Raw genomic sequence first — 72089 nt, 5'->3', positions numbered from 1 at the left:
CGTACCTCTAAGTCATTCTAAATTTAAGGTAAAAGGAGCAAATTATTCAGATCATAATCCAACATCAAGAAAAATACTCTAGTACCGGTATTTTCCCGGTACTACCGGTACGGGACTTTCTTAGTACCGTAGTACCGGTACCTCCAGGAATTCCTCCGGAAGTTCCTCCAGGAATTCCTCCGGAAGTTCCTCCAGGAATTCCTCCGGAAGTTCCTCCAGGAATTCCTCCGGAAGTTCCTTCAGGAATTCCTCCGGAAGTTCCTCCAGGAATTCCTCCGGAAGTTCCTCCAGGAATTCCTCCGGAAGTTCCTCCAGGAATTCCTCCGGAAGTTCCTCCAGGAATTCCTCCGGAAGTTCCTCCAGGAATTTCTTCGGAAAATGCTCCAGGAAATTCTCCGGAAGCTCCTCCAGGAATTCCTCCGGAAGTTCCTCCAGGAATTCCTCCGGAAGTTCCTCCAGGAATTTCTTCGGAAAATGCTCCAGGAAATTCTCCGGAAGCTCCTCCAGGTCTTAACTCTTCCACTGTGTAGTGTATTTCAGTTTTGCTTCAAATATATTTCATGAGTACTTATATGATACGAGTAGGTATCGGTACATTCGATGCGATATTCACTGGTATCGGTACATGGTATCCGATACTTCATTGAAATAAAAGTACCTTAGTGTTGGCGCTTAACCCTCTTCACAAATCACCTTTTAACTGCTATTAACATGCTTCTTAAAGAACTGTTGCTCTTTGGGAATTGTTACGCATGGGGAAATAGTTTTCAATTAATTGTTCCTTACGGAAAAATTGCATTCGAAGAATTGATGTACAATCGTTCTATGGTGTGTGTTTTGCTTCACGTCCGTTAAATATGCCAAACATGGTAATTGGTCAATCCCAAGAGCGTTGTGGTTTTTCAGTCGTCACATCTCCTCCTGGATTCTTGGACATTTGAAGATGGAAAACTGATGTTCTGTAAGGAGTTTCCACATTCATCATCATTCAGCTGCCCTTCGTAGTGCAATGATCAGTTCTGGACCCTTGGATACACACACATTAGAAGATTCCCGTTTGTGTCCATACAGATGTCAGGCTATGGCACACGACTCTTACGTGAGCAGTTCAACTTCTCATAGAACTTGCGTCACACCTTTTCGATCTGGTACTAGAATTCTTATGATAATCGTTTTTTGTCTGATTCGCGATTGTTTGTATCGTGCCTCGTTCGCGCTAATACTTATTGTTAAACCGGATGTTGTGATCCTGGATTGCAAAAAGTACAAGAAAGAAATTAATTCGAGTATTTTTCTATAGACGACTGCTTTTACGGCAATGATCTGATATTATTTTTCATTTTTATTCTTCTTCTTCTTTTTATTGGTATTACATCCCACACTGGGACAGAGCCGCATCACATCTTAGTGTTCATTAAGCACTTCCACAGTTATTAACTGCGAGGTTTCTAAGCCAGGTTACCATTTTTGCATTCGTATATCATGAGGCTAGCACGATGATACTTTTATGCCCACAGGGAAGTCGAGACAATTTCCGATCCGAAAATTGCCTAAACCGGCACCGGGAATCGAACCCAGCCACCCTCAGCATGGTCTTGCTTTGTAGCCGCGCATCTTACCGCACGGCTAAGGAGGGCCCCATTTTTCATATTTTCTATGTAAAAATAATTTGTTTTGTGAAAAAAAAAATAATGCAATTATTAAATGTCTTTTTTAAATTATTTATAGTAAATAGATTGCAATTTTAACATTATAAATTGATAAATTCTTTCAGGTTTATGTCAAATTGGGTGGATTACTTAATTTTATTTCATTTTTAATCTTCGTATTTAGCAATTGTTTCCACCTTATTATACTTAGTGGATTTTTTGACGTTGCTGTGGGAAATTGTTAATTGTTCATTGTAAAACAATCGCAAAACGTAACATAATTTAAAACGAATTGGAATTGATATTTCTTCCTTTCGTACATCTCGTTGTCTATGTGAGTGAAGCATCCCTTCAGGGCGAAAGATTCCTTTCAGTCAGTGAAAATGAGTAGGCAACCACTTTTCAAAGAATTCCTGAAAAAAAAAATGGATCTCCGGAGACTGTTTTCTATTTTTTTTTCTCATCCCGACTTTCAAACGTGACCCAAATCCCGATGACTTCAGCTTGGATGGTAGGATGGCTGTAGTTACCCCGTGGGAGCGACCAGAGCAGATGAGGAAGTGGGCATAGCAGATATGATTGGATTTATTTCCGTTACGTTGTATTTCTATTGCGTCCATTCCCCCGTCTATGTAACAAGTCTGGGGTTCCCGAGTGGAACAAAAGACTCCAGCTAGGTTACCTACTCTAGCCAACAAGTCGTGCCATGGCAATACTTTATCCGGAGCATTTGCCGGTTTAATTTTCTGCCCAAAAAGCAGCACCTCCATCCCGTTATAATGCTTCAGCGAGGAGGGTTGTGCTAAGTGGGTGGGCTCAGTACACAGCGCCGCAAGCCATGTCGTGGAACTGTGTCATTGAGCTTTGCAGAAAGCGCAGTCGGAAATGGCAAACTTTGAACGGCCGATTGGCTGCTCAAATAGAGCCGAAAAGTGGAAGAGAGTATAGGAAACTAGCTGATAGAAACCCGTCTATGCCGACACCGATGTACAACGTAGCTAGCCGAGATAAATGGTGCGGTGAATGAACTGAGCAAAAATTGATTTTAATCCAACCGAACGTGTTTTCCTTTTGAACTGTCCGATGAGAAAAAAAATCTGCTTGAAATAAGTTTTGCTACATGGAATTCTAGTGAATCTTGTGCAAACTTGTCTCTAAATGGCTTCCAGAGCATACCCAGGAATGATCACGTCGCAGAGTCATCAAGATGACTGTTCTCCTCAGGAATATAAAGATAATGGTAATTCGAAATAGTTAACGCGTCGATTCTATAAACAAAGTTTTGGCAATAAAACACGCATTACTCTCATAAAGAGCAGCTGTTATATCTCATTTGTTCGTTCAACATTTAACATGTTGCTCTGAGGAATTACGCGAGTAAACCGACTGCTGAAATACAGTGAAAGCTTTCGATCGAATCGAGTTCCAAATGGCCTGTACGTGCTCGTACTACAAAATGGTATAAGCAAAAGCAATATTTCGTCCGGCGGAAGAAACGCCGTGTACTGCATGACCCTCGCTAAAGTAACGCTGGAAATCTGACCAGAACACACCGAGTAAACCCAACAATACATCATATTTTTCTGCTCCGCAATTCTCACACCTTTTTTGGAACCATTCCTCTATAGCAAATTCCACAACCTCTTAGTGTGGTGTGGAGGAGGAATTTGCCATTAGAGTCTTCTGTGCCAACGACGACGTCGTCCTCATCGCCGCAGAATCGTAGAGCGGCATCTGTATTTATGTGGATACAAGATACTGGCGAGGCAAAAGTGGAGTCATCATTGCCTTCGTCGCCCACCGCGAAGAATGACAACAATTTCGTGCTTTGGCATCCTCAACAAGCAGAGAATAAATCACTTCATCAGACTCAGCTACATAGCACTTCAGTCGTAACAGCAGCCGCCAAGGAGTTCGTGCCATGGTTTGGAATGTCGGACTTCCTTTGCGAAACGGGATGGCAGTCGGACTTCCGCAGTTGGAATGAATTCGTCACAGAACGAGCATAGCTTGATGCTGCTGCTTTCACCATCATAATTCCAGTGCTGATGCATATTAATCTCACCATGGACTATTGCTTTAGCAGTGTCATCATCACCTCCGATAGGGCAGATACTGCGAACTGGAATGGAATGTTTCGTTGCTGGATGGGTTGGTTGGTTGGCTAGCTGCGTAGGCATCATAATGATTCTTGTAATGATTTATATTCTGACTGCTTTACAAATGGCCGATCCACCAACTTGTCGATGGTGGTTCATTCCCATAATAATTATTTGGCGTTAATTAACTCGCGGTACGGTTTTGTTGAATCGTGTGATTGGCCAGTAGAAGAATTATGTTTAATAGATTTTAAGGATGAGGTTAACTTAAAAACAGATTTAAAATATATGCCGAAGTGCATCTATAGTGAAAATGTGACTATGATCAAATGGTTTTCGAGAACAGTTTTTATGTTTTATAATATTCTCTTTAGAAGCTTTCCGCCATTTAAAATTTTCGGTAATCAGCGTATACAACGCATAGAAGTCGACGGTGTGCTGACAGCCAGTTTGGAGTAGGAAACCAGTCAGCCTTTGACTCATTACTGGAGATTGAAAATGAGTATTTTTAAGAAGAAAGATTAATTCGCTAATTCATTGAATTAGGCAAAACATTATTTATCAGCATGCTTCCGAAATTTCCTCCAAGAACGCTCCCGGAAATTTTTTCAGGGATATTCTACCCATATCCATAAAAAAAACATTGCAAATCGATCCAGCGGCTCAAAAGTTATATTTTTTTTTAATAAAATTTTTCGAAAAATAGCGATTTTTCTGGTAACCCTATATCAAACATGGTCACCCTAATAAAAAATAAAATATACGGGTCTAATTATTTTCGATGAAGAACATACCAAGCGATTTTGAGCAAAATTGGAGAACTTTTTTTTTCAACTCTATTCTTTTCCTGTGGAATCACTGCATACATACATACACACATACAGACATCACCTCAATTCGTCGAGCTGAGTCGATTGGTATATAACACTATGTGCCTCCAAGCCTTCTATCAAAAGTTTTGTTTTGTAGTGATCAATAGCCTTTACGTATACTTAGTATACGATAACAGCAAAACCTTTCAGAAGGTCACGTCTCCACGCTTAGCAATCAGTATTAATTAAAACATAAGGGGGAATCTTTGATTTATTTCAATTCCTTCAAAGAGACAAGAATTCATGACCGTTCTGCCCAAGCGCGGAATAAATAGGAAGAAGCTAGAGATTTCAGATATTCCTTTTCACTCTAATATTCGCAATATTTTTCTCCAATCAAACTGAATAATTGGTTCGAATTGATGGACAATGAGCCACAAATCAAATCTACCTCTAGCCCAGGTCAGAGTGTATGTAATTAAGAGTGGCGACACTGTCAGAATTGGAACAAAATTCATCTGTCATTCCCAAACAAAATTGTTTTTCAAACGAGCATGAGAAATGCGGCACATGTCGCCACTCTTAATTACATACACTCTGACCCTGGTGATTCGATTCGTGCGAAGAAACAGAGGTACGGGAAATTACAGCTTCGGCAGGTTTTGTTGTATTATTTTCAGGGGTATTTTCTAATTAAGCTCAATTTTGGCCTAAACATTTATTGCATATCAAAGAATATTGTGACCAAATTTCATAAAATTTGGTCAACAAAACCCACCTGAAACTAACAGAACAAAACCTGCCAAAGCCTTACCTGTTTCCAAGTTTTCAAGCTTTTAGAATAAGGTTTTGAGCAACCTTCGGGGGATCAATGTTTCGCTGAAGATTGCCAGGAAGGAAAACTTTCACTGATTTCCGGGATCTTCTGAATATCGTAAACTCAAGTTTTGCGTTTTATGCGTTCTTTTTTATTTGAATCTTGAACAAATGGGAATCACTAAGAATCGAATTCCAATGAAATCGTTTTTTTAAGAGATTTTGAGGATCTATGCGTTTTTCAACGCGGATTTAGTTATACTTATGATAAGTAACGATTTGAAAACAACAATCAGTTTTTGTTATCCATTTTCTGTCCGTGCAGTGACTTAAAAGTAGCAAAAAGGCTCTGCAAGGTGTTACAGTCAATTGCAAGCTAACCGCCTAGGCATAACGATTTTGTTTATTTTTTATATTGTTTCCTGTCATTGATTGTACAACAAATTTAACACTATTGAAAAGCTAAACTTGACTATGTCAAACTGTGAAAAAAGTGAATTGGAGTAATCGCAAGAGATCTAGCCATATCGTGGCAAACATACCTCAAATAGCGACAAATCATAAACTTTGGAAAACACCCATACCTATGTACTTGCCTAAAATAAAACACGGCTTCATTGCCATGGCAATGCCATCATTTATTGCCCCCTTGATAATGCCCCTGTTTGATATTTCGGCTCGAGATAACATTGAATTCAGGGTGCACGCAACAAAGCGGTGTCCATTCAGATGTCCACGATGCCTGAACTGATGAATGGCTTTCCACAAGACCTAAAAATACTGTTTTGAAAGATGTCCAATCGCATTCATTGCGCGATGGTCTTGAGCGTTTCATCGATAAAATGATTCCAGGCAACGTTCCACTTGTGTTTAGCTTCCACCTTCTCCGCCTTCGACATTCCGCTGTACTCGAAAGAATTCAGTGCCAGCTTCTTCAGCAACCGCAGGTCTTGCCGAGCCGACGCCAACCCCAGGAAGGCCACGTAGAAGTCGTGCGACAGTGGCGAGGCACACCAGAATGCGGGATCATCCGACGAAACCACCACCGGATAGTTGTCCGAAAAGTAAATCGCTCCCACGTGGTTGCGGCAGTCGTCTACCAGTTTCAAAACCTGGTTGGAGATGGGGTTCAATTCGATACAGATGTTGCGTTTCTTGATTTCCTCCAGCACGCGCGGGTGCTTGACGGCGGCAAATCCATGACCGATGCGTTTCGTTCCCAGCAGGATGGCGTCAATCTGTTGAACAGGGAATAAGTAGATAATTTATTCGCAAATCAACGGAGTGGAAGTGAGCTGCAAAACAAACGGATTATAGAAGCATGGTGGGCGCTTAAGGCGTTGTAATTAATCACCCATCATCCATTATCGCTTATCAGTGTGTAGGGGGCATATCTAGTGGCACATCGCTTGGCAACGACAAGAATTAGAGCGGCGCTTATCGAACGCTTGCTGTGCGATAATGATAATGGCCATGCAATACACTAGATATTACATATTATTCAATTTGGGTGCGAAACAAAAAAAAACATATCATTGACGAGAACCATTATCCGGTAATTAAGTGCCATGGAATGGAATCATTTACGGTGTACAGAGGATTATGGGAATAAACCATATAGGTTTAATAAAATAATTGCTTCCAAACGAACCGTGGCCGGTAAATATCAGGTAAAAAAACGCGAAATCGAATCGCTTAATTTGGCTTAAATGTGGTAAAAGTTTGAAGGGGCTTTGGCCACTGGCGGAGTTAGGCTGGGGCACGATGGAACACGTGACCCACCATATGAAATATTTCTCTGAAATTCAATGTTCCGTTTTCCCTCTCACTGAATATATATTCGTCTCATCGTGAAACAAAGAAATACGGCACTAATTTATTCGCTTCTTTTTGCTAACATGCGTGCCCACTGCTGAAAAAAAGTTACAAAAATATGAAACAAATCAAATATCTTTTAATTGCTTTGTTTTCCGTGGGATGAATATCGGAGCTATGGGATGAGGAGCAGTAACTCTATACGCCAAAATTGCTCTGAGAAAAACTACTGTTTTTTTAAATCTATATATATAAAAATGAAATGGTCTGTGTTCGTATCCGCATAACTCGAAAACGGCTGGATGGATTTTCTTCATTACTTCACCCAACCAGCGGATGGCAGATTTTAATACAGTTCTGCATAAGAACCTTGCAGAAACTGTATAATAATTAGGCATATACAAAATCTGTATTATTTCAATACGATTATTGTATTGAAATAATACAGATTTGTATTATTTTAATACAATATTTGTTTAAAGAGCTTACAGAATTGCATATGTCCAGATTTTATACAATAATTGTCAGATTTGTTTTTTGGGTGTTCAGCAGATATGTTCGTTATCGTTTCCGACGGGTTTATATGATGTTTCCTCTTGCGAAATTCACGAGTAAAGTCGTGAAAACCCAAAATAAAGATTCGTATGGAAATTGCGAATGGGCAGCTCACAACGCGCATTTCCGCCTACTATGCAGGACAACGTCTGCCGGGTCGACTAGTTTTGTATAATTTTTGAAGTTATTTTCGAAAGAATTTTAGAAGAAAATCTAGGAATTTCATTGCAAAATCCAATCGGTATTTCTCTGGAAATTCTAATGAAAGTTCCATCGTAAATTCCCGTAAGAAATCTTTTGTCGAAAATATGCGAAAATCTTTCAGGCTTTCCTTTGGTAATTTCTTCAAGAATTCATTCTGAAATTTCTCCAGGAATTTATTCAAAAATCCTTCAGAATTGTTCTACACTCCAGGAATAATTTAGAAAATTTCACCATTGATTCCATTTTAGTTTCCTCCAGGGACTCCTTCGCGAAATATAATGGAACAGCCTTTGGTAAGTCATCCTGAAATTCCTTCGGAACTTCCTATCCTATTCCCTTCCTAGTATAATCATACAAAATTCATTCAGGGATTTCATAATTTTTGTTGGTAGATTTTTTCCTGAAATTTATTAAAGAATTAGCAATCCGTAAGGAATTTTCGGACGGATTTTTAACAGTAATCTTAAAGGTATTTCCAGATGATTTTTTAGAGAAACTCTTGAAGTAATTTCTAAAAGATTTGTAATAAATTCTTATAATAAATTTATGAAGAGATTGCCGAGATAATTTCTAAATAACAATCCGAAGGTGTTTAGGCGGTTATAATTCAATTTTCGGAGGAATGAATTCCTAAATGAAGTTTTGAATAAATTCCTGAGTGAAATTTCAAAGGAATTCCAAAAATTTCTTTCTAGAGTTATGGAAGAGAATAAGTAGATGAATTTGTTTGACGAAAACCTGAAATATTTGCTGATCCAATTCCTAAAAAATAAATTAAAGGGCTCCTAATTCAACTTCCGCAGAAATTCCTAAGGTAATTTCCAAAGGAATTCATACAGAAAATAAAAGGAATTGTCCTGCAAGGTTTTTCGTTGAAGTTCCAAACAAATTTCCAACGGAATTTACAAAAGCATTGACGAAGAAGTGCCTTAAAGAATTTGTAAATGAATTCCCGAAGGAATCGCTAGAATGTTCCGAATGAATTTCTGCAGGAATTTTCGAGAATATTTCGAAAGGTATTTCCGACAAATAAGACAAATTGCAAAAATAGGAAATCCGAAATTAAATTGGAGGATTCCATCGGATATTTCTCATACACTAGTGTTAGGAATTCAATAAGATCAATGCAGATCAGTTGAATGTAAAATAATAAATAAATAAATAAATAAATAAATAAATAATATTCCTTCGAAAATTTATAGATTGGAAATACAAGAAAGTTTCGAAAGTCATTCCGAAATTCTTTTCGGAATATGTTCTAAGAATTCTGCCAGTACTTTCTCAAGAAATCACTCTAGAAAGAATCTCTTGGAGTTGCTTAGAAAATCCTTCGAAAATTGTTTCAGGAAACCTTTGGAAATTTATTTTGAAACTTTTTTTGGGAATTCCTGCGAGAACTCTTTGAAAATTTCTGATGAAAATTCTTCAGGAAGTCCTTTTAAATTTCCTTTAAAAACTCATCCGGAAATTACTTTTGGATTATTATTTCGATAATTTTTTTCTAAGAATGTTATCAAGAAAAATTCGGAATGATTCCTGCAGGAATTATGAAATGAATATAACATTGTTTTACTAAAGGAATTTCTGAAGAAATTTACAAAGGCCTTTTGGGTGGTTTTACGGAACAATCAAAAGGCTCCTAGGAAAATAATTTAATTATTCCTAGAGGAGTTCTGGAAAAAAAATTTGAACGATTTAACGAATTTCTGAAGAAATTGTTGAATGAATTTCTTGAATAATTATTAAAGAAATCCATAAGAAAATTTCAAATGGAATTTTCAAGCAAATACCTTTTGGAATTTTCATATAAGTTTTTAGATTTCTGCAGGAAATCATTTGGAAATTACTTCAGAAACTCCAGCAAGAATTCTTTCAGAAATATCTGATGGAATCCTTTCGGGAATTCCTTTGAAAATCCGATAAACAGATAAAACACTGTTTTGAATCTGGAATTAAGACTCCACGCCAAACAACGAAAAATCCAAAAAAGATCGGGATTGCAGTCGATCCATCACCATACATCTTCGGATATTCTCTAGAATCCCTTAGGAATTTACCTCAGAAATTCCTTGAGAAACCTCCTGAGAAATTCCTGGTGGAACTTTTGGAGGAACTTCTGGAGGAACCTCCGACGTAACTCCTGGAGGAACATCCGGAGGAGCTCCTGGAGAAATATCCGGAGGAGCTCCTGGAGGAACATCCGGAGGAGTTCCTGAAGGAACTTCAAGAGGAGATCTTGGAGGAACTTCCGGAAGAACTCCAGGAGAACGTCTAGAGGAGTTTCTGGAGGAACTTTCGAAAGAACGCCTGGCGGAACCTGCGGAGGAATTCTCGATAGAATCTCCGAAGGAATTTCTGAAAAAAATATCCGAAGCAATTGCTTGTAAAATCTCCGAAAGAATTACGCAAGGAATCTTCGAATGAATTTTTGGAACAATCTCCGAAAGAATTCTCGGAGGAGCTGCCGAAGGAATTACTGGACGAACTCCCGGAGGAATTCCTAGAGCAACTTCCGGATGGAATGCTGGAGAAACTTCCGAAAGAACTCTTGGAGGACGCTCCGAAGGAATTCCTGGAGGAAACTCTGGAGGAATTCCTGGAGGAACCTCAGCAGAAATTCCTGAAAGTTTCTTCGGAGGAACCTCAAGAGAAATTCCTGGAGAAACCTCCGGAGGAATTTCTAGAGGAACTTCCGGATGTATTCCTGGAGGCTTATGAGGAATCTTCGGAAGATATTCCTGGAGGAGCCTCCGGAGGAATTCTTGGAGAAAACACCGCAGGAGCTACAGGAGGAACCACCGGAGGAGTCCTTGGAGGAATCTCCGGAGGAGCGCTTGGTGGAACCTCCGCATGAAATCCCGAAGAAACCTCCGGAGGTACTTCATGGAGGTGCTCCTGGAAGAACTTCAAGAGGAGTTTGTAGAGAAATACCCGGAGGAGTTTCTGGAGTAATCCCTGGAAGAGTTCCTGAAAATACTTCAGGGAGGTACTTCTGGAGGAACTCTTCCGAAAAATTTTCTGGTATTTACTTTTTCATTCTTTAATAAATTGCTCTCAGCTCACATTCAACGGACGTGTTACTTTTATCGCTTTATATATCCCGCGCGCTGTTGGTGAAAATGATTATTCCAAAGAATATGTTGGTTGTAGATTTCAATGTTCTTCTAACGCGTCTTGAAGCTGGAAAAGTTCATATTTAGACTAGCATTTGAAAAGGACGTAAAAGCCAAAATTTATTCTTTCCGATTCCTCATCTACATATATTGCTATATATGTAGACGAAGAATAAGAAGCAATAAATTTTGGCTGTTACCCCCTTTCCAAATGTTGGTCTAGATATAATTCTAATGGATTGATTGTGACTAGATCTGGTCATTTATGGGTTGCAGCAGCATGTTTGCTACTAGCGTGGCTCCGTTAAGCCTGTATTGGCGTCTTGAGCCTTCCAAATAAATGAAATAGACAAAAACAAAAAATAAATTTTCTGAAAACTTCTTCCAACGAAATTCCCGGAAAAATTACAGCAGGAATTTTGGAAGTAATTCCGTGTGACTTCACTAAAACGGTTTCCGAAGGATTTCCTGGAGGAAGTTTTTCAGGAATTTCCGGAGAAATTTGCAAAGACCTTTCCAGAGAATTTTCAGGGGAATTCTTGGCGTAATCTTCTTGATTATTCCTGGAATAGTTCTCGAAAGAATTTCTGAAGGTTTTCCTAAAACATGTCCTGAAGAAATTGCTAAATCAATTTCCGAACAAATTCCTAAAGGAATTTCCTAAGAAATTTACGAAGGATTTCTCCTAAAGCAATTTTCGAAGGTAGCCTTCCTTCTAAAACAATTTCCTGATGATATTCCTAAAGGAATATCCGAAGGATTTTTCCTATGCATTCCTAGGTATTTTAAAAGAATTCCCAAAGGAATGTCTAAAAGAATTTCTGAAGAAATTCCTTAAAGATTTCGTAAAGTATTTTCCCAAGAAATTTTCGAATTTTTTTTCGGAATTTCTTTTTTGAATTTCCAAAAGAATTCCTGGATATATCTCCGAAGCTATTTTCGGAGGCAGCTAAATAAAATGTCCATTTAAAATTAAAAATTTTCCATAAACATTTAGGAAATTGCCAATAAAAAAATCAGGGTATGAGCAATAAATAATTATAAAATTTCCACAAATAAAACAAAATTTCCATAAACTATTAAGAATTTTCCACAAAACAAAAATAAATAAGCACTTTTAACAGCAAAAATAGCAATTATAAAAGAAGATTTTTCCATAAAGAAATCAAAATGTTCCACGAAAAAAAAAAACAAAACCTTCAAAAATGAATCAATATCAGCAATAAATAATTACAAAATTTTCCACAAAATAAATATTTTCTTTCATAAAAAATTACACAAAATAATTAATAAAAAGTAATAAAAAATAAGAAAGTTTCCCTTAAAAATTATAAAAAAGCAATGAAAATGATGAAATTTTCCGTGAATTTTAAACGGTTTTAAAAAAGGGGTCGTCTATGGAAAAAAAGCACAGTTTGATTGCTTTTTATATTTCTTTATGGAAATTTTCTTTTTTTGCTTTTATTGATCATTTCATCAGAAAATTTTTATGTTGTTATGGGAAAAGTATATTTATTTTGCGGAAAATTTTGTAATTGTTTATTGCTAATATTGATTTATATATGGAAATTTTGTATTTTTTTTTCATGGAACATTTCCATTTCTTTATGGAAAATTCTTCTTTTAAAATTGCGATTTTTGCTTTTGAAAGTGCTTATTTATTTTTGTTTTGTGGAAAATTCTTAATTGTCTATGGAAATTTTGTTTTATTTGTGGAAATTTTATATTTATTTATTGCTCATACCCTGATTTCTTTATTGGCAATTTTCTATTTTCTTATGGGAATTTCCTAATTGTTTAGAGGGAGTATTTATTTTAGTCATTTTCGGAGGAGTTTCTGGGGAAATTTTGAATGAGTTCTTGATATTCTTGAAGAAATTTGATAATGTCGGAAATGCCTTATAAGGAGTTCCTTTGGAAATTCCGTTAGGAATTCTTACTGCAAATTCCGAAGGAATTATTGGAGAAAATTTTGAGGCAATGGAATTTCCAATGGTATCCGAAGGAATTCCTGAAGTAATTTTCGAAAGAGCTCTGGCAGTATGCTTGAATTTTTTTTTTGAAAAATCATGGAGGTATTTCCTAAAGAATTATTCAAGATATTTACGAAAAAATGCCCGGAGTTAATTTCTAAGGAATTCCCGGTTTTGATTGGATTGGATTGCTTGCTTGAAAACCCACCAAAATGTCGCAATTACAATCTATCCATTATCACACAGGAAGTGGACATTTTTAGAAAAATATTCCAAAAAATTCCTATTGACCTTTTCAATTACAGACGATGAAATGCACTAAAATTTTGTTATACTTGAAACGCCTGACATTTTAAAATTGATTTACGGCTCTAATTATAGTTCTTATAATTCCTTCGCGTGAGTTGCGTTTTCTCCCCAACTAACATTTAATGTCAATGTAAATGTTATTTCAGCTCGTCTATACGGCTTCAAGCTGAATATGTGTGCTGTACATATGATCAAGAACTTCTATTCAATGCTTTCACCAGCAAATCTGGCGAATCTATTCAGCTGTTTTTGACGTGACTGCACAACTACTTTACAGCATGTTACACAACTTCTTCTCAATCTTTACTAAAACATTTGGTAATATAATTCGCTTCAATGGCACTTATTCAGATTTTTTGAATCTGTTAAATAAGTTTTATACAGTCGCTGAAATCAATTTGATTAAATATTATTTGAGAGGAGAGTAAATTTCAGAGTTTATTCAAAGTTTTTTTTTGTGAAACCTCAAATATCAATTTTGTTGCTACCTATAGGTACCTATAGAATCGAACTCCTGATCTCCTGATTCAAAGGCCGCTGCTCTGTCATCACCATTACTCTAATCACCATAACTTTGACATATGTAAATGACAAAGAAAATTATGGATGTACTTAGTTAATTCCTAAGAAATTCTTGAGCACATCCGAAAAATTCTGGTCAGTAGTAAAATCCGGATTGGACACTGAGATTGCTTGCTAGAAAAACCCCCAAAATATCGCAAATACAGTCTATCCATTATCACACAGGATTTGGAAATTTTCGGAAAAATATTCCAAAAAAATCCTAATGACCTTTTCAATTACAGGCGATAAAATGCACGAAAATTTGCTTGTACTTGAAACGCCTGACATTTTTATTTGATTTACGGCTCTAATTATAGTTCTTATAATTTCTTCGCGTGAGTTGCGTTTACTCCGGCAGACACCTAGGAATAAGCGGAATCAAGCCGAAGAAAGATTTCCAGAACGTATTCACTGCAGCAGCGAAGAAGATTCCGAGCGCATATACTGGCTCAAATATTTCAATTTCATGAATTTTCAAATAGAAGATAGGGGGAATGACGGCTTTGGCAGGTTTTGTTCTATTATTGTCAGGGGGGTTTTGTTGACCAAATTTTATGAAAGTCGGCCACTATATTCTTTGATACGCAAAGAATATTTAGGCCAAATTTGAGCATAATTGGTTATAGAAAACCCCCCTGACAATAATAGAACAAAACCTGCCAAAGCCGTCATTTCCCCTTTTATATTTCACTGGAAAATATACCACTGTCATAAGACGAGCTTAGCACATTTCCATTCAATTCCACCACTTCCAAACATTCCACTGATTTTTTCGTGGAAAATATATTTTAACACTAGAGTTAAAACGAGCCGCGTCAACTGCTCAATAAGAACCTAATTTATATTTGTTTGATATTTTATTGAGTAATATTTTCAATGATATTTTCGATGTTGTATTGATTAAGTACTGTGCTCGTTTTCTAATTTCAAACGTACTTGACCTAGACAAAAAATAGCGTCACTTCCACTCTGAATTTAATTTCTCATTTGTAAATAAAGTAATAATTTGTTTCTTCCCCTCCCAACAGTGTTGTGTTGGTACATCCCCATGTCTATCGTCGCGCGCAAATTACTCACCAAATTGTCGTCAGTGGTAGATCCGTTCCAGTTGGTTTCCCCCGCGTGGAAAAAGAACTGTAGCGTCGAACTCAGTTTCAACAGTCGCTCATTGAAATCCGTCAGTGGTCGACCCAGATCCTCTTGGCCGACTAAATCGAACCCGGCCAAAAAGGTGGGGAATTTTTTGTGTAAATTTTCCGCTTCCAACAAATACCCATCGATTGTGGCATCGTCACCTGCGCGAATCGGAGCGTAGATGAATTTTACCCCCACAAAGTTGGGATGCTCTTTTTTGAACGCCTCTGTGAGATCGTAGTAGATTTGAACGATTTCTTCCGGTGAGTAGATCTTGCCCTCCAAATCGTACACTGGTGGAAGAACACCCCGAAACTCGAGATAAGTCACGTTATCTGCAAGCAGTTCCTTCAGTGTGTTGGTATAATACTCTTCCCAAACCGGTTTGTAGGTGATGATTGGCTCCAAAGAGATGAACATGCTGAAGAACCTACCCCAAGCATGGTTTATGCAAGGGTATGCCACTTCGGGGTCTGGTACAAATAGCGACAACAGATCTCGAAGGTTCTGATCGAAGCCTTCATTGCCGAGCTCTTTTCGCACATCGGCTACCGATCGCCATTCAACGCCGTCCAAAGGTTCAGGCTGCGTTTTCGAAAATTTAAAATGCGGTGGACTCGTTTGTCCAAATTCTCCATTCTGCCAAAGGAACTTCTGATAAGTAGCTTTGATAACAGGCTCCATACTGCCGATGGCCGTATCGTGGGCGTGAAGAATTCCACCCTTCGGCATCTTCTGAATAAGCTGAAAGAGCGGTGAGTTTTTGATTTGATCCAACACCTTGAAGAAGTGTCGGGACGGGGCAAACTTAATGGGCGATTTAAATCCCTCCTCCAATTCGGCCTTTTTCAGTGTCATCACATACTCGTTGACCTTCTGTTCGTCTTCGGTCAGCACCACTTCCGCGCCGAGAGCACGGTTTTCTTCCTGCTTGACAAACTCAGCTCGTTGGGTCAGGAATTCTTCATACGAAATGCGAGACATTTTCGCTCTGTTTTCTTTTATTCGCACACACAACAACTTATTTATAATCCGTCCAAGCACTTGAACTTACGAAGCGCATCAACTACCGAGAATGATTGTCAGGCAATTATCAGAAATGGAATGGAATACTTGACTAGACCTTGATAGCTTTGGGGTCGGGTTGTAACTGAACGCGTTGATTCACGTGCAGGCGCTTCTCTTTCTGCCCGACCTGAGACGTCGAAAAAAGTCGCGAGTCGCAAATCGTACACATATTGATTCGATTCAAATGAAGTGACTTACGCCGATATGGGTTGGGAATGATATGCTTTGGATTGTTTAACTTCATATGATAACAGATTCGCGGTTATTCGTGCGTGTAGAGCTTGAGCATCAGCTGAACTGCTTTATGGTTGTCGAGTAATAAGGTGAGAATTGCTGTGCGTGTGTTGTTTTTAATTCGTGATAATAAATTGCTGAATTGAGGAATAGACTCTCTCGCTCACGATATTTTGCTTCTTAAATTGCGCGCGCACAGAACCAGCTAAGATGAAGATGAAACGTGTTGAATTAATGGTGTTTTGGTGAATTGAGTAGAGGATGATGGTTAAAAATGCACCCCTTTCATATGTGTAAACTAATGTTTAACTAATACAAAATTTACAGAGCTAGCTACATATCATAATCATCTCCCCCCTATAATAACTTTATGACCTACTAAAACAATTGAAATGTACTTGTCATAAGACAAGTTTGTGCTATTCCATTGCTGTCTTCAGCGTCTCGTACTTGACTCGACTGCTTGAAATGTGTTTGAGCAATTGACCTATGGTAAAACCAGGGCCGGATTTAGCCGGAAGGGGTCCCGGGGCCGACAGCTTGTGGGGGCCTCAAAATGTACAAGAAAGGTTAGTTTTGGTACATAAGATTTGTGGGGGCCGGGGGCCACGCCCCCCCCCCCCTTAAATCCGGCCCTGGGTAAAACGCACTGTAGATAGTGAAAATGGCACACATGAATGAACAATAAACGCAAGGTTGTTTGTAAAATTCTCAAAAACTTCTCAAAAATCTCAATATTTACGCTACATCTTAAAAATGGATAAATAATATTGAATCACAATGGTGAGAATCTTTCAGAAATGTAGTATGAACGATTATACGGGTGCTTTTATAAGTCAGTCCATTTCGTTCCATGCAAGTATTTCACACCACTCTCCCCTAAATCGCATTTGCTGTGCATCTTATGCAGCCTACAATCAGGCGCTTTCTATAAATTCAAAGCATCGCAATGGTCTGCTCACTGCTTAAAAATCAAATCAAAGTGATTTTCAAGCAGGTTTAAGGTGAAGGTGGGTTGAGTACCAAAACAAAGCTTTGATAGTATTGGTACAGTAAAAACTTTCATATACTGTAGTAGTATTGGTGTCGTATTTATAAAAAACAAAGAATATTAGTAGGGTGGTTCAAAAAACGACCCAGCACCATCACGCTCACTCGATTCCGTCCCATGCTCCGAGTGTCCTAAAAAAACCGATTTGAACAAAAACTGGTTGAGCGCAAGTTTGTATGAAAACTAGAATGGGAAACTAAACCTTTTATTACACTGATTACGGCGCTTTCCCTCCAAACGCTGGCGAAAAAAAAACCACATTGCTGAAAGCAACATATCAGAGACTTCAGTGAACGAAAACCGCACCGCAGGAAAGATCCATTGATTACGTAACGCAAATATAACATTTTATACTCACCCTTATGTCACACTTTTTGTATGAAGTATCTGCCCCTGGTACGATAATGTAGACTAGACTAGACTAGAAGTATCTGCCCTGGTGCGATAGATATCACAGACAAATTCTGGGTATTTAGTTGAATTGCACGTTTCACTGATGCCTTCTGAGAAGCCTAATTATCATGCGAAAGAATCGCAACCTCGATTAAAATCGACTCCCAACTATTGGAACGACCATTCAATATGGATTGTCTATGAGTTGAAGCTCTTAAATATTTCATCCCGTCATATGGTCTCCCCCCTCGCCATCGCCCAATGACGGAGTGCCAGAATCAGAATAATGTTAAATTCAACCTCGCCATATCAACTGTCATACAAACCTGAAACGACCTGCGCACGGTAAGCCTATTCAAACCAGCCCAAACCATTGGATGACACCCAAATTATAAATCATAATCACCTGAGCGTGGCGAAGCAAAATTATTTTTTGAGCCACCCTAGTTATTAGTTTGCTGCTGCCGGTGCCGGTGCACCGCGGTGTTTACATTCGCTCCGCGATCAGTTTTTAATCGTTTTTTTCGGGCAAATCTAGCAGTTTATACTAAGTTTTCGGTGCAAATAAGTGACTGATTTCAAAAAGTGGTGTTTAATTTGCATTCTATCAACATTTCGGGCTGCTCATGTGCGGAGAAGTGAGTAAAAACTTGATTATTCCAATGCCCTTTGAGAAGAAGTGAAGTGCATTGATGAACCCAACAAATCGCGGACGGCTATTAAATTGGCACGAAACTGCTAATTTATGCTACAATTCGAGCCGGAATACATAGGATTCATTGAAGAAACATGTTCATTATAACGGGAAGTAAGGAAATATGCTGTGAACAGGTTAGTAATTTGAATAATTAACTTTTGTTCGATGCATTCGAATGTTGGTGGGAGAGGAGTGCGGGAGGTGTGGGGTTAACCCGTGGAAGGTCCAGTGCCATATTGGCTGCCATCTTGGTACTCTTCCAACTATGTCCTTAATGCTACTATTCCAGTTGAAAAAGTACATGAATCTAACGTAATGTAAATAATGTATGCTTGATACACTTTTATGAAGAAGCAGTGATAAATATATCTTTACTACACGCTGTATTATCGCTAAATTATCGTTTAATTTACGTTTAACCCTTTTGTTACCGACAAAAAAACACCCTTACGTTACCGACAGGGTACCCGGGTACCCACGGACTTAAAATGATCATAACATTGTCAGTTTTTCACCGATTTTGACGATTTTGGTTGCTACGGATGCAGGAACTTACCCGCTATTCGATACATGTTACAGAGAACCGATTCGGATTACCTGGTAACCGGAATTCCGGATTAACTGGGCCAAGTCCCAAAGTATGTGTAAATTGAAGATATATATTCAACCAAATGAAGATTTCTTGCGTCATGACTAATAAACTTCGTTGGAAATTTAAAGAATATAACTTAACTACGTTACAGGACCATCTTATGAATTAATCCCGGAACGGTTATTCCGGAAACAGGTTCCCGTCGGGCCTAAAGTGGCCACAAACTTATTCTGAAGAAACCCTGGCAATATGGGTATCAAAATTCATGAAATTGTTTCGGAAGCATGATCTGATAAGTAATTGGTCCATTGGATGGTTTGACAACGGGCTGGTCATCCTGGAACAGGTTTCCGTGGGGCCTAAAGTGGCCACAAACTCATTTTGAAGAAACCCTGGCAATGTGGGTATCAAAATTCATGAAATTGTATCCAAAGCATGATCCGATAAGTAATTGGACCATAGGATGGTTTGACAACGAACCGGTGATCCTGGAACAGGTTCTCGTGGGGCCTAAAGTGGCCACAAAGTCATTTTGAAGAAGCCCTGGCAATGTGGGTATCAAAATTCATGAAATTGTATAGGAAGCATGATCCGATAAGAAATTGGACCATAGGATGGTTTGACAATAGATGGGTATCAAAATTCAGAAATTGTCTCGGAAGCATGATCTTTTGGCTTATTAGGCCATGAGATGGTTTGACAATGGACCAGTCATTCTCAAACAGGTTTCCGAGGGGACCCTCATTTAGAAGAAACACTTGCTATCTTCTTTTTCCGTTATTTCTTGTCAAAAAGACTTAAAAATTCTTGACAGGTACTCAGAAATGATTTATAATTAACCACAGGCGCTGTAAGTATCATTGGTGTTTGCTGAATAATTCACAAAAATAAAAAGAACGACTGAAATTTTCAAATTTTTTTGTGGATGCAAAATAGGTCAAAAACGTGACAAAAGCGGAACGTGATGAAATCGGGTCGAAAATGTGATAAAGTCGGAGGTAGATAAAATCGGAGAGTGACAAAATCGGGTCAACACTGTGTAACTTTTCACTTCTCTATTCTCATTTCACTTTTCACTTTTTACTTTCAACTTCTCACTGCTCACTTCTCACTATTCACTCCTCATTTCTCATTCGACCCAATAACCATTCGGCCTAACAGCCATTCAGCCTGATGACCCAACATCAGTCCCATCTTCTTGGAAAAACATGTTTCCGAAGATATTTCAAGAATTTTGATGCCAGAGTGTCTTCTAAATGAGTTTGTGGCCACTAAAGTCCTTTCGGGAACTTGTTCTAGGAGGACTGTTCCGGTTGATATCCATCCTATGGTTTCGACTTTATGAATAACATGTTTCCGGAAAAAAAATCCAAGAATTTTGATACCCATATTGCCAGGGTTGATTCTAAATGAGTTTTTGGCCACTACGGGCCCTCCGGGAACCTGTTCCAAAACAACCGGTCCGGTTCATATCCATCCTATGGTCTAACTACACCTGTGTTCAGAATAATAGCAGCGGAAGCCGTTTTTCATACAAAATGGTCAACTTTGACAAGCTGTAACTTTGTACCCCGATGACCGATTGAGCTGAAATTTTAGCAGTGAACTACAAATATGATGAAATTTACACATACTACGTATTAATTTTTTCGAATGACGCGTTCAAAAATAACGTACTAGGTCAAATTGTTCAAAAAAATAGCAGTCAATTGTTCAAAAAAATAGCAATGTCAAATTCAACAATTTATATTTTTTAAATTATAAACTTAGTGTCTCGCAGCACTTGAATTCAAATTAATAACATTCCAATTAATTGTTTTCTTGATATTTCCAAAACAAAAACTGCTATTATTTTGAACAATTTGACATAGTGCGTAATTTTTGAACGCGTCAATCGAAAAAATGATACTTAGTATGTGTAAACTTCATCATATTTGTAGTTTACTGCCAAAATTTCAGCTCAATCGGTCATCGGGGTGCAAAGTTACAGCTTGCCTAAGTTGACCATTTTGTATGAAAAATGGCTTCCGCTGCTATTATTCTGAATACATGTGTACCGTTTTGACTCGAAGTTCGGACACCTAAGCACTGCTGAATTTGCAGTTCAATATTTCAAACGGAATTAAGTACTTGACACTGAGTGATAACACACTCTGTCAAGCTTAACTTATCAAATTTGCTGTAGTGTACTGAAAATTACATTTTGGATGCACGAAATAGCTAATATAATCGAAAACATTGAACATCGCTTGCTTCGAAATCCGGACACAGTATAAGGGATGCTTTAAATACCGGACAATTTTGCTTCGAATTTCCGGACACTTCGAGTTCGGCTATATTGATTCTCAAATACCCAATTTAATCCGCTCAAAGTCAACTAGGATATAGCATTCATATTTCTCGATTAATATAAATCCGTAAGGTAAGGTTTCTATACACATTTGTATGGAAATCTGGCATCCCCCGGTTGTGTGTACCATCCGAAGTTTCTGCTCCGTGTCTTTTTATACAATTCTGTTCAAAAAGCTAGTTTTACGAACTTGTTTTTTTTTCTACAAAAATGTGAATGCTTAAAAAATACATTTGAAGACAACCTTTCACTAGAAACTAAAGGCAAGTTTTGCTACTTGTGTACAATTAATAAAGTGATACCATTTACAATAAGTGTATATCGATAAGCTGAGAGCAAGCAATGTTCCTTTTGGAGTGTAGCAACTCAAATCTAATGAAATTGTTACTATGATTGCTCATTATGAATCATTTGATTTCAATTAACTTAACTAATAAACAGTTATTTAACATCATTTCAGCATGTCCGGAAATCGAAGCAATTGTAAAAACTTGCCTCGAAGTCCGGACATACAGAAAATGTAATAAAAATTATAAAGCTATGAATTCCCAAGCAATTTCTCTAATTCATGACAAAGAGTGCTATCATACTATGTTAATGAATTACTAATACCCCTTGCAAATTGAAACGTTATGACCCCGGGATTTCTTGCTGTCCCGGAAGGGGACTAGCCTAGACCCCAAGCTGCTGGTGTGACCAACGGCAGCTTCCGGGGTGGGCGCGAAAGGCCTCTTTTATCCCGGATCCCAGGGTGTGTGAGCGTGGGGAGCTTTCGAAGAGTGAAAGTCCTATAAAAATCAAATTTAATTGAACTTTACCTTTCTGGTTTATTTGGGCTACAGTGGGTTCAACAGGGGTACCAGGATGCAACGCGTAGGAGGGCACCTCGTGATAGGCTACAGCTGTAGCGAGATGTCGATCAGTTCGATGGCGATTTCACGTCGATTCGGGTTTGATTGAAGCCGTAACACGACGTCTGGTCACCCGAGGCAGGCGGTATATTGTCGAGGATGCGAGGGCGAGGATGCCGGTTGGCACGAAGGGATCTCGGGCTTGTTTGGTGCCGGTAACACGGCGTCTGGTCTCCCGATGCTGGTGGTATGCGGCTGATGGTGTGAAGGTGAGGATGCCGGGTGGCGCGAAGGCGGTCTCACGACGAGTCGGGTTTGTTTGATGCCGGTAACACGGCGTCTGGTCGAGTACGGTTTCACGACGATTCGGGCTGGGTTAATACCGGTCACACGGCGCCTGGTCATCCGAAACTGGCGGTACGTTGCAGAGGGTGCGAAAGTGAGGATGTCAGTTGGCACAAAGGCGGTTTCACGACGGTATCACGTAGACTCAAGAAAAGCTGGTGACGGAGATCGCTGGTGGTAACAGGGCGTCGGATCGCACAACGTTGACGATAGGTTGGAGGTGGTTCGAAGGCGCTGATCCAATCGCTTAGCTTTTCGTCGGAGCACTATAAGGGTAGGTACTAGGCTGCCTGCCAGCAAGATGGCGGCTCCAGCGTGCCACACGTCGATTTGTTTGATGGAAATCGATCCAACTTCTTATAACTTTGGGATGGCTGCCCCAATTCGGTTCGGGAGTTGTCTCCACGCGTTAGACGAGACCGATTAATCAGTCCAAAGAAACGACTCGTTGGGCAATCCCCATGCGAAAAATCGAACTATTCTCACTTTTTTGTGGCACTACTTGCTCGATCGACCGACGTATCACGAATCCCCCACTTTACATTTCTTTATCCCTATCTCCTCCTGATTCATCGGCTTTCCAGTCTGGTTAACGGACAATATTTCCGCCTATGTAGCTGTAGTCGCGGTAGCTCACTTTGGTAGCTACGTTCACTTGCCACCCAGACCACATCGCTTGGTTCATGCATAGTTTAATCGCCCGCCCAATTTAAATTGACGGTTGAATCTAGCTTAACACTTTTTTCCCTATATTTCCACTCTATATAAATAACAAGTAAATGGTACCATTCGGTAACAAAATGATAGAATATAGAAAATATGAGCTTAGTTTTTCTAATGTTGAGTCTTAAGCTGCATTCTAAGCTGCAACGAAATTCACCGTTGCTTATGACATGCTTTCAACTTTTACCTCTAATTTTCAAGTTTTTACCACAGATCACGGATTACTTACATTTGTAAAAATGGTTTCAAGTCCAAGTATCGTTCCCTACATTGATAACCCAAGAAATACTTGTTGAGATGGTAAATAAAGTCAAATAACAATTGAAGTGTCCGGCTTTCGAAGCGTCCGGCAATTCGAAGCAAAACGGTACATGGAAAATATGTTTCCGGAACAATTCCAAGAATTTTGATACCCATATTGCTAGGGTTTATTCAAAATGAGTTTTTGGCCACTACGGGCCCTCCGGGAACCTGTTCCAGAATTACCGGTCCGGTTCATAACCATCCTATGGTCTGAACTACATGAATAACATGTCCCCGGAAAAATTCCAAGAATTTTGATACCCATATTGCCAGGAATGAATTTGCGGCCACTATAGGGCCCACGGGAACCTATTCCGGGAAGTCCGTTCCGAGTCCATATGATTACGTGGTCCTAATACGTTGGGAAGTCATAATCCTCGAATTTTTTGCGAAACTGGTAGCTCAGGGTACAAGAAATCATCATTTGGATTCTATAAGATCAACTTCTCCATTTTTGAGACATGGTGTAGCAAATCCGGAACTGCGGTAACCAGGTAACCCGGATCGGTCCTATGTGACATGGATCGGATAGAGGATGAATTTCTCAATCCATAGCAAACGGAATCGTCCAAATCGGTTGAAAACTGACGAAGTTATGGTCATACCAAAACGTGGGTACCCGGGTACCCTGTCGGTACGTTACGGGGTAAAAATATTCAGAAGCCCCTCCCCAAGCCCCCCCTTACTGGATTTTAATTTTCGTACCACCCAAACCTTAATTTTGAAGATGTCACGGAGTTTTAATTTCCTGCGATGTTTAGAACCCTAAAAAAAAATCACTTGAAAACGAAAAAGGTACCCGGGTACCCTGTCGGTAACAAAAGGGTTAAAGAGTACGATGAGTACTACTCGTTAACACCATTTTTGGAAAATGGCGTAGATTTCAGGAGCTAATTGCGTAACTCATAAACAGGCAACATTGCTGCTCGTGGCGCGATAGATAGCACACACAAAGGCTACTATGTTTCACTGCACATTTCAGTGATGCCCTCAGAGAAGTTTAACGATCATGACTTAAGATTCGCAACCTGAATTAAAATCGATTACTAATTATTGGAACGATTAAGATGCGGTTTTCGCAGAGTGAAAGCTGTTGAGTATTCCTTCTAGCTATGTAGGTTTTCTTTTAACCTGCGCAAATGAGCTCAAATTTTCGCCCCCCCCTTAATTTTGGAAAGATTGAACGGGTACTGAAATGAATTCCCCCAAACATGTGCACTTTACGATCCAATCATATACAGAAATAGGTGGTTGACATTCAAAAAATTCCCAAAACTTTTTAGGGTATCCAGGATCCATAATATATGAAAGTTCAAAACATCTCGAAACATTTCGGGCTCAAAAATTCTACTTGAAATCCTTCTAGAAACTCCCCTGGGAACTTCTAAATTCTTCCGGAAAGTTATCCACAAATTCCTCTGAAAATCGTTCGAAAATCCTTCTCATGTAATTGTAATTCCTCCTTATCTAGAAACCCCCCACTATTTTTTTTAGGAAATTCACGAGGAAATTCCTGGAAGATATCTTTTCTTCTCTCAAAGATTTCGTTCTTCTTCTTATTGGCATTACATCCCCGCACTGGGACAGAGCCGCCTCGCAGCTTAGTGTTCATTAAGCACTTCCACAGTTATTAACTGCGAGGTTTCTAAGCCAGGTTACCATTTTTGCATTCGTATATCATGAGGCTAACACGATGATACTTTTATGCCCAGGGAAGTCGATACAATTTTCAATCCGAAAATTGCCTAGACCGGCACCGGGAATCGAACCCAGCCACCCTCAGCATGGTCTTGCTTTGTAGCCGCGCGTCTTACCGCACGGCTAAGAAGGGCCCCGAAATTTATTTCTAGATATTTTTTCGGCTATTCTCTCTTCAGGAAGAATCCGGCATTTCCTTCAGGCATGCATTCGAGAGTTCCGTCAAGAATACATGTAACATTTCGCACCTCATTGCATAATACTCACCTCTAGCTATAAATCAACCAATTTAGATGTGTAAGGAATAACAACAAAACCTCTTGTTTAGCGAGTGTGGAGGTTCTGTTGGCAAGGAGGCAATCGGCTTCAGACAAATCACCGAAATTGTGAGTTATACATTATTTCTAATTATGTAAATAACTATCAATAAATATATTATTTCAGCTTTTTAGCTAATGAATTACAAATATGTATTTTATTTGCTGTAAGCATCGGTTCGAAGCCAATAGCTCCCGCAACAATACATACGGAATTTCTTCCCAAAATTCTACCAGAAGTTTCTTCAAAAATTTCTGACGAAAATCCTCCGATTTAGCTCCATAATTTCACTTGTAAATCTATAAGAAATTCCTTCGGAAATTCTTCTCCGGGCATTCCTCTCGGAACTCTTCCTTTAATTCCTACGGGATTACTTCCAGGAAATTTTCCGGAAATACCTCCAAACATTCAATAGCAAAATCATCTAGCATTCCAATCTGGAATTCTTTTCGCAATTTCTTCAGAATATCCTTCAAGAAATCCTCTTGAAATATCTTCATGAATTTCTCCTGGAATTCGTCCAAGTATTTCCCTAGAAATTCTTACAGGTATTTTTTCGGGAGTTTCTTCAGGTACTTCTCCAGGAATTCCTTCAGGAATTTCTCCGGGAGATTTTCCGCGGAAGTGTACTAGAATTCCTTCCGGACTTCACTCGGAATTTACTCGGATATCTGCCAAGAGTTCTTCCAGAAATTTCTTCGGAACAATCCGCAGAAATTTTCTTCAGCAATTAATCTGGGAATACTTTCAGGATTTCATCTGGGAATTTCTGCATAAATTCCTCCTGTTCTGGGAATTCCTTCAGATATTTTTTCGGAAATTCCTTTAGGAACTTCTCTGAAATTATTTCAGGACTTCCATGTAGAATTCCTCCGGACGTGCTTATGGGAGTGCCTCCGGGTGTTCTTCAGGAGTTTTTTCCAAGAAATTCTCCGGTAATACCTCCAGGAACTTTACAGGGAATTCCTGGACGATATTTGGCAGGAATTTCACGGGAAATGGGATTTCGGAAGTTCCTTCAGAAATATTTTTTCTCTTCCTCTAGGGTATTCCACCGGATGTTCCTCTGAAGTTCCACCAGTAGTTCCTTCGGAAATTCAATCAGGCTTTCTTCCAGGAATTCATTTAGCATTTCTTTAGGCATTTATCTACAAATTCCTCCAGAAGTTCCTCGGAGAATTTCTCTGGGAGTTCTTACGGGAATTCCTCCGGGAGGTTCTTTTAAGAATTCTTCCAGGAGTTCCTCCTGGAATTCTTATGGAAGTTCCTTTGGGAGTTCATCCTAGAACTCTTACGAGAGTTCTTCCAGGATTTCATACGAAAATTCTTCCTGTAGTTCTTCAATAAATTCCTCCAAAAGCTTCACCGGCAGTTCCTCCGAGAATTCGTCTGATAATTTCTCCGGAAATTCCTATAGAAAATCCCCCGGGAGTTCCTCCGGAAATTACTCTGGGAATTTTCCCCAGGAGTTCCTTTTCAGTGGAACACCCGGAGAAACTGCAGGTGAAACTCCCGGAGGGATTCTCATAGAAACTGCTGGTGGATCTCCCGGAGGAATTCCCGAAGGAACTGCCGGAGGAGCTCCCGTAAGATCTTCATAGAATTCCTAGAGGACCTCCCGGATGAGCTCCCAGAGAAACTATCGGAAGAAATTCGGGAGGAATTTCCAGCTTAATTTCTGAAGAAAGCTTAAATGATTTCCTGAAAAAGCCTGAATAATTTCTTGGAATAGCTTCTGGTGGAACTCCCGGAGGAATTTCCGGAGAAACTCCCGGATGAATTGCTGGTGGAATTCCCGGAGGAACTCTCGAAGGAATTTTCTGGAAGAATTTCTGAAGAAACTCCCGGGAGAATTTTCAAAGGAACCCCGGGAAAACTACCAGAAGCATTCTCGGAAACAAGAGAATTCATCTTATAGACAAATCTCGTCTAGCTGAAACCTTTGTTGGGGTTTGTAGCTGGACCATCATCATCATCAGAGGACCTCCCGGAGAATTCCCTGAGGAGCTCGCAGAGAAATTCTCGGAGGAGCTTCTGGTGGAAAATCTATATAAATTCCTGAAGAAGCCTAAATAAATTCCAATTCTGCCGAAATTCCCGGAAGAATTTTCAGAGGAACTGCCGATAGAACTACCGGAATAATTCTTGGTGGAAATGCCGGTGGAACTCCTGGAAGAATTCCAGGAGGAATTTTCGGAGAAACTCCTGGAGGATCTCCCAGTGGAAATCTTGAAGTTTCCACCGGAATTCTTTCAGGATTTCATTGCGAATTAATCTAGGAACTCCTCCGAAAATTCCATTGTTGATTTCATTTTCGGTATAATTTCTGTATAAATTTCCGGTGGAATTCCTGGAGAAATTCTTTGAAATTTTCACAAGAAATTATTCGAAATAATTCACGGAAAATTTTATGGAATTTACATAAGAAATTCGAAGATTTTTCGTGAATTTCTTAGGAATGTTTTCTGCGAAATTTCCATGGAATATTCTTATTCTTAAAAATTATGGGTAACAGCACGAAATTATTTGAATTATTGCAGGGAATTCTGCAGAACTTATAAATAAGTTCGTGAAGATTTTCTTGGAGTAAATAATGGTGGAATTTTCGGATCAATTCCCGGCAAAATTTATGGTGGAATTCCTGAAGACACTGCCGAAGAAGTTGCTGGAGGCATTCCTAAAGAATCCCTGATAAAATTTCGGATAGAATGCCAGGAGCAATTGTCGAAGGAATTCCTGGAGAAAGCTTGCATATTGATTTTTCTGCCTATTTTATAATAAATATTTATTATTTCAGAGAGGATTTGTTTAGAAATTCAGATGTATGGTTCTAGTTTTCTTAAACTTATGGAAGAATGCAGGATTTTTATAATAATTGTTATAGCCGATTTAATATTCTTTCTGAATACTAAGTTCGTTAATATTTTTCTCACTTTATTTAAAAATATCTGTTGAGCAATAAATCACGCCTTTTTAAATCCATTATTGTTTTAATCATTATTGTTTCGATTTGGTTTGGATTTGGTTTCATGTGTTTTTATAAAACTACGATTTGGAAGACCAAAAAAGTTTGCCCCCCCCTTGTCGAAATCCTGGCTACGCCCATGGACTCTCATAAAGATTTTATTGGAAGAGGACTGTGAGTGCTACAGACTGCGAGGAACGGGTTTAGCTCGCATGGTTGGGAGAGCCAATTCGGTGAGGAAGTGGCAGCTAGCTTGGAACAGTTTTTCGAAAGGAAGGTCTCATTCGGAATCTTTCGTAATGGGTGGACAGGTAGGTATTAAAAGAAAAACTTTTGATTTGGATTTTTGGCTGAAAAACAATATTTGTTGGCAAACTTCAAATTTTAAAATCATTGATAGTTGAGCTGGACAACGCTCAGAATGGAGATCTTTCAAGTCGGCCGTTTGCACCACCGGAGGTGTACAGGATCCATAAGTAAAGCTGGTTGAGCTGGGAAAAGCGAAACTTAAGTAGGCAAAACATACTGAGCGACTCATCCTCATATCCACATTGAAATTTGTTGGCAATGCTGTCAACTACTGAATATGCCCTCTCTGGTTCAAGCTAGTTAGACGAATGGCTTCAAGACCGTCGAAAATCAGTGTCAAGTATTTGTCCTTAATCCCTTCAAGTGAAAAAATCACTCTAATAAAGAATTAAAAAAAAAATCCAAGTGTTTTGCTCTGCTACAGTCTCTTCCCAAATGGTTCTTTAATAGATAAACCAGAAAAATAATCCATAGAGGCATCTTCTTCGTAACGATCGTCAGGTATGGTCGTTGTCTCAGTTTCAACGAAAGCATCAGGAATCACGTCCGCTTGCTTAATAAAAGTGCTTAATAAAGTATGTATTGAAGAAAATGCGAAAATCGTTTGTGATCAATTACTTTTCGTCAGAATTATTAAAAAAAAAACTAAAAAATCGGCGCATTCTGACCGTCTCTTTTGGGTTGGGTCAAAATCATCGAATAAGTTGGCGGAAGTTTCTGTCGATTGATTTGACAATTTTTGCTACATAGATTGGAGCGCCACGTCGGCTTCATATAGAGTGCAGAACTCACGGCAGAAAAGTTCCACCGCAGCTTGAATAGGTCAGAGGGTTTGAATTATTTCACAATCATCACTGAAGTTGCATTTGGTTTAAACTTTAAACCTTCTACTCATAGATTCGTTTGAGCATAGATAACATTCTGTTCCATCGTGCCTTGGTATCAGCCACTAATTCAAAACAAACATAATTTTGCAGCAAATTTCATATATTACAAATATTCATACATTTCAATTTCATATATTGCGGAAAAATTCAGATGGCTAAGAGAATGAAGCAACACGTATGATTAATGACGATGATGATCGATTTTTGCGCAAAGTTACTCATATGCGCATTCAATTGTTGTATTTTTTGCACGATGAGTCTTTACTGCTTGTAACCGAATATTTGCCCCATATATGCAGGATTTCTTATTTATATGGGACAGATATGCAATTATAGGCAGTTCAGCTGATATATGATGGAGAAATTTTCGAGATTTTTTATACTGACAGCTGTCGTAGCCAAGCAAATCCGTCTTCCGATTTGCCTTTTACCAACAAAAACAAGCGCAGAACACCGAAGGATAATTCGCATGTTCACGCCTCAAAAACAGAACACTGAATGAATGTTCGTTTATTTTCACCGTTCGAATAATCTAGAATTCCTGTCAGCCTAAAGAGATTGAATTTCAAGTTTCTTCTCATTAGCTTCTTAGTATGCTGGAATTTCAAATGCCTACTACGATTGAATTTCAAATTCGTTATCATTTTTTCTATTAATGTCATTTTCAAAAATGTTAGTATACTTCATTATTTTTTATCATGAAATAAGAAATACGTTCCACTTTATCCATCAATGTAACCAACAAATGCAAATGCTTTTTTCAGGCTCACTTTATTCCCCACAACAGCAACATTTGAAATACCGAAAATACCGGTATTTTCCGTCTTTAATACCAGTATTCTCGGTACCCAAAATTGGCTGGTAATACCGTTATTATACTACCGCTGAAGTATAAAGAAAGGGCTCCAGATCTGCGCCAATCTGGAAATCACCAAAGAAATGTTAAAAGTGGTAAAAGATATTCCACAAGCCTTACACGGAAGCGAGTCGTCGGTTCCAGAGACAATTCCAACGGCGGGGAACTCCCTGTCGGAGTAGGATAGATCTGCCGCCGGGGATCATCTGAGTAGTGGGAGATGAATGGCTCAACGAAAAAGTGCAAGAGAAAGTCAAGGAAATTATGCTGGCTCAATGGCACAATGTTGAGAAAAGTTCCGTTCGGGGGAGTTTCCGCTACCGGGAAGCTTCTAGTCGGATTAGGCTAGATCCAGTAGTAGTTCGTGACTCGTTGCATAATCGGTTTTGGGTAGTAGAAGCGCCATTGAACCGGACGCGTCCGGACGTTATGCCCCACCCGGAATCTCTGGACCAACTTTGGCATCCAACCGCTTTCCCGTTGAAGTGAGAAAGTGCCTCGGACTATCTAAGTGAGATATTAGTGTTGGACACGCAACAAACTTCCACGGGTCGTCGGTTTTCGGGGAAGCTCTCGCGCCCAGGGACTTACGGTCGGACTAGGATAGATTCGCCGCCGGGAACTATTTCAACGAGGGTCAACCGAGCGGGTTCCCGAGAATGAAAAAGGGTCCTCGTCAAGGCTGGGGCAGGCGTAGGCACCGCATCGGCAAGTCCCTCCGTGTGATGGCAAATTGGCCCTATCGCAGAGAGGTCAATTTGGGGTGCACGCGGCATCATCATTCCTGGTACCAGCCGTACAGAGGGAAGCAGGCGCGAAGTCGACTCTTCCCACCTTCCAAGGACATAGGGCGTGGTAAGGCCAACTGGAAAGCCGGCAATGCGCTGGCACGATACCATGGTCTTCTTCTAAAAAAGCGAATCACGATGATCGGTGCTGCAAGGACACGCAGCTAACCTCGAGGGTGCGTTGTGCACTGGCCCTCCTTTGAAACATTACTTTCTGGTAGTACCGAAAGGACTTGGCTTGGTAGCAATGCTCTATGGTCCAGGATACAGTTTTACGCGGAAAGATGCATTTTACGCCAAAACTATACTTTTTAGAAAAAAATGTTATTCCACAAAATTGTTGGAAATAGTAAGACCATCATTATGGTGCTATCAAAAAATAGGGTGGCCCATTATATAAACAAAAATAGAAAATATTTTTATTTCTCGGAATACTGACATGTACTGTTGTACAAAGTTGTAGCGCAGCTTATTCCAATCAATTCCAAAAGCTTTTTCTGTAGCTCTTAAGTTGGCTGATTTAGAGCACTTGGATTGGATTAGGGTGTGTGTGTGATCAAACTAACCCCCACTGTCTGGCAGTGATGTTATGGAAGAAAGCTGTCTGTTTTACATATTTTTACAGTCAGTTTTAATCCAGGAGTTATAAAGTGCTAGCTCTATTGCAGTTCCAGTGACCCATTTCAGACTGCCTGGTATTTCATAACCAGTCCGAGGTCACCTTTGCTTACAATAAGCCCCGCCTGATAATGCTACCATTATCAATTGGATAATGGATCCATAAGCAAACTTCCAGATTCCTAAAAATCCAGTGCGTATTTAGTATTATTTAGTAAGGCTTGTACGCGACAAAATCTGGACACCTTTAAACACATATAACTTTTGAAATAGAACATCAACGAGTGAAATATTTCGTAGATTGATGAATGTATGTGTGTACTTTCTGAAAATATATTTCTTATAAGTGTTGCAAGTTCGTAGTGAATAATGGCGTCGAAGAAATTGTAGGTTCGGAAAGAATTGTGTGCAGTCGCCATTGAAACTCGGGTCTCTCGATCCAGAAACTGACTAAAAACATTTTGTTTCCATGTGAACACTGCTCAAAGCGTTTTAAAATATGTCGATGCTTGTTTGACAATATCTAAAACATCAGAGAGTGGATCAAAAACGGATTTTATGAGCCACCAGAAGGATACGAGCTCGAAACAGATTCTACTGAGGATGTCAAATTATTCGGCACGCATTATTTCTTAGAAAATTCATATGTCACCAAGTTTCGTGCATACATCGAAGCATCGATAAGGAATGAAGCCATTTGAACGCTCGATGAGAATATCTATCGCATCTCCGCTACCGGAACTCATTTAACTGTCGGCGGTGGCACCAAAATCCATACTTTCCATGTGGAAAAACATATTTTTTCCTTGAATAACACATCCACACTTTAGCAGCACTTTCGAACCGGAACCGGTGTTCAAAATCGTACAGAACATGAATTTTTCGATCGGATCGAAAATCAAGAAGTCACATCCGAAACTAACACTCCCGGCCACTAGCTAGTTAAAAACCGCTAATTGGAGCGGAAAAAAAATCACGGCAGCAAAAATTTAAACGTCATTACTCGCGCACGGCACACTACGATCCCAGTTTTACCGACATATGTAATTGGATTAGGGTGTACATAAAAAAGTATTTTTGATCTACGTTTTTTTTTGTTTTAGATTTCTCGAAAGAGTCGTCTTCAGGTGACTTTTAGAGCTCAAAAAATGGAACTTTTAATGGGTATCCAATATCTTTTTCCGATCAAAAGTTATAATCGTTCTTCTGTTAAAATTACATTTTTTTTTTCATAAGTTGATATCTCCGGTTCGGGCACACCAGAAAATATGTTTACACGGCATTTAAAAGGGCAATTCATATTTTGACTGGAAAACGATTATAACTTTTGGTCGGAAAAAGATATTGAGCATATTTACCCATCAAAACCTGAAGACAACTTTTTCGAGAAATCTAAAACAAAATAAATAGATCAAAAATACTGTTTTTTGAGGTACACACTAATCCAATTAGGTAAAACTGCTCTAAATCAGCCAACTGTAGAGCTACAGAAAAAGCTTGTCTAGCAAAATGTATTGGAAGAAGCTGCGCTACAACTTTGTATAACATTACATAACAGACACATTATCGGAAATCCACGGTAAAGATTTTTTGAAGTAATGAATGAAACTGAATGGTTTTTTCTTACTTTCCTATCTTGTGTAGATGTCGTTTATATATCACATACAGTCACAAAATATGATCGGACGAAGAAAAATAGTTTTCAGTAAGACAGATGTTGATTGAATCTTGCTCACAGGGAATGACGATTCAACTATTAAGACTCTTAGAACCTGTCTCAAGCAACCAGAAGTTCAGATTTTACTTAAATTTACTCTTAACCGAACTAATTGGTTCACTATGGTTCACATCAAGTTCCAAGCATCCTTAACAGAACTTTGAAGTTCACTTAAAGTTCCGGTACATACAAAAATTACTTAAAATGAGAGCTGATTAAGCCAAAATAGCCCTTCTTATCCGAACTTCTGGTTGCTTGGGGTGCTATACGATTACTTTCACCCACTTGCCCCATTGTATTCTACAGCTGGAAAACAGGCTCATATTTCTGTTCTCTATGCCACTGCGATTAATTAGATCTATTGCAAGGGTCATCCAAATAGAATATTTTTTTTTATATTTTCAACATCATCAATTTATTCTTCCGAATATTTTCCAGCAACAATGTCCAAAACCAGGGCATTGATTTCCTCATACCACGCCCGTTTCCATTTTTCCTTGGCTGATTTTTTTTCATCCTTACTCAATGCACTGTACTCGATGGAATTCAGGGCCAGCTGTTTCAGCAATCGCAAATCATGTCCTGCCGACGCTATTCCGGTGAACGCAAGGTAAAAGTCATGACTCAGTGGGGTTGCTCGCCAAAACGAAGGATCATCCGAGGACACCACCACGGGGTAGTTATCCGAAAATAGCAACGCCGCCGGATGATTCCGTTGATCGTCAATTAGTTTCAACACCTGGTTGGAGATGGGATTAATTTCGAGACAAATCTGACGGCGTTTGACCTCCTTGAGCACTTTCGGGTGCTTTAGAACAGCGAATCCGTGACCGATTCGTTTGCTGCCGAGCAGAACTGCATCGATCTGAAAGTGTTGAAAAAAAGTTATATGTTTTACGAAGTATAATTAAAATTATCCAAACATACCAAATTCTGATCTGTTTTCATTCCATACCAGTTGGTTTCACCAGCGTGGAAGTAAAAGTTGATGGAGTCCGGAAGCTTAAGTAGTGCGGGTGCAAATTCAAAAAGTGACCTCCCCGGATCTTCTTGACCCACCAAATCGAATCCTGCTAGAAAGTTTGGAAATGCTTCATGCAGACGAACGGCCGTGTCGAGAATTTCTTGAAACTTATCATCACTCGCATAGCGACCAGGTGCGTAGATAAATTTCACACCAATAAAACCCGAATGACTTGCCTTGAATCGTTCCGTCTCGTCGTAGTACATTTGAACAACGTCTTCAGCGCTGTAAATCTTTCCATCCAAGTCGTAAACATCCGGCAGCACTCCTCTGAATTCCAAGTACTGCACCTGGTCGTCATAAAACTGTTGCAGGGAATCGTGATAATACTGTCTCCATACTGGTTCAAAAGTAATTAACGGGTCTAAGCACCTGAATAGGTTTTGGAATTTGCTCCATACGTCATCCAAGCTTTTATAGGCATTCAGTGGATCTGCATTGTATAGACTGAACAATTCTTCCACCTTGGCATCATACACTTCATCAGTCATCCACTTTCGAATTTCCGATACCAGCGACCAATCATCTCCAGGTTTTTCCCGGGAAAATTTATAAGATGGACCGTCAGCTTTCCCAAATTCGCCTTTCTGCCACAAATTTTCCCGATAGGTTGCATTCACAATTAAATCGGTGCTACCCAATGCCGTGTCATGCGCATGTAGCACGCCCCCTTTCGGCAGCCTTCGAATGATTTTGAACAGCTTGGACTGCCCGAAGCGATCCAGCACTTCGAAGAAATGCCGTGCCGGTAGGAAATTGTAGCTGTCGTTAAAGCCTTCTCTTAGCTCCTCCAGCTTCAGCTGCATAACGAATTTGTTCACAAGCTGCTCGTTATCGTTCAGGGTCACATTGGCACCGAGAAAGAGGTGCTCCTCCGCCTGTAGGAAGCTCTTTCGTTGTCGTTTATACTCCTCATAGGTTGGCCTTCTGCTGCTGACTGCTTTGCTCTTTGTAACTGATACGTTGGGACTGATGAGATGTAGGGGTTCGGAAAGTTTTGCGAAATTTAATACACAAATGATGGCGATTATAAATTTCATCATGCTTCAGGTAGGATTTACTCGTTGGGAAGAAAATTCGATTAGATCTGTGCAATGAGAAAGCAAAATCAAGGTTATTGAAAGGCAATAAAATTATATGTATTCATTAAAGCAATTTTTATTTTATTGTTTATTATTTTATGACTAGTCGACCCGGCAGACGTTGTCCTGCGTAGTAGGCGATAATGCTCATGTGAAATTTTCATACGAATCCTAATTTTGGATTTTTACAATTTGCACAACCTTTCGCGTAATTTTCGCATGAGGAAATATCATATAAACCCGTCGGAAACTATAACGAACATATCTGCTGAAGGAATGAAGAAAATCCATCCAGCCGTTTTCGAGTTATGCGGATACGAACACAGACCATTTCATTTTTATTATATAGACTAGTTGACCCGGCAGACGTTGTCCTGCACAGTAGGCGAGAATGTGCGTTCCGAACTGCCCATGCAAAGTTCGCATAGGAATCACAATTTTAGTTATTCACGGTTTGCTCACCTTTATTCGTAATTTTCGCATTAGGAAATATCATATAAACCCGTCGGAAACTATAACGAATGTTTCTGCTGAAGAAATGAAAAAAATCCATCCAGCCGTTTTCGAGTTATGCGGATACGAACACAGACCATTTCATTTTTATATATAAGAAGAAGATATATATAGAAGAAGATAGAAGAAGATGATTTCATACGGGTCGTGGCTCGATTATGGTGATTCAAATTTTGACTTTTTTGCTTCCCAATGCTTAAACAATTGAATTTACCATTTCATTAATCCTCCCAAATTTTAAGTACATTTGGATAAAGTTTGATTGTGCACATGTCATTTGAAGTTTGTATGGAAATTATTGTGAAAATCGACCCTTATGTGAAAGGCCGTTGAGTGAGGTGGCCCATGAACTATTTTAATGTAATGAACACGTTGACTACATAGAATACTTCCTAAGCTGAAAGGCGCCAAACTTAAAAATTTTCACAGATCTCGGCTGTGCAAATCTCAGTTTAAGTTCGTTCACTGAAATATCGGCTAAATAGACGTATGATTACGGCGGGTCCTTTGAGTGCCGCAGTAAACAAATTGCTTTTTCAGCTGAGATATCAGCACTGCAGAATGTCACGAACCGATCGCACGGCTGTGCGAATCTCGGCAAAAGAATTAAAAAATGCCGAGCTGAACTAAGTGTGTTCTTTTACGTGTTTAATTGAATATCTCACTATTCAGTATTTCCTTAATAACTTTTCTTAAAAGCATCAAATCGTTTCGCAATAAAGACGACCTCTCGCGCTTAGTTTTACAGGGGCGTAACTGTATTGATCGATTTCTCTTAATCGATTTTATATTTTGTTAATAACTCAATTGTTTCAAAAGCTACAACCGTGATTATTGGTTCTGGTGCAAGATACAATCATCCTTTAGCACACCAAACCATTGAATCATCGACAAACTAGCGCAATTCGATACAATAATGAAAAAAAACATCGACGGAAAGAAATCGATATATACAGTTATGCCCCTATGAAACTAAGCGCGAGACCTGTTTTCTTGTGAAATTTCCTATGTTGTCAATGTACACACTTGCTCGGTTCGTGACATTCTGCAGTGCTGATAACTCAGCTGAAAAAGCAATTTGTTTACTGCGGCACTCAAAGGACCCGCCGTAATCATCCGTCTATTCAGCCGATATTTCAGCGAACGAACTTTAACTGAGATTTGCACAGCCGAGATCGGTCGAAAATTTTAAGCGTGTACCAATATATTTTAAGAGCACAATTGGAAGCGTTGGGGAACGGTTTGCTATAAAAGTTACAGTTTTCGTAGTAATTTTCATACAAACTTCAAGCTGCGCGTGCTCACTCAAATTCCTTTGTTTGTATTACGCCGATATTTATAGGCAAAACATACTTTTACATATTATATTATCTATATACATAAAAATGAATTTCTGTCTGTCTGAACCTTATAGACTCTGAAACTGCTGAACCGATCGGCGTGAAAATTTGTATGTAGAAGTTTTTGGGCCGGGGAAGGTTCTTAAAATGGTTCGAGACCCCTCCCCCTTTGGAAAGGGGGGGCTCCTATACAAATGAAACAGAAATTTCTGCATAACTCAAGAACTAATCATAGAATAAATCAATTTTAGGCGATGCAAAGTTCGTCGGGTCTGCTAGTCTATATACATAAGAATGCATTTCTGTCTGTCTGAACCTTATAGACTCAGAAACTACTGAACCGATCGGCGTGAAAATTTGTATGCAGAGGTTTTTGGGGCTGGGGAAGGATTTTAAGATGGTTCGATACCCCGCCCCTCTTTTGAAAGGTGGGCTTCCATACAAATGAAACACACGTTTCTTCATAACTCGAGAATTAATCAAGCAAATTGAACCAAATCTGGCATGTAGAGGTTTTGGAAGAAAAGATATGTTTCTCTGGTAGTTCGAAGCTCCGCCCCTTATGGAAAGGGGGGCTCCCACACCAATGAAACAGTAATTTCTGCATAATTCGAGAACTAATCAGAGAATAAATCAATTTTAGGCGAAACAAAGCTAGTAAACAATAAAGATGGATCCATGAAAAAATTAAAAATGATCCGTAAATAACATCTGAATGTTCCATAAAACGCTACCATAAATCCATAAAATAGTTCGAGAGATTCCATGAAGAATAATTTTATGATTCATATATGAGCTAAAAATTAGCCATTAATAAGAAAATATGTTCCTTTAATATTAGCATTAGCATTAGCATTAGCATTATTACGGTGTGATTCGTAGATTGGAAACTAGTGATACTCATGTTTTACTTTTGAGAACCTTATCTAGAATGCTATCAGAAATCAAGAAGGGGAGTGGTCCTGCTTTCAGTCTTAAACAAAAATAACAAAAGCATGAGGATTACTACTCCTGGCCACGCCCATCTTCACCGTAACTAGGGAGAGGAAGGAAGTGTTGATGTGGTACTTACTTAACGAGAGGCCACCGACTTAGCGACAAGGTATTCGTTGGGTCAGGATTTGCCTGTAGCTGGCAATGAAACCGTGGTAGATCTTACCCCGTAACACATCATGTAAAGGTGTCTACCCAGCGTTACGGGTTAGAAAATATGTTCCTTTAACATGATCAAGAAAAAACAATGCAATTCTTGCTTTTTTCCCATGAACGTATGACAAATGATCCATAAATCCATAAAAAAAACATATTTTGACCCATAAAACTTTAAATTTGCGCATTGATCAATTATTCTGGCCATTTGATCCATAACTAAATTTTAGCTTAGTTATTAAAAATTATAAATTATTCTTTATGTGTACTCCTGAGTTTTTTTTTTTTGATTTATGGTAGCGTTTTATGAAACAATCAGTTGTTATTTATGGATCGTTTTTCAGTTTTTGCTTTTCTCGTATACTAAGTATACGTAAAGGCTATAAGATTACTCCAAAACCAAACTTTTGATATAAGGCTAGGAGACCCATAGTGTTATATACCAATCGACTCATCTCGACGAATTGAGGTGATGTCTGTTTATGTGTATTTTTTTTCTCTTCCCAAGCAATGGAGGGGGAATCTATTCAACAGACATCCTGGGTTGTCCAGGAAGTGCGGGATTAGGGACCACCTCCAACAGCAAACGAGGGAGGCAGGACTACATCTCCGACCCGTTGAACCGTTTCCATTGCCGCCAAGCCCTTCGGTACAACTAGAAAGTAATGCTTCAAAGGGAGGCCAGTGCACAACGCACCCTCGAGGTTAGCTGCGTGTCCTTGCAGCATCGAACATCGTGACTCGCTTTTTTAGAAGAACACAATGGTATCGTGCCAGCGCATTGCCGGCTTTCCAGGTGGCCTTACCACGCCCTATGTCCTCGGAAGGTAGGAAGGGTCGACTTCGTACCTGCTTCCCTCTGCACGACTGGTATGAGGATGCCGCGTGCACCCCAAATTGACCTCTCTGCGATAGGGCCTATTCGCCAACACACAGAGGGACTTGCCGACGCGGTGCCTACGCCTGCCCGAGCCTTGACGAGGACCCCTTTCCGTCGTCGGGCTCGGAAACCACCCGGTTGACGATACCATGTTGTTCTTCGCGCGGCCGCTTGTTCGATAAAATGATCGAGTTCGACCACAGGGCATGACCACAGGTATGACCCATGAAGCCGACTCCGAACCCTTGGACCACCTCTTATTTGCGCCTGAACTAGCCATTCTTGAGTCCACGCGCCACCTTCTGTGTAGCTCCGAGACGATTTGGACGATAGCTTGAGCTTGATCGACTGCTCGTAGTTGCTACTCCATTATGACCAGATCAGTTGTTCTTGCACAGGGAACCAACAGATGTTTGCTTGGGACTAACACACATCTTCAATGTACAAGTACTGGTGATCTCATTTATCAAGTCATAGTGGCGCCTGCCACGTCAGAATGCAAGTCAATGTAATGTAGGGGGAGGAAATGATGATGCAATCACTCGCCCACTACAAGCCGTATATACCTCTGCACTTGCCACGAGTTCATGCGGAATTTGTTGGAATTTTTGGATTAGGTTCGAGAGGCAGAAGTCCGTCTTGGTTAACGAGCTGCCAATGTGATAGATAGGAGAAGGCAATTTATGAATTTCTTATTGGATGTAGGAAACGAGCTCTGTAGTTCATTTCCAATTCTAGCAGATTACTGTCAGAATACTGAAGTTGAAGGTATAGGAATAGTAATGGAAATGGTATGGAAGTCCATTTCCAGTTCTAGCGATTGCTAGAACATGAGAAATTTAGAGAAATATACAAAGTAGGATAATGGAACGGACCTGGGATTGAACCCACGACCTCCTGCGTATGAGGCAGAAGCAGTAGCCATATGACTACCAAGCCCGATCTCCGAGATGATTTGGACGATAGCCGATAAAATGGCGTTCCAGCCAACTTCATCTTTACACATCCTCCGAACTAGGTTGTCCGGGGTAGTGTCCAGACCACATGTGGCAAGCATGTGGTCACGCATTGCGCGAAAACGTGGGCACACGAACAACACGTGTTCCGCCGTTTCCTCTAAACCTGCGCACACACATAAGCAACATTGTGCCTTATGTCCCTCCAATCCGCAGCGTCGGCAGAGATTGCTTCTGTCAGGGTCTTTGCAGTCCCATTGCTTGTGCCCCGATTCCAGGCACTTGAAGCAAACTTCGGGTTGTTCGTATATGCTCACAGGGCACACCGACCATCCCACCTTGACGCTCCCTAACTTGACTACCTTGGAGGCGTCCGCTGCAGATAGCCTAACCAATGCTACCTGCGTCCCTGCCGGACCTTTCCGTAGCCGAACGGCTACGGTGGGCGTCTCCACTTCACACTTTCGCCGCAGTGCCGTGACGAGCTCTTCGACTTCGGTGATCTCGTCCAGGTCTTTAACCTTTAGATTCACCTCCGTCGTGACTGCCCTCACCTTGACCGTCTCGCCTAGGACTTCCTCCGCCAACTTCTTGTAGGCGGCGCCCTTTTGCGTGACGCCCCGCTTTAGCTCGAGGATCGTCTTGCCCATCCGGGTACGTCTTATTCGACGTACGTCGGCGCCGAGTTCACCGAGCTTGACGTCACTCCTCATCGCCTTCAAGACGTCCGAGTTCTTAGCCTCGTACGTCTTGATGATTAGGGCATCGCCCCTGGAGCGATTGTCGCCTATCCTAGACTTCTTGCTACCCTCACTCGCCTGGGCCTTCTTTTCGGCCATTGACGTCTTCGGTTTCCTCTTGTTCTTGATCAGGGTCCAGGAGGCGTCATCCTCCTCTATTTTCCTGGTCTGAGGCGGCTGAGAGCTCTCAGCCTGCCGTAACCCCTTACCACCGTCTTTCCTGGGTGGACGGACCTTTCCAGGTCCTTCCTCCCTCGGTTTTGGAGGTACCTGGCCGGGGTTCAGCTTCCCAGCCCCACTACCCTTGTTCGGGGTAGTAACCCTCCGCGTTTTGGAGCGGCCCCCAGGGAGCTCATCCCCTGGAGACTGTCTCCCCCGTTTTGTGTCTGCTCCGTTGGAGCAGTCACTCTCGACGTGCCCGTGAATACTTGAGCCTTAGTCTGGGTAGACTTAGGCACCACCGTCTTCGCTGGCACGCCCTCGGTCGATTCGACCTTGCCCGAGTCCGCGAATCCTTGGGTCTCAGTCTGGGTAGACCTCGACTTCACGGATTTCACGGGTTTACACTTGGCCGTCCCGACCGCCCTCTCCAGCTTGGCGTCCAACATCGACTTTTGAAGTTTCAGCAAGCTCCTCTTGAGGTCCTTACTGATATTATGCTTCGATGACGCAAAGTCGATGATGGCGTCCAGCTGTTCCGTCGCCACCTCGAAGGCCGAAAGCCCATCGCCTTTGCGGTTCATCGCCTCTACAAGCCGTGGGTCGTCTATAACCTCTCCCGGCCAAGCCGTGGAGAAGGTTAAGTGACCCACGCTGGCGCTGTGCACTATTGCCTCTGGCCTCCTAGGCGGAGACCTGAACAACCCACCTCTTGCGAAGGGGTTGTCGCCTACCCAAGCAGCACAATTTGTTTCACTACTGAACATTTCACTGTGTTGCAACTATTTGGAAAGAAACAATCTTTGCGTATGTGCCATCAAATGAACCGTTGTCAGAAAAAGTGGTACATAAACCATTTTTGTCAATTTTGAGTTTTTTACACCAACGGCTTCTAATCGCAAAGATTTAGTAAGGGAAAGAAGAAATAGTGAATTTTGACAATTAAATTTGGAGATATGCACATTTTAATTTCTGGTATATATCACAATGGCCATTTCGTTGCCAGAAAAAGTGGTACATGTACAGTTCTACCCACTAAAATCAACTTATTGAAAAGAAAATTTGACAACATGGATGTTTCCGCTACAGATTTTAACCCTATTTCGTTTACTGCCGTTTAAAATAATTTTAAAAATGTACATGTACCACTTTTACTGGCAACGATTTTCGGTTTCTGTTGCATTTTGTTCCCATTAATAGTGGTACATGTGCATTTTGTTCCAACAAACTTGAAATTTGTCAAGAAACATCGCATATTTCTCATTACTACCTTTAGGCACATCAGTCATAACATGTTGGTACACTTGAGATGCAGAAAATTGCTAATTTGAATTTATTATTCAAAGTTTTTGGAAAAATGCGTCTCCTGTAAAATTTACTCAATGTGACATGTACCACTTTCGCTGGCACCGGTTCAAATATAACTCACTTGCAATCTAAAAAGCGCAAGGGGTGGATCCTACGGAAACATCCTTCGATTGCAGTAAAATTGCAATATTGTTGCAAAATACTACAGTGGAAAAAAAATATAATAAAAAACGAGCAATGGGTAATGTTTTCAACATAACCGCGAGTAGACGTAGGACTTGTATGAACGTAACGTATTTACATTTAACTTCTAACTTTTGGATCAGAGTTTGATTATAGGTATTGATATTGGAAACGACAACTTCCATGCTGTGTAGAATTATTAGCAATTTGTTTATTCAAAACTTCTGGAAATAAAACTCATAATCAAATACATAATTAGAATTTTTTGTTTCTAACTATTAAGCCCTTATTTACTCAAGCAAATGTAGGGCATCTATAGATTTCTTATTGATGATGTTTAAAAAATTTATTTACAAAACATCCAGACTTGGGCAAAATGTGCTATTTTAGGGGAACTGTCCCGTTTTCCAAACAAAGAAATACAGCACCAATTTCGTTGCTTCTTTTTGCTAACATGCGTGCTTACTGCTGAAAAATCACAACAATAAGAAACAAGTCAAGGAGCAGTAACCCTACTAAAATAGAGGAGGTACTGCTAATACGTCAACGAAAAATTATTTAATGTTTTGATCCCAAACTCCGAGTCTACGTCAAGTTTAATAATACAATTTCTCAGAAAATGAAAAACAAAAAATAAGATAAAGTTTATTTAAATATTCTTCTGTAAATTATTTTTTACGGACTTTCTTTACATGTAACATGTAAGACAGCGAATTTTTCAAATCTAAAATGGATATTAACACTATTGCTGATTGTGCATCTTTAATTGCTAATGCCTTTTGCAAATAAATGAAAGTAATTATTTTAATCGAATTTTTATTTTCATCAGCGTACTTATTTTTTTCTAGGGAATCAGAACTGTTATAGTATAACCATGTTTCAATGTACGTGTGGTTCAGTACCAAGCACAACTTAACATATGGTCAGTCATATGACATGACTCATACCCATCCCGGGATCATATGGATTATGAAACCCATCACCTGGATGAGCAGACCAAATCTCTCTAATTTTATTCTTCCTCATCCACCACCGCTGCCCTCGCTGCCACAGCCATCACCGGCCTGTAGCCGTGAACCCCGAGAGATGCGATGGGCGATTGCATCCATCGCAACCGACACCACTGCATCCGACCATCATCAAGCACAGAATGACAAAAAAATGCGCCCACTTCTTTTATGCATATTCGCAGACCCACCCACCGGCAGTTCTACCGCTGGTGACTGTATGCTGTCGCTGTGTAGGTAAACACAGCGAACGAACAAACGAACGAACGAAACGAAAAATGCGGGAACAAAAAGCACGTCAGTACGCGCTGCTGTCACAAATTGTAATGACTCGCACACGGCAGGCACTGCTTCTTTTTTACACAAAGAAAATCTTTCGGTAGACCTGAACATACCGTGACATACCGCATTCTGATGTCCGTGTTAGGAATGCACGGGATTGGTTACATATGAAATTTTGACTGGCTTTGACAAGAATTGAAATTCTCAGTAGCTAATCGTTAATAAGTTTCAATAAAATAGGCAAAATGGTGGAGAGTGTCCAGGTCGATTGATATATAATTCTAAAAATTCATCGAAAGATAAAGGCGATAGAAACGTTCAAAATCTTCCTTTCCAGCGTGACGCTCTCGATTTCCAAAAATCTAAATGACACCCAGTATAGTAAAGAAAGACGTAAGTCCTACGTCAAAATATAAAACTGGATTCGAATTATGGATCTTGTGATTGAAAGTCCTTCACTCTACCACAGCACCATTCAACACTTCAAAGGTACTGCATGTTGACTCACCATAAAAACCATACGATTATAAAGTTTTGTACTCGGGTTTTCTGTTACTTGATTGCACCCTTTATAGGAAAAAAATGTAAGACGAGTTTATACAATCCCATTGAATTCCACCACTTAATTGTATCTTGACAGATACGTATTTCGACCTCAACAGTAAGGCCGTCTTCAGTGTCTCGTACTTGACTCGACTTAAGTCCTCTCACTCTAGCTTATGTCAGAAGAACAACAGTGCCCAGGCTGCACTGCCAGCTAAGTACAAAACCCTTAGCTGGCGGTCGATTGTCATCGGAAGCCCCCTGGAAGCTTGAGATTGGAACTTGTGAGGACCAGAGCTATGTAGGTCGCTCCTTCCCAGATGTCAACTCACCATTTCGCAGCCCTGTTTGTGTGTATGTATGTAGGTATGTGTGTATGTGTGTATGTGTACAAAATTTTGTAGACACACTTTTTGGAACTTAGCGTTGGCCGAACTACAAAAAGTTCCATTCGATTGCAAATCCTGCCCCATTGTTTGCTATTGAAAATTGGCCAGATTGGACAATGGGATCAAAAGTTATGGCCAAAATACTATTTTTATACGCAAAATACGCTAAAAAGCACTCACCCATATTTTTTGTATGTTTTTTTGCACTAAAAAAGGACCAACACCGCTAGGTGGATTGATCAAGGCTTTTTATGTATTGTTTTTGCACATTTAACAGTGCAAAGTAAGGGCTGCCGATATTTGTATACCAAAGGAAACTAGACGACCAACCTTACTACTAGCGCAAAAAATTACCTTAATTTCGTCGATTTGAAAATAAAATACAATTTTGCAAATTTGGCACTTTTCTTCATCTCAGTTTTGTTGTTTGGCTGTTGGCACCATTGAAAGTCCTTCTTATTTTAACAGCTATGAGTCTCTAAAAACACTAACATATCCACCTTGCAGTGATGATGCCTTTGAATACCAAATTTTCAAAACGACTTATCTGCTTTTGTAAACAAAGATTCAAACATCGATTTGTCGAATCTGATTGCACTCCCACGCAAACCAACACCATCAATACGTAGATGAAGGCTTCTGCTACCTGTTGATTGTGTTGGTTTGCGTGAGAGTGCTATCAGATTCGACAAATTGACGTTAGATTCCTTGTTGACAAAAGCAGATAAGTCGTTGAAAATATTGTTTTGCTTTCTCGTGCATTATGGAAGTTAGTTCTTCATTTACACTTGGTCAAATACATATTCGACCATATGACATATTCGACTAAATGACATTTTTGGCCGAATTGCCCTTTCTACCGAATGACAAACTGACCTTTTCAGAACAAATGACCATTTCGCCGTATATCTTTGTCGGTCATATGTCGCCTTTTAAGCCAAACGGCTAATTCGGCCAAATGGCCATTCATTTCTCACTTCTAACTTTTCTTAGTGAGAAGCTAGAAGTGAGAAATCAGGAGTGAGAAGTGTTTGGCTAAATGACATTTTCGGCCAAATGCCTTTCAGCCAGATATGTTTCGGCCATAGGTAATGGTTATTCTTAGTTTTTTTTTCGGTCGAACGGTATTTTCCGTACTTTTATCTCATTTGGCCGGGTTCCTTCCAAATCGCATCAAGCGCCACCAAAATGTTTAACATTTTTTCCCAAGCTTTAAATAGATTAAATTGACCACAAATCAAATCGGATATCTTTCAACCTCAAAACTGAGGCTTAAAGAAAATGTACGTATGAATTTAAATGATTTCTGTTTCCTTTTGCGAACAAAATATCGCAACTCTATCAAAAAGCCACTTGGTGCGGTTTGGCAGAACCCCGACCATTTATGCTTCTATTAACCAGGAACAAACAAGAAGTCACGGGCCCTGTCGCTGTGAAATAAGTTTGGCGGAACAATAACAGCGGAATACGGAGTCATGGCAACAGCCTGCTCGTCCATGTCAGGAAATTTCGTCCCACCGATGCTTCTTTTTGCCAGAGCTCGGATGAAAGAAGAGAAATTTGTTTCAAGGTAACAAAAGCGAATGGATGATGGCTTTGACTTCATCAGATATTCCGAATACTCCCTAGAACGCACACCACCAACAGAATCTTCTGAGCGTTGTAATTGTAATTTTTGCAATCCCGATTTTGTTGTTGAATTCTTATATCTCCCTTAGATAATAATCAATATCATTACGCAAAAAGGTCATCGGCAGTATGCCAACCATAATACAGTAGTGTATCACGCACTGTATGGATATTATTTCATAGGAATATCTAAGACACAGCTTGACGTCATTTACGGAAAATCTCTGACCCTGATTTGTACCTGGTTCGCTAGATATGAAAAAAAAATTAACACATTCAGATTTATACAAAGTTTACTTTAGATATGTGGAGCTGATTGATAAGTTGTATATCTCGATGAAGCGAAACTACGATCCCAACAGAGGTCCCACATCTCTATAAGCGCATCTTCTATCTGTGCAATACTGCACGTGTTTGGCCTATTTTATAAAACTATTGAACGAAGAGCAATTCAAATCCGCGATGAAGAAATTCTTCGGTTTGCCAAGGAAATGAGACATTTAAAATCTTGTTTTTTCCTTGATAAAGCAAGTTTCGACAATCGTGATATTTTACGCCGGAAAGGTATCCCTTTTGTGTTTTCCGGACATGACTGGAATGATAGATAGCTTTTATACTCAAGGAACATTTACTAGGGAAAAATTCTTTCAATGTTGCAAAAGCTTTGCAATGCACAATAAACATGTTCAGCGCTACCCTGCGTTTCATTTCATATGGATTATAGGCGGAGCAATAATCCACTGTGATCCAAACTCGATGGGTATAATACCAGTATTTCTCCCAGCGTATTGCCCTTTCTTTAACCCTATAGAAATTGTTTTTGGACTGATGAAGAAAGACCTCATAAGAAACAGAGCAGAGCACACTTCAGCCCTTTTTGAAGTGTGCCAAACAGTTAATAGATTTAAAACCTACCCATGTACGAAGCTTTTTGAACATTCAGGGTACTTTGCTGGAGGAACTTTTCTTCCGGAAAAGGGACTTTACCAAGATATAAAAAATATGGGTTTCATTATCGAAAATTAAAAACTTATGTCCGATACATAAAAAGTGATAAAATACAGAGCATTATTTCATTCCTGCCTTTTTATTGATGATCCACATCCGTACAATTTACAATCTTCGCTGAAAGTTGTTGACTAATCTCAGGTTCCTTTGGCTGAATTACAGATGACATTTCTGAAAATATATTCGCATCACTCTCTGTACGCAACTCTAACACCTCCAGTCTACTCATTAGGGAAGATCCATTAATTACGTAAAGCAAAAATTGGGCATTTCCAAACCCCCCTCCCCCCTATGTCACACTTTTTATATCAAACATCTGAAAATTTTGTATGGATAGTCACACTTTCCCCAACACTCCCTCCCTCCTCTAAGCGTTACGTAATTTGAGGACGCTCCCTTACCCCTTCGGAGTACAGTAATAGCAAGGTCAAGATCTTTCTTAATGGCACCGATATCTCTTGATCATCCCCCATTAACTGTTTGAGCTACTACAGCTCTTCTATGCACTGACGGTAACCTAGCCGCTTCCGACACAGGCGGTGCCTTAGATGCTTTCAGCTGATCTTCTTCATGTACTGGCGATGAATTGATGAAATTTGCCCACAGCAACCTTGAACTGTGGTGCTCCTCGATATCTGGATACTTATCCCGAAGCTTGTTTGCCAAAGTTAGTTAATCAAAAGCACTGTTTGCGCCAGGTTGGTCTGAGTTTTGTGGCACAATCAGTTTTCTTTGCAGCTGGATGCTATGCATTATTTTCGACGTTCGACGAATAGACATACACACAAATTCCACTGATGGTAGCATCGAATCCTCTTCGTGAGAAGCTCTTATTTTCAAACAGTTTTGCGGTTGATTCCCACCAGAATGCTGCCGAAGAAGAATCGTGTTCCAATAGTCAACGATTCTAGTGCTTCTACCATTTCAACCGCACAAGCGATTGGAAGCATCAGATGCGTCGGTTCAAGCTTAATCGTCACTAAGTCCCCTTGGATTCCACCGATAGCCGGAAGAATCTGCTCCGCTCTACACCTAGGAGCGTGTGGACTTGAATGATATAAGATATAAAATAACTGGCAACAATATCAAAAAATTTGCACCAAAATACCATTTAAATATCAATATAGTCATTTACGACGCAGTCATTTACGACGCAGTCGTGGTGCCGCAAGATACCCAGTAGAACATACAATGCTATAGGTGGAATCAGGGACAGCAAACCCGCCTCTTTTGGGAGACGAAATACCGCCTGGTGGAAGCGATGTGCGAGGAGATGGAGCAGCTGTGCCTAAACTCAAGAAACGCGCCAGATATAGTAGAAGCTCAATACTTTTCGACAGTCTTCACAGAAACATGAACCGCGTTTAACAGGTGTAGTTTTCCCGTGTGCATGTTCGTACTCAAACATCCATACTAGATTTAAACCGAGTTCATCATAAATTGAACCAGAATCGCACACAGTTTGAACACGAGTGTGCGCCCATGTTGAAACACACGGGTTTGAACATGGAAGTTTAAACATCAGTTTTCACACAGCATGCTGTTCATCTGTTTATATTGGTCAAGTGGTTTCTCTTCTTCAGTGGCGGTGATGGCTTAGTGGTAACTCGTTTGGCGTTCACTCAGGGCACTAGTGTTTGAATCCTCGTCTTTGGATTTTTTTTAGAAATGGCACATGAATAGTTTCAGTTTTATAAAAGGCACTTTTCAGCCCTTGTCGGGTGGTGGAATAGCTGAATAAGATACTTTACCGCCTACCCACAGTATGCGGTTGGTCCGATATTTCAATATCACAACCATTTTTTTTATTCAACATTTTGCAAAAAATCTTCGAATACTATTCATAATATTCATAACAACTGAATATTATGTGCATTTGCCCGGTAAGACAACCGGTAACCTCAATGTAATGATTCGTTAAAGTATCCGTGCGTTTATGTTCTAAACGAGGTAAAATACACAAGTCTCTGTTTGTCTGTCTAAAATGTAGCCCCTAATTATTATATATCCGTTACATATGCATTTTGTTGGGATTTGCATATCTATATACATAAAAATGAATTTCTGTCTATCTGAACCTTATAGACCTCGAAAGAAGGACGAGCTCGGTGGTCTAGTGGCTACCGCTTCTGTCTTATAAGCAGGAGGTCGTGGGTTCAATTCCAGGCTCGTCCCGTTTCCTATACTTTGTATTTCTATCTTAGTTCTTTCCGTGTTTCACGTTCTACCAAAACGATTCCTACTGTTATAACCTTCCACACAATCCCAAAACCTCCCGTGGCACCTATGAGAGGTCGTTGAGTTCTCTGCATCTTTCTTAAGTAGGTGTCCAACAAACCATCCTTCCCCTTCCTCAGCATTCGCAAGGACGTGGCCAGGACAGATCTCGACTATTGGAAAGTGCATTGCTCCCATCTAAGAGATATCGATTAGTCCCAAATCAATATCTGTGGTAACGGATGAAAGTGATGCAACTCTCATACAATAGTCTTGGCTTGTACCACCTACGAATTTGTGCGAAATGCTCAATGCTAATGCTAATGCTAATCTGAACCTTATAGACTCCGAAAGTATTGAACCGATCGGCGTGAAAATTTGTATGCAGAGGGTTTTGGGGCCGGGGAATGTTCCCAAATGGTTCGAGACATCTCCCTTCTTTGGAAAGTGGGGATCCTATGAAATAGAAGATGAAATAGAAATTTGCGCATAATTTAAGAACTAATAAGAGAATAAATCAATTTAAGGCAAAACGAAGTTTGTTGGGTCTGCTAGTCGTGAATAAAATATAGATGTTGATTCCAAAAAGTTTAGTGGGGGAGGATGAAGAACTGGTTGTTAACTAAAATTTCTAATTGATAGAAATTTAAAAAGTTAGTAGGGGGTCTGTCTCATATTGCTATGTATAAAAAATACGCCGATGACATTATACAATACAAATAAAATTTACAAACGATGAGCTCCAGAGATCAGAAATGAGCCCACAAGTCCTTAAACATAAAAGTCCTATAAACTACATGGCTCTCATAAAAAATAAAATCTTCAGTTATTACAATCTAAAAAATCAAAACTGGAATTAAAGCCCCGATGATCATAAGGTTCTTCAAAAAGGTCGAAACCTCTCTCTCCCTGGCATAAAGAAATCTCTATGCAATCCAAAACTTCGCTTCAGATTCTCGGTATGTATATCAAGTACCACCGTGAAGTAAGTAGAACAAATTATCTCCTTACAAACGTCTCAGAAAAATCTTATCCCAAAATTTTAGAAATATGAACTAATCAGTTTTTTGGTGATTGCAGAATCCCGAAATCCTAAGAAGAATTGCTTTCAGAACCTCGAAAATGGAACAAAAAGCTCCGCTCAGAGCAGATTCAGATTCGAACCTAAGACGTCGTGAGTGGAAGGCCTGAATCAAGACCTCACCTCTATAAACGCTTCGTTATGCTAGTGCAAAAAATGTGCACAACATGTGTCAATTACCTTCATCATACCTTATCATACCTTCATTGAAGTTTGGTTAAGGGTACTCCTGATGGAATCCAAGTTCCAAATTGCTCGCGATTTCGGGGGCACATCACTCGATTCAAAGGCGGCGCACAACTGTCATTTGTGTTGATTTAGCTTTGCTGCGTCGCAGCATGCGTGAAATAATAAAAATGACAGTTGTGCGTTGCTTCCGTATCGAGTGGTGTGCCCCCGAAAACGCGAGCACTTTCAATCTTGGATTCCGTCAGGAGTGACCTTAAATCCTCTTATTCGAAATATGAATAACAAGACTGGGAAACGTGAAGAATCAACAATAGTTTTCCTAGCAACCCGTTCATTTACCAAAGCGAAGCATTCTCGTGTTCAAGCGCATATGTTTGAACCCAAGTTTGAACTCGGTGTTTGAACATTGTACATTGCGCCTGGGTGTATCGGAGTTCAGGCTCGTGTTCAGATGGCTATGTGCAAGTTCGAACATAGCAAGCAATGTTTGAATGGGTGCACAAACTTAGGTGAACATCTCACACATGTTGCACCTTGAAGACTGTCTTTGGGCAAATGTTTCTTTCGGCTGTATGTTGCTTTCTGTCAAATGATTTTTTACGACCAAATCATTTTCGAACTAATAACCGTTTCGGACAAACGTACGATTCGAACAAATGGCTTTCTGCCGAATAACTTTCGGCCAAACGACGGGGAGGGACAAATGGGCGGAGACCACAAGGCCGAAAGGTGGATATAATTATTCGGTGACACATAAAACTCAAAACAGACAAATCAGTCATTTACGACGCAGTCGTGGTACCGCAAGATACCCAGTAGAACATACAATGCTATAGGTAGAATCAGTAACAGCAAACCCGCCTCTTTTGGGAGAAGAAACACCGCCTGGTGGAAGCGAAGTGCGAGAAGATGGAGCAGCTGTGCCGAACTCAAGAAACGCGCCAGATCTAGTAGAAGCTCAATGCTTTTCGAAAATGTTTCAAGCCGCAAGCCTAGATATTCAGGGATAAGGATAAAACATTTTGTTGGACCAACGTGTGGTGATGATTGATATCATGTGCCATCAGTTTGTTCTTATCCATAGTATATGTTGACATTTAAATGATATTTCGGTACAAATTTTTGATATTGTCGTCTGATCTTTTATCAATAACAATCAAGCTCATATCATGTTTTCTTATTCTGTTCATGGCTTCTGCCCGGGATGCCTTCCAATAACTAAAGAACAAAGAAACAGTTAAACTTTGGATGGTATCGGAGTTGAATTCATCAATATGGGCCCGGAAAAGGTGGCCACTTGTCTGCACAGGCTGATAGTCAGAATCTTGAAAATAGGTAAGCTACCAGAGAAATGAAAGGGTCATATGCAACATTCACAAGAAAAACGATCAGCAGGAGTGTGAGAATTTCCGAGCAATCACCATCCTAAATGATGTCTGCAAAGTAATATTCCAGATTATCTTCCGTCGCATGTCACCAAATCTTTATTGTACGACAAATCCTTTAAAAATCCCGTGAATATCAGGTCTCAACTCACCATCAGTTGATCCATTTTAAAGCGGCATATGACATTATAGACCGCGTAGAGCTTCGAAAACCCAACCTTCCCTGGAAAACTTACAAGACTGGAAAAAGCAAAAAGGGTTGTTTGAAGATTTTGGGTTCAAAAGCTCACTCCGGTCCATCAAATCCCGCAGAAAACTACGACGAGGAGATATTTTTGTTTGCCTGCGGTTCAATATTTCCCCATAAGCTACTATGTGCAGAGCCAGGAAGACGATTTTAATAGATTCATCCAATTTGTTTGCTTTGCGTTTATTATACTGGAATGCGTCAAAGACAAAGTACATGTGGTGGATGAAACTTAACGCGAAAGTTCCCACTTTGGGAGCAGTATCACGGCAGACGGGGATACCTTCGAGCTGGTGGATCGTTGCTGACAGCTAACGAAAGTGTGCAAAAGAACGATGTGTGACAGCAAAGGATGTCCTTTCGCGAGCTTGCATAACTCCACAGAGAACATAGTATTCAGAAGGTGACTAAAGTAGGAAGGATACGATGGGTAGGGCTTGTTGAAGAATCAACCCTGCAAAGATGGTGTTTGCTTCAGATCCGTGGACAAGGTGGACGGACCAAGAGATGTGGTTGCCAACCGAGTATTGTGACGTTGAACTGTTGATTTAATGATATCTTCTTAGATGTATGCTAATAAAATAAAATGATAAACGACAGATAATATACCATAGAAGTCAACCTGTCAGCCAAAATTTTTACATCGCTTGCTACATATACATAAATACAGCGAGAAATACAGTAAGATCCCGAGTTTTTCACCACCATGGCGAATTTTGGGGTGATAAAACAGGGTATGTGACAAAATCGGGAAAAAAATATTACCAATTTTTTAATTCATTTCACAAATATGAATCATTGTATGACTTAGAAATGCAAAATGCGTGAACGTTACCCGTTATTTCTTGTCGAATTTTGCGGTGTTGTTCTTTGCGGTATTATTATCGGAAATAAATAGAACGAAATTTAAAAAAAAAATTGGGGTGACAAAATCGGGTCAACACTGTATTATGTAAGACACTAGCCAAAACAATCCAACTCTTGCTGATAATGGCTGCCGCGTTCAAAATAAACCTGGAAACTGCGTGGAGCATTCAAATCGAATGATTAATGTGGGTGCCCGACAGGCACGAATCGTGATGGGCGACGACACACAGCACTTATCATTCGCGCATTCGTCAAGATTAACAAGAATCATATATGGTTTCGAGTATGATTTGTTGTCTGTCGGCGGAACAATGGGTTGTTGATTTGGCTAAGCGGCACATGTTGCGCCGATGGGTTTATGTTTGTTTTCGCTGCTTGTTTTTTTTTTTTTTTTGAAAAAATATGCGTGGTTTCCACCCTACGCATTGGCTTACCGTCGACAATGGGATTTCATGACTTATCAGTGATTGACAATATGTATTCCTTGGAAAAACTACTTGGTTATTTGAAACGGTTCAATGCAAGAAATTCCGAGTCAATTTCCGGTCAGGAAACCCACCTATCTTAGTCTATAGAGGCCATTATTTTTATCTTGTAAGCAGAAGGTACCGTACTTAATCCGTGTTCTGAAGGCAAATTTTGAAATTGATAAACTTTGTTCACCGTCAACCAGTAATTGTGAAATTTTAAGAGTCAGTTTAGTTTTAATTCTTGTTTAGATTCCACTTCGAGTGGTTCCGAAATTATTCCTCGTATGAACTTTATTCGTGGAAAATTATAAAAAAGAGCTATTGAAATATTTTGTTCTGAACGGAAAGGTGCACTCCTGCGGAATTTCGGAAGCATCACGCGGGGTTCCGAAAGTGGTCGTTGAGGTCTTTCATCATTCACAAATTCATCAGAACATAATTTGTGACAAAACATGAAGATAAAGCGTTGTGATGTAGCCGTCGCATGATAAGTTTTGATTTACAAGCAAAAATGTATCATCTACTAGGTTTCTACGAGGCACCCTGTAAGGATCCTGGAGTTATCAATAAAGTATATCGTCCTTTACAGACTCAACAGATGATTATTTGTCGGAAACCCTGGAAATTAAGATGGTTACTCCGTGAAGTTCCGAGAAACGCCAATGATGTATATTGACCTTCACAGAGTATATTCATCTTAAAAAGTTTAGAAGTACTCCAGAAGTATAACACCAATATAAACGTTTTTACTGTATGTGCCAAATCACTGGTATCCCAAGGGAATCTGGAAGGATTCCGGAATAATACATTTGGAAAATGAATATTTTAAATTTTTGCATTGATTGGTAAAAGCAAACCGAGGGATATTTTTTTCAGTATCAAAATTTGCCCTCCGGATTATTTTAGTCGAATGGATAATAAACAAAATAAATACAAATGAGTGTCATTGTGAGATTAAATTAGTTTATTTATTTTATCTTATCAGTTATCTTCTCTATGCCTGTTTTTAAAAAGTCGTTATCTCAAATGCGTGTACATCGCCTCTATTTTAAATTCTTAAATAGAAAATTCCGTGTATTTTATAAGTCAAGATTTAAAATGTTTAAAAAAGTATTCAAACCATTTTTGCATATGATTTCAATCACTAATTGCAATAAATAATCAATTCTCCTGACAACAGCAACACTTAAATAATGGACCGCTCAATCAAATGTTATCATTATCTCAATATTTTTCACTTCTCTGCTTGGTAACTCAACACCGTTGTAGTTTGAAGATTGCGTAAGAATAGATCAAATATTGATAATAATAATAAACAAATCGGAAATTAATTCCATGTGTGTAAATACCGATTTTTGCAGCCTATTAGGTACATGTCCTACACACATCTTAGAAAGCTTACTCTCTCAATGGTGTTTACTCTTTTCTCTTTCTCGGCCCTTTAACCAGTAAGTCGTTCGTTCTAATATTTACAAATATAAATATTACTACGAGATTCTCGTCTATTGAAGAATGCATCCCCGTGCAACACATTTTTTATCGACGATAAGTTTGACTCATATTGCAAAAATCGATACCGTGATTGAAACTCTAAAGCCTATACTGCCACTAATCGCAAATCGAGCACATCTGTATATGGGATTCATATACATATGTGCTTGACTTGCGGTTAGCGGAAGTATATCGCCTCATCAAAAAAATTCGTCAGATTCATTGCCAAGAGGTAAAGTATGACAAGGGTCCAACACACAACTACTCAAAGATATAACGGTGGGCAGGCCCATCGTTGAAAAATTGGAGACTTTTACTGATCATATTCGAGGAGGTGATCGCCAAGGCAAACATCTCAAAATTAGAATAATAAATATAAAAAAATCCAAGGCAAGCAACATCAAGCTAAAACTGCAATAAACCTTTTAAAAACCAGAGGAGCCAAAGTTTTAGCCCATCAGCAATGTTCGGCTTCGACGACACTCTAGCTGCACAAAAATAAATGCAACAATACCCATAAAAGATACGACAAACTGATCCAGCTGACCAGCTAAAGAACTGCTGCGAGAGCTTTGAGACACTTTTGTGACAGACAGGCTTCGAAGACCAGTGTTGTAAAATGGCATTTGTCGAACTTACCGAGAACTGTTTTGAGAAGCTAGATATTAACTAATGGGGGGAGTGGCGCTAGGCTGAAAGTCGTTCGACCGAAAGCCAAAAGAGTGAAAGCTGTTTGGTGGTATAAGCCGCTTGGCCGACTAAGAATATGAGCACGATTGACAGCCCGCAGTTGCTACTGCTGATGATTGGGACTAACAGCATCTTCAATGTGTAAGAACTGGTGACCAAAAAATAAGCAATACCAGCGCCAGCCGTGTGCGAATGCAAGTCAATTAATGAATGGGTAGGACATCACCGAGAAATCACTGGGATATTGAATACATGGGGGTAGGGTCTGTTTGGTAGATGGTATGGCAGGTGTAGCATTTAGATTGATCAAGAATAAACAAAAACACAATCCAACGCGCACTAAATAAATGACTTACTGATCGAAAAAATAACTAAATATTTCGATGATCGCGCGATCGTTCTGCGTGGTCAACAAAGCACGACAGGACGAGCACTCGATAAAATCTGAACTGAGGAAAATGTTACTTACAGCGTTGAGTTGAATGTCTTCACTTACTATAAGATGCTTCAGTAGCGTGATTCGGGGCGAAAGGTCGCATAGGATGTTCACAGGTGTAAACATAGGAGATTTTATTGTAACGGCGTGAAGTTATGAGGTAATTTGTGTTTCGAGCAGTTTTGATCTTATTTTCCACATTTGGGTGATTATGTTTTGGCTACCTAAAGCCTTCATATTAAAATGTTGAAAATATCTTTGTTTATTGATTATTCAAGGGATGCATTCATCCCTTTCATCAAAAGTTTTGATATTAATCGAATCATTAATAAAATTGCTTGTGGTGCAAAAGTACGCAGCAAGCGCGGGGTAAATATACGCACAGAATGTCACATTCAAATGGTTATGTTTTCGTACAGGAACTACAAGCGCAAAAACAATCGGCAGAAATACACTTCTCAGATGCTTGAAATGGTGCAGCAAAGAATCCGGGATGGCATTTCGAAACGGCAGGCTGCGTTGCATTTCGCAATAACGGTAGGAGCATTGAGGAAAAGGTTAAAACTTGTAAGTAAAATCAATTCCCAAATGAAATGGACTTGACAGTGATAGATTCATGTCTATAGGGATATACCAACCAACATCTTGGACGATTTACTTCAGTGTTTACAACCGAGCAGTCTGAAGAACTTGCCAACCACTGGTGATTAAGGTTTTCTACGGTATGACACCTAATGATCTACGAAGCCTTGCGTTTAAGTTCGCAGGAAAAATAACATTTCGAATGAGATCGATCGTGCTTCGAAGATAGCATGATTGGGCTGCAGGATTGATGAAGATGCACTATTTTTCTTTGCGAACGCCCCAATAAACCAGTCTTACTCGGATCATGGGGTTTAACAAGCAACAGATCAAGACGTTTTTCGCGAATCTGTCGGAACTGAAACAGCAGCAGAAATTTCCTCCAAACCGCCAGTATAACATGGATGAATCTGGTATGTCATCTGTTCCGAATTGTTCCCCGACAGTCATTGCTAGTACCGGTAAAAAAGCTGTTGGCAAAGCCAGTTTTGCTGAACGGGGAGAAATGACGACGGCTGTATGCGCTATCCCAAGTAACATTTTATGATTTGTCATGCTCTATAAGAGGTTTTCATTGCTAATAAAACTTATAACTCCACCAAAACCTCTTCATAACATCATTAAGGTAGCCTTCCGGCATAATGAACCAATCTAGAAGAAGATATTTAAACCGTATTAAGAGTAGTAATAAAACTGCAATAAAACATTGTATTGAATTTGTTGATACTCTATAAGAGGTTGTCGTGACCATCATAAGAGTAACAATAAAACTGTTTCAATTTCATGTTATGGATTATATTTATTGTCATTCCATTGCCTTTGTTTTTATTTTCACTAGATAACAATGTCCCCTATGTAAAGCTGATGTGTGGAAAATAATGTTTCTGATTTGATGTTGAAAATGGAGTATTATTTAAGTAGTTCATACAACAGAATGACATGCGCAACCAAATTTATCGTGAATATTGAGTTTGTAGAAGCTTAAAATCAACGCGCCTCGAAATTATCGAATAATCACATGAAAACAGGAAATTAAATAATTTTCCAAACTGCTCAAAATATTTCAATTTCAAATAGTTTGTGATAAAGTAATCCTGCTTCTATCAAAAAACCTCAGAAAATATTTGAATTCCACTATTGAATAGTTTATTTGATCGTAATTGATGTATTTTTTTTTTAAATCACGGCTATGACGTTGATCATTATTTCAACATGGCGACATTCCTTTTTATGAAAACAAAAATCTGGCGATAACTGGCTCAATGGCTTTTGTGATAACCTCAATAATTCTCCTTTGATATTTATGTGTCTCATTTCTCAAATCAATATCAAAACATAAGAGTTACAATTGAATAATTTTCAAATAACCCTGCTAATCTTTCTTCTATATAATAAAAATGAAATGGTCTGTGTTCGTATCCGCATAACTCGAAAACGGCTGGATGGATTTTCTTCATTCCTTCAGCAGATATCTCGCTTAACTTTTCAAAAGGACCTAAGTAACATTTTTTTCATGATTTAATTTGAATAGCGCAATCAACAGAACAACATGAAAGCTATTGATTGCAGTATTCAAATTAATTCATGAAAAAAATGTTACTTAGGTCCTTTTGAAAAGTTAAGTGAGATATGTTCGTTATAATTTCCGACGGGTTTATATAATATTTCCTCATGCAAAAATCATTAGTAAAGTTGAGTAAATCGTGGAAAACTAGAATGGGAATTTGAATGGGAATGTCGCAAGGTGCGTTCTCATCGCGCATTTTCGCCTTCTATGCAGGACAACGTCTGCCGGGTCGACTAGTCTTCTCTATATAATAAAAATGAAATGGTCTGTGTTCGTATCCGCTTAACTCGAAAACGGCTGGATGGATTTTCTCAATTCCTTCGGCAAATATGTTCGTTATCGTTTCCGACGGGTTTATAGGGTATTCTTCCATGTGAAAACCAAGAGTAAAGCTAAGAAAATTGTGAAAAACTAAAACATGATTTTGTATGGGAATCTTTGCATGGGCAGTTGAAAACGCACATTTCCGCCTACTATGCAGGACAACGTCTGCCGGGTCGACTAGTAGAACATAATTAACTGGTGTTATTGGATAACACCGGAGATTCTTAAGACCAGGGGATTTTTTAGCTATTTTTTTTTTAATTTGGGAAATGAGAAGCATCTTAAATTTATCAGAAACACATATCACTCACACTATGTCGGTAAAAATATGCTAACCTCATTATGCGTCTTATTGATGATTTACGTATAAGTTATACAGCGTATAAGTTATACAGCAACACTGCTTTCCAAATTCAACATGACGAATAGATCGAGTTGCGTCAAGTTGTTTTATAGCAGTGACCCAAACTGGTTTTATGACGCATTTGAAAGCAATAATAAAACTATTATTTAAACTTCAAAGCTAGCAAAAAGTTTAGTTTTAAAACATGGTTTATAAAAGTTTTATGAATATCTCAAGAGTGATATAAAACCTTTGTTCGTTAGCATTGTTTATGACCACCATAAAACAATAGGCTTTAATTATTCCCACAATAAAACCATTTTAAAATTCATATAAAACCCAACGGTCACAGAATTGTTACTTGGGATGAGTGCATCCGAGAACTATGATCTAGATTTTCGTGCAATCTTGTTTTGTCGCGCATACGGGCTCGAGCTGCTGACAATTCCCCCTCATAGCAGCCATAAAACACAGCCGTTGGACCGATGTTTTATCAAGACCTTAAAAACCTATTTCTCAGAAGCCTGCAGCACCTGGTTAACGAACAATTAAGGTAGTTATCACAAACTGCAGAGCTGTTAGGCATAGCCTATTACAAATGTCACAGCATTCAAGACATGTGCAATAGAGCCTCTCAACCCGGAGGTATTCAAGGACGATGATTTTCAACCGAGCTTAGTTACAGACATACCTCAAGCATACAACGAATCTAACGCATAACGCATATTCGGTCTGCGAACCGTCCACAAGTTACGCTACACCACAAGCAAGTTAACGACAATTTCATGCTGTACTATCAGTTTACGCAGCACCCGATCCACTTCCTGTGGGGACTGGTGAGGAAGATCAGCTAATGCGAGCTCTGGATCTAAGTAAGTCGGCAAAAGTATCCAAAAGGAAAGTCCCACAACAAAGACGAAAGAAAGGGTAAATATCTTAAATATTTACTAGTACTCCGGTAAAACAAAAACTGGAAACTGTGCTGCAGGAAAAACAGGAAAAGCAGCAGCGCCCTAAGGCAAGCATCGGAGCAGCCGACACCAAGCGCTAAGAAGGGAAAAAAGCAGAAGTCATCCTCTGCTAAGGATTCTAAATTCTTTTTTCATTTTGATGAGTTTTTAATATGGATTTCCTAACTTTTGTTTTGTGTGTAACAAAACAAATAAGATTGACTTTGTGTTTGAATTATTAGTTTTAGTTCAACGTCAATCAATTTAGTTCAACGTCGATGTTTATAACAGAAGTTGCGTAAAGGAGTGTCCACGTGTAAACTAGAGCTAGAACTAGATACGCAAAAGAGTGTCTACTGATAACGTCATCCAAAACCTCACCCGTTTTAATCCCCAGGAGAAATCTTGACGATTGGAAGATAAAATAGAGCTTTCACGCATGACGTGCTTCATGGATGACCCCGCATTCAAAGGATTGTTCAACTTGTCTTGTATGGAACCTCAAAACGTTTCATATGAATCGTTATTAAAACCAACATACTGAAACTCTCATTACCTTCCCTTCCTTGCGTTTATGCCCCAAAAATAAAACGTAGTTTTTGGATGAACCATTTGTGGCATTGAAATAGCACTTGCCGTTTACTATCCAGCTTTTTACGCAACGGTGCCTTAATACGTTGAATCACCCTTCTTGACATATTCAAAGGCTTTGAAACCATCGAAGTAGGCCTGCTACCAATAATTGAATAAACAATAATCGAAGCAGTCGTTGCACTTGGATGTCAGTCACATGTGCTGCACCGTCGAAGGCAAAAGGTTCTCCTGGAGACTCCCGCTTGAACAATAATGGAACAAACTCCACAACCCATAATCGTCAGAGGGGATGTACAGTACCGTGCGGCATCGAAATCCGTACACTCAAGCACCTTAGTATATAAAAAAGTCATTAGAAAATAGGAATCGAATGTAAATAAAACGTTTATCATTGACACTGGAGCATAAAGGCTTCTACTTTTGAAGTGTTTCACATTTACTCATTAAAAACTACGAAAAACATGATAAAATAATGAATAAAATCAACTACTCCTGATTCGAAATCCGTCCACCGTGGACGGATTTCGAATCAAAGGATCAAAATCCGTACAGCTATTTTTTACCTAAATATTTAAATTGAAGCAGTCTGATTGACTAAACTACCACTGTAAATAGTTCGATACGCACCTTGAGAAGCGATCTATTCGATTTGTAATCCGCTTACATTATGTAATGATTCGCAATTAGCAATTAAAACACAGCTACATTTGATGCAATTATGCTCTACCCGAAAACAAAATGGCGGCAAAAACTCCGCGTTTGGTGGGTGGCGATTTGTTTTTGATCTATGCCCTAAAAGCTTACTGTCAAGAATCTGAACAAGATAAGATAAATTATTTCTACATTAATTACATTTAACCTCCTTTAATTTATTGATATCTCATGAGGTGGACGGATTTCGGTGCTGTACGGATTTCGGTTCCGCACGGTACTCAAGGAATTATTTTTTACAAGAATTATTTGTGACAAATACATTATATTATGTTCAATGCGTACTTTAGCCCCGTGCGATGCGTACTTCTGCCCCTACTACGAGGCAAAAGTACGCATTTAACTATTTTCAAAAACTGTTTTAGTTCTCACACTACGCAAATGTTTGGGTGATTTTGAGTAACAAGTTTGAAAGGCAATACATGGTATTTTAGTCGGATGGTATTTGACTTCCGCACAATAGTTATCTTACGAAAAAAGGTAAGTTCGTACTTTTGCCCCGCATTACTCTACCATTACACCTTATTCTACCCGACAGCAACGTACATCGACCTCAACAATAACGCTGTTACCAGTATCTTGTACTTGACTTGACACAAGTATGAGACATTGAAAACGGCATCGTGACTAAAGCACTGAACGCAATGGAACGGACAAGTTTAACAGATAGCTCAAATATTTTCTGTCAAATCCTTCCGATACCGTCGCCGTTCCGTTCTATGGTTCTATTGCGTTAGCGGCTTAAGGCGGTGGCTGCAACACGAAACACGTATCTGCAAAGCGACTATCTTATACTGGAACAAAATGCAAAACACAGCATTAACTCGTCCTATGTTAAGCTGTAAAACGTGCTCAAAACTTTTGATAACTTTTGACAACTGCAATTGTACTACCCTTGATTCCAAACTTGGAAATACTTGGGGAGCTGGTTCCATGTTTGCAGGTCCTTACGCACGCTTGGAATGCTATTGTTTATGCTTGCAAAGATTCACAAAAATGTCCAGTCTTCATCAAGATGGTGCAAATGCTTTCATTTCATCTAACAGGAATCCGATGGAGGTAACTTCCTCAGAAAATTGTGATGAAGCATCTCCTTTATATGCAAAACTATCTTGAATCACATCATAAATCCATAACTGCATCATTATTAAGCTTTTGGAGGAAGTGAAAACGTTGACAGATAAAAATTGCGTCTTCTTCCGATCACAGCCAACTTTGCCATATAGGAATAAGCTGTTTGGCTGAACAAACCATTAAGTCGAAGCATCACTCATCAAGTCATTTGCCGGAAAATGTCATTTGACCGTTTGGCAGAAAAAGTCGTTTGACCCTAGGATAGGATGTGACAATTGAATTGCGACTGCCTTGTTGTTTCCTCAGTCGGTTCCTTCGACGAGGTGATGTCCAGTGCTTCCGAATATTTTATATGCGAAATCCGTCGAATAATATTTGTAAAAAATATCATGTTTTCTCGTTCATTTCTTCCATTATGCGTAATAAAAGATGCTACGTACTTTATGCCAAAAGTTTTTACATGGAATTAGATAAGTTTTACAGTGAAATTGATAAAAAGTTGGTTGATAATGCCACAAATTGAGTGTTTTAAATTTGCATAACCCTTGACAATCATGCATACATAATTTGCAGTATAGCATAAATTCATTTTGATGATGATGATGATACTACCATCTATTGTAGCAAGGCACCTGCCGATAGCACTGGCCATATCTGACAAACGATTTGATCATGATTATGAAACTACTGTTTGTATTTCATCAGACTCCTGTATGAAGGGCCAAAAATGGGTGGGGTGGTTCCATAAGCAGAGACACTTATGCGAATCCACGGGATAAATAGAGAATCTCCTTCCAGAAGAAAGTTCGTACATACAATGTTATAATCTAGCCCTCGTTTCCCAGATTGACCCAATAGATGGGGAGAAGAGCCCGCCCTTTATCCACGAGATGTTAACAATAGGAAGTTGGCGATTCCACTCTTCCTATCCAAATCGCTTCAATCGGGTGCCCTGATGATTTTTTTTATGGTATATAATCATATATTCTCAATATAATTTGGTAAATATATATAATGGCATTCTCTCACCAAGTTTCAATTCCATGTCCTGGACGAGAGAGGACCTCTCTTCAACGCCAGCTTTATGTCTTCAGAATTAGAAAACCAATAGCTCTTCAAGATATGTGCTGGTTTGGATAGGGGAATATACTTCATTCTTGTTCAAAAAGCGAAAAATAGACTTCTTGATTACTGAAAAGATGAAATAAAAAGACGGATGGCAGTATCATACATAATAACATAACTGTTTTGATTAATAAGAATTTGTATTCTGATTGTTTTGCCTTTCTCGTACAACGAACTTTTTTTTTCAAAGACATTATTTTTCTTTTTTTTTTAATTGTTGTGATCAGAGGATTTATAAACGTGATAAGTACAAAACAACTAGGGGAACGGTTCGTCACTTCATCTCATAGCTCCTATTTCCATCCCATCAAAAACAAAGCAATGTAAAAGAATTTGGTTTGTTTTTTTATTTTTGGGATTTTTTTCAGCAGTGAGCACGCATGTTGACAAAAAGAAGCGACGAATTTGGTGCCGTATTTCTTTGTTTAGTGATAAGATGGATATATATACAGTGAGATGGAGATCGGAACAGTTCCCCATATTTTGGACTGTGGTGGGCTGGTTATTCAACAAAAATATTCAACAAAACAAACTCCGCAGTGATCTAATAGGTGATTTAGTGGAGTTCATCTAGGAATCTTTCCTGGAGTTTCTACGAAAATTCTTCATGAAGCACCTGCAGAAGACACTTCAGAGGTTCCTCAAGAAATTGCTCCTGGAGTTATTCCAAGCAATACTCTGAGTTTTTTTTTTTAGGAGCTCTTCCATGAATTCCTTCTGGAGTTCTTTCAGGAATTCTTTTTAAAATTAAGTTAAAAAATCATCTTTGTGTCTCTCCAGAAGCTTATCTTAGAGCTAATCCTAGTGCAAATCCAGAATTATTTGAATAACACACGCTTGGGGGAATTCTAAATGAATTCCTATGGGAGCTCAGAGTGAATTTCTGTGAGAATTCAGAATGAATTCTTGAGGAAATTCAGAACAAATTCCTGGGGGAATGAATTATTGGCAGTGGCTGGTTTTCTACCCGCCGCTGCCAGCAACGAGGCGCTATCGTATACCTATGCGCGAATGACCAGCATTTGTTAACCGCCAGAAATGTGTATGGCGAAACACATCTAACGTGGGATATCTGTAAATGGGGAACTTTATTGGGAAAAATATATGGTACCAGTTATGCAGGAAGGTATCTGCAACTACGCTTACCAAATACTTTTCTATTAAGGTGTTTAATTTCGAGAAAATAAACTTTAGATGCCTTTCGCCATACTGGATAAGTTTTCAAGGAAGAAGATAATTGGACGGGTTGAAAATAAACAAGATGGTTGGCAATTAACACCAGTCAGTGACCAGATTGTTGGTTGGCTTCCAAATGACCTGTGTGATGGTTCCCGGGAACCTGCTTGACTCAGCAAAAGAAAAACGAAATCTAGCACATCTCGCTGACAAGTTCTCTGATCAAAATTCAAGGTAATAGAACGCGAACCTGATCTACAAGGGGAAGGACCGGATAGTTTGCATACAACCAGCTAATGAAGAGGGTCAAGTGTTATTCCCAGGATATGTAAGATTTTCAAAGTATCCAGAAGTCAAGGTATGTACAATAACTCCGCAGTATTCTAATAGGTGATTTAGTGGGGAAAATTTACTATACAAATATTTTTTTTTGCCGCAATGAAATCAAATATAATTTGGTATCTTTAAATGATTCACTCAAAAGCTTGTCTCCTTTATTCTTATGGTTGCGGTGATCCCGTTATTACTTATTACGCTACATAAGAAATACGCCCAATACAACACAAAAAGAACTGATCCGGCTTCTTCTATTATATTGTTCATGTTGTAGATTTTCACTGTGTAATGTGTGTAGTGTACACTAATATAATTATGAGTAGTTGCGACTGGGATGCTGAGTAAAATAATAGAAGCTTTGAACAGATCTTGTTTTTCTAAGAACTAGAAACGAAGATCGATCCACACTGCATGGATACATGAATGCAAGTAGTAAACATGTTGAAAGGTTACCTACTTGGCTTCCAAGTGTACTTACTACTCGTTGCTTTCTCTACCAGTGGAACGGTGTGAACTTACTACTTGGTCCTTATCGGTATGCATTAGGAAGGTAGATGACAAAACCTTAGCGATAATGCAGTCATGCAATCTGTCCGCTAAACGTTATTGTTAGTTCCGACGGGCGATGCCATAAACAATGGGCAACAGATTCCAATAGGGGCGTGAACTTGTCTGGTTGAGTAGAACATCTGGAAAGGCTCTCAATTTTTCATTCCGATCATCCATAAGGGGCCTTGGTCTTGCGAGCTTGAATTTACTTTTTAGCGAGCGTGAAATTTTCGTTTTTTTTTTCAAATTTATTTTCACAGTTTAGAGAAAAAATTGACACGACAAAAAACATGCATCCTTACAGATTCAAGTATAGCATACATTCATTTAATCCTAAAAATCAAAAAACAAACTTTTGAACTTTGTCTATGTCAATTTCAATTTAATGACCCAGCAACACGGCCAAGGTATCAACAAGCTGCCCTTTTGAAAATGTGATACCGCCGATCGAAGTAATCGATTGTCATTTTCACCCAATCAGCAACCGGTACGATTTTGACAGAAAATCGGTACGATTTTTAGTGACTAATTGGCACATCCTATCCTAGGTTTGACCGAAATGATCGTTTGGCAGAAAGGGGCGGTTGACCGAAAATGTCATATGGCCTAATGGGTCATAAGGCCAAAAATATCGTTTGGACTAACGGATCATACGACCGTGAATGTCGTTTTATGACCGTGTGTAAAGCCAAAAATGTTGCTCCTTCTCATTTTAGACTCCTCATTTCTCACTACTAATTTCCCACTTCGACTTTTCACAGAGAGTGCTGGGAATAATTTCAATTATTGAGATAAAATAATTTCTCGCTTCTCATTCATCACTTCTTACTTTGCGCTTTTAACTGTTAAAAGTGCGAAGTGATAATTGAGAAGAGAATCGTCTCACTTCTGACTGTTTTGAAAAATGACTTTTTCGGCTACAAGACCTGTTCTTCCTAATTGCGTCCTAATAGAGAATATGTGGGGTACCCTGAAATGTAAAAAAGTCCCTTGGTCGACCCTTCCCATATTTACAACTGCCAGGCAAATAGTGGGGAATGCTGGAATCTTCCAATAGGGGAGGAGAAGACCGCCAGCTGTCATCGAGAGAAAAAGTAGAATCATTGAAATTTCACTCGGTGTGGTACAGGAAATAAAGTATATTTTAGTTGTAAAACCAAATTTAAAGATGTTTTTCAAAAAAATCTTGGTGTAAGGAGTTAGAATTTTAATAGCACACAAAATAGATATGAAATCTCGATTTTTATATTTTTGTTTCGAATAAGCAGTTAATGCATAAGATTGTTGAATTTTCTATATCATGCCATGTCAAATTTCCATGATTCTGCGTTTTCTAGAAACTGTTCCAGCTGGCAGCACTGATGAAGGAACCGCCCCCATAGCTTGGTAGCCAAATGAGTGGGTTAGAAGCAGAGAGGGGTAGTAAGTGACATTCGTACGTTGTTAGTAAAAAATGTGAAAGTTCAAAGAAAATTAGTAATTTTTTGAACTTTCTTAAGTTTTGTATGGAACAAAAAAATGTGGGAAACTTTACACCTATTTATCACAAAACTATGTTTTTGTCAAAACCTTTTTGGGTTTGACCCCCCCTCAAATTGCGCCAAATGGCGGTTTCAAAATGAATACAAGATGCAAAAATCGACGAGCCAGCCTCGGGCTGAAAGTCTCCTTAATAAAGTCAATAAAAAAACAAAAAAAAAAAAAAGATGCAAAAATCACGAAGGCAAGGATTGTCTTATGAGTTTAGTTCTGAAAATTCCTATGTGGAATCTAAGCTGTTATGTACTAGTGAAACATGGTCAGTCTCATCCACTCCACTGTTTTCTGTAATTAGATCGTATCCATAATTATTTGTCTCTAGTAGATGACAATCGAATATAATGTCGTAAAAATCAAGCAAAATACGCAATATAATGGAATATATTATTCAACTATGTAGAAGAATGGAGTCAACAGAAAAAAATTTGCCATTATCATCTCAATTCGGATGTCACATTTTTAAACGGTTTTTTCGTTGCATTTACACTTCCGATTATCGCTAACTGTTCGCAGAACACAGTTGGTAATTCACTTCCCCATGTTATTTTCAGTTTTTGCGACCTAAATAAACATTCCTGGAATGGAACTGCAAAATACGCTACACTTCGCGTTATCGGTAGCTTTGTTTATAGCTTCTTTCAATCTTCAAAAGCATCATATAAGGTAAGGTAAACAAACAGAAAATATAAATTTTACAATAGTGTACCAATATAGGAAAGCACGATTTTGTCTACAAAACGGTAGATATTTAATACCTGTAAAATGTGAACGATGAGACCAATTAAGTCGGTATAATATCTTAAATAAAATCAGCATTGGGATGTGCTACACCTTTCAAGTGTCAGATGATTTGCCCTAAAATATTTATGCACACACGCACCAAATAGCTGTACGCAGTACTCTCATTCATATTCATTGATAAAAGCGGCATCACATAGGAATTACCTTTCCAACGCAGCTTCGATTAGTGCACCGTGTTTCCGTCGTTAGACCATTAACCTAATCAACCGTTTGAACTTTTGATCTCATCGACATGAACATGTATCTCAGCTGCGCGAACTGTGAATCAATTTCCTGATTACAGAGCCGTTTACACCGTGCAGCCTATTTTCACTGAATTAAATTAACCATTCACTATCGAATCTATCGGACACAAACTCCAGCCGGGCGATGCGCTGCCGAATCGAACCACAGCGCGCGGGATGACCGGTTCCAGATGATCTGTGATTATGTTGTTCCTCTCGCTGCCGAAATGGCACTGACCGACAACGACGTTCTGCGGGCTGTATAGCAGCGCACCTTACGCCGCTTTATATGACGGAATAACCGCGGCTGGCTCATTCCGTTTGTTCATTCGGGTTATTCTCGCGTGCGCGCTGATGGCTCGGTCGCAGAGAGTGTCATTTGTTTATTTGTTGCAAACAGTCACAGCCACAAGGCACAGCTGAAACAACTTTCGGGAAGCGCTGATTCGATGATAGTGGAACTAAGTCATCGGATTCAACGCATTTTGGTACTGGTCGATGATTATCAACGTCCACATGAAGAGTATTGGCGCGAATGATTTTTCCGTTAAAAATAAGTCTGAAAATGACGGTTATTGCGAATGGAGATATTTTGTATTATCAATATGTAATAGAATTTTCTTTGCGTTTCTCGTTTACATACTCAAAAATGTTTAAGGTAGATAGATACAGGCATCACCAAAACATGTCAAACTTAATCGTGAAACGATTGACTCTGCCGAAATATTATTTTCGGAGTGAAAGCATAGCTTGGCCAAATAATTTTGCTATACGAGAGAGGCAAAAGTAGTCGCATCCAATCGTGCAAACACAAATCAATAACTGCAAACGGATTCATTAAGAAAATACCACCAACTGGGAACAACTTTCACACCATCAATATCTCAATATCCAGATTTGGTTCGACGAATGTTCGGGTAGAGACAGTCTCTTATTATTAGATTTTGCCTTAAACGTTTCACATTTATCTCTTTCACTTGATTCCAAGAGGCTATGATAATCGGAAAGTTCATTAAACTGTAGTTATTGGTTACTTTCGCTGAATATTATCAAACTTGAAGTTGTTCCACTTGATTGTAGCTTTACAGTTACGTATTTCGACCTGTTTTTGCAAGCTTCGACTGTTTCTGATTCTAAAATAAAACGGATCAAATATTGTGTTGAACAACCCTTAAGCCTCGTCTAGGTTTAAATATGTTCTGCCATGATGCTGCTTTGTGTCCTTGACATCATGAAATACCATGAAGAGAGCTTTATTTTATTCCGCATAACCATCGTTCCGGTCCTGTGGTCAGATGGAGATGACTTCTACTATGAAACTTCTAGCTAGTAGGGAAATTGATCCTTTAATCGCTATTAGATGCGATTGCGAGACGCGAATCATCAGTGGAATTTAACAGTTTTATGTTGTGTTGAAGGTAAATATTAGTTTCTTTAAAAAAAATTAAATAAAATGTGTTATATTAAAATTTGAGTTAAATTTGTTTTCCGTGTAATAGTTAAGTTGGGATTACTCGTTTTTGGACGAAAAGTTCAATAGAGGTAATAAACTAATATAACTTCAGTAGACGTTCGATAACTGCAAGTCATTTAACTGCAATGCTTTTTAACTGCATTTCGATAGTTGCAACAGTTTTGCAGTTATCGGACCGCTAAACCTCAAACTGGTGTCAAACTCAATGACAGCTGCATTGCGCTGCACATTTAGATGCACTTTAATTGTATCTGACGTCGATTGACAACCGTTTGACTTCTAGAATGCGTTGCAGTTATCAAACGGCATTCGTTAACTGAAAAGTAAACATTTTGCAAATATCGAACGGCTACTGTAATACCTACCTCTGTTAAAAGTTCCGATGATGAACGAACGTGTTATGTTTGTCGAAATTAACGTGTCACAAAAAAAGCGATGATCGTTCTTCTTTGGACGAACTTCGACAGCAACGGACGCTCCAACGTATGGTGGATTTCAGCTGGCGTAAGATTCCATCACTATCTGGTGATGGTTAAACTGCGCCCAAAACTATCCGTCATCAACAATGTTCGGTACCGACGACCGCCGCGGTACGACCTAGAGCGACTGAAGCAACCTGATGTCGCCACTGCATACGCGCAGCATCTCGAGGCAGCGTTGCCGGAAGAGGGTGAGCTCGATGGGGCCCCTCTTGAGGACTGCTGGAATACAGTCAAAGCAGCCATTAATGACACAGCGGAGAACAACGTCGGGTATATGGGTCGAAGTCGACAGAACGATTGGTTCGACGAAGAGTGCAGACAGATTCTGGAGGAGAAGGACGCAGCGCGGGCGGTCGCGCTGCAGCAAGGTACCCGGCAGAACGTGGAACGTTATAGACGGAAGCGGAGACAGCAGACCCGCCTTTTTCAGGAGAAGAAACGCCGCCTGGAAGAAGCGGAGTGCGAGGAGATGGAACAGCTGTGCCGTTCTCAAGATACACGCAAGTTCTATCAGAAGCTCAACGCATCCCGCAAAGGCTTCGTGCCGCGAACCGAAATGTGCCGGGATAAGGATGGGAGCATCTTGACGGACGAACGTGTGGTGATCGAAAGGTGGAAGCATCACTACGAGGAACATCTGAATGGCGCTGAGAGTACAGGCAGTGAAAGTCAAGGCAGCGGAGGAGATGACTACGTCAGTTCAGCGAACGATGGAAGCCAACCAGCCCCCACCTTGAGGGAAGTTAAGGATGCCATTCAACAGCTAAAGACCAATAAAGCAGCTGGTAAGGATGGTATCGGAGCTGAGCTCATCAAGATGGCCCCGGAAAAGCTGGCCACTTGCCTGCACAAACTGATAGTCAGAATCTGGGAAACCGAACAGCTACCGGAGGAGTGGAAGGAAGGGGTTATATGCCCCATCTACAAGAAAGGCGACAAACTGGAGTGTGAGAACTTTCGAGCGATCACCATCCTTAATGCCGACTACAAAGTGATATCCCAGATCATCTTCCGTCGTCTGTCACCATTAGTGAACGAGTTCGTGGGAAGTTATCAAGCCGGCTTCGTTGACGGCCGCTCGACAACGGACCAGATCTTTACTGTACGGCAAATCCTTCAAAAATGCCGTGAATACCAGGTCCCAACGCACCATCTGTTCGTTGATTT

General features: G+C 39.6%; 2 protein-coding genes across 2 annotated transcripts; both read right to left on the bottom strand.

Moving 5' to 3' along the window:
- Positions 1-5989: 5989 nt before the first annotated feature.
- LOC134215111 (adenosine deaminase 2-like) lies at positions 5990-16297 on the bottom strand. The gene is made up of 2 exons (XM_062694363.1): positions 14987-16297; positions 5990-6614 (listed from the first exon to the last, which is right to left on the bottom strand). Exons 1-2 carry the CDS (start codon positions 16025-16027, stop codon positions 6183-6185), a joined length of 1473 nt encoding a protein of 490 aa, XP_062550347.1. The 5' UTR covers positions 16028-16297; the 3' UTR covers positions 5990-6182.
- A 17895-nt stretch (positions 16298-34192) lies between these two features.
- On the bottom strand, positions 34193-69238 carry LOC134215110 (adenosine deaminase 2-like). The gene is made up of 3 exons (XM_062694362.1): positions 68887-69238; positions 34734-35917; positions 34193-34671 (listed from the first exon to the last, which is right to left on the bottom strand). Exons 2-3 carry the CDS (start codon positions 35871-35873, stop codon positions 34222-34224), a joined length of 1590 nt encoding a protein of 529 aa, XP_062550346.1. The 5' UTR covers positions 35874-35917; positions 68887-69238; the 3' UTR covers positions 34193-34221.
- Between the last annotated feature and the right edge of the window lie 2851 nt (positions 69239-72089).

Source organism: Armigeres subalbatus, chromosome 2 (genome assembly GCF_024139115.2).
Source record: "Armigeres subalbatus isolate Guangzhou_Male chromosome 2, GZ_Asu_2, whole genome shotgun sequence".
Taxonomy (NCBI): domain Eukaryota; kingdom Metazoa; phylum Arthropoda; class Insecta; order Diptera; family Culicidae; genus Armigeres; species Armigeres subalbatus.
Note: the sequence above shows the minus strand (reverse complement) of the source record. Positions and strands in the feature narration are given on the sequence as shown.

What these genes read in the sequence shown, in the direction of transcription:
- LOC134215111 (XM_062694363.1), bottom strand. Translation starts at nt 16,027, where the DNA reads ATGTCTCGCATTTCGTATGAAGAATTCCTGACCCAACGAGCTGAGTTT. An exon ending in CTACCACTGACGACAATTTG is followed by an intron (nt 6,615 to 14,986) that starts GTGAGTAATTTG and finishes CCTGTTCAACAG; the next exon opens with ATTGACGCCATCCTGCTGGG.
- LOC134215110 (XM_062694362.1), bottom strand. Translation starts at nt 35,873, where the DNA reads ATGATGAAATTTATAATCGCCATCATTTGTGTATTAAATTTCGCAAAA. An exon ending in TGAAAACAGATCAGAATTTG is followed by an intron (nt 34,672 to 34,733) that starts GTATGTTTGGAT and finishes CAACACTTTCAG; the next exon opens with ATCGATGCAGTTCTGCTCGG.